This window comes from Nomascus leucogenys, chromosome 12, assembly GCF_006542625.1.
Source record: "Nomascus leucogenys isolate Asia chromosome 12, Asia_NLE_v1, whole genome shotgun sequence".
Classification (NCBI taxonomy): Eukaryota; Metazoa; Chordata; class Mammalia; order Primates; family Hylobatidae; genus Nomascus; species Nomascus leucogenys.
In genome coordinates this window covers 8968210-9029157 of record NC_044392.1, presented here as the reverse complement: position 1 = coordinate 9029157, position 60948 = coordinate 8968210, and the positions used below count along the sequence as shown (strand labels likewise).

At 50.0% G+C, this 60948-nt stretch overlaps 1 protein-coding gene across 2 annotated transcripts; it reads right to left on the bottom strand.

Moving 5' to 3' along the window:
• Positions 1-9681: 9681 nt before the first annotated feature.
• Positions 9682-24834, bottom strand: MFSD2A (major facilitator superfamily domain containing 2A). 2 transcript variants are annotated; one of them, XM_030823534.1, is made up of 14 exons: positions 24561-24834; positions 22780-22914; positions 21183-21307; positions 14322-14445; positions 14107-14185; positions 13642-13799; positions 12965-13055; positions 12724-12845; positions 12486-12569; positions 11945-12028; positions 11739-11851; positions 11177-11320; positions 10910-11086; positions 9682-10141 (listed from the first exon to the last, which is right to left on the bottom strand). In XM_030823534.1, exons 1-14 carry the CDS (start codon positions 24651-24653, stop codon positions 10078-10080), a joined length of 1593 nt encoding a protein of 530 aa, XP_030679394.1. In that variant the 5' UTR covers positions 24654-24834; the 3' UTR covers positions 9682-10077. The 2 variants fall into 2 exon arrangements, with proteins under 2 accessions (XP_030679394.1, XP_030679395.1); XM_030823535.1 differs by having other exon boundaries at positions 24567-24834.
• Positions 24835-60948: the final 36114 nt, after the last annotated feature.

Sequence of the window (60948 nt, the reverse complement as noted above, 5' to 3'; positions counted from 1 at the left end):
CCTTTTAATATGCAAATACAGGGCACCATGATGTTCTACACATGTGGAGATATGTGGGGGTGGCTATTTTGCCAGGCATATATGGGGCAAGGGCAAGAAGAAGAGGGCAGGAATCCCCGTGTTTGGGTGGACCCAGCTTCTAATGGCCTGCATTTGCGTATCAAAGGTTGCCGCCCAGGTCTAAGAGCCAGGGCTTTCACGCTAGACAAGAAATGTTTTCGGAGCTGCTTTGAAAATGAAAACTCTCCCAGGACCCCTTTTCCACTCTATCTGCCTAAAATAACTTCTTAATAACTCCTACCGCAGTGACGCAATCTTGGCTCAATGCAACCTCCACCTCCCAGGTTCAAACAATACTTCTGCCTCAGCCTCCTGAGTAGTTGTTATTACAGGTGCGTGCCACCACGCCTGGCTTAAATTTTGTATTTTTAGTAGAGATGGGGTTTCGCCATGTTGGCCAGGCTAGTCTCAAATTCGTGACCTCAATTGATCTGCCCCCCTTGGCCTCCCAAAGTTCTGGGATTACAGGCATGAGCCATTGCACCTGGCTTGATCACACCACTTTTATTAAATGATCAATACATAACCATGTTTTACATGTGCTTCTATTTAAAGACACCTTATTTAATTGGTATTGTTGATTCATTGACATTGTCTATTTAAAGACACCTTATTTAATTGGTATTGTTGATTCATTGACATTGTCTATTTAAAGATGCCTTATTTAATTGGTATTGTTGATTCATTGACATTAAACTCATTATGACTTATGCCTGAATGAAGCTTGTCTAACATATGTATTTTCTCTGTAAGGCACATCACAGCTGTCTTAGTCTATTTTCTGTTGCTATAACAGAATACCGGAGACTGGATAATTTATCAAGAAAAGAAATTTCTTTCTTACAGTTCTAGAGGCTGCGAAGTCCAGGAGCATGGTGTCAGCATCTAGTGAGGGCCTTCTTGCTACATCATAACATGGTGGAGGACAGTACATGCAAAAGTGTTAGATCAGGTCCCTCTTCCCCTCTTTGTAAAACCACCAGTCCCATCATAGAGGTCCCATCCTGATTATCTTATCTAATCCCAATTACCTCCTAAAGGCCCCATCTCCAATCAACATACAAATTTGGAGATTAAATTTCCAACGTGAAATTTGGGGGACACATTCAAACCACAGCGACAGCCTTCTTGTGCTTAGAAACACTAGACAACACTTCAGCACTGTTTGGGGCAAGAAAAAGTATGAAAATGAAAAAACACGGCACTAAATAGACCACAAAAAGGACACTTGTTAACAGTGCCAAGTGAAAAAAAGAAGGGCATCACTTTGTTCAGCCTCAGCTGGGAGCATGCACATTAGACAACTTGAAATTTTTGCCACTTTGTGCATATCCACGAATGACCATGAGTATTAATATGGGAGCTGGGAGTTAAGCTATGAGTACACAAAGGCGTAAGAATAATCCAGTGGACTTTGGGGACTCATGGGAAAGGGTGGGAGAGGAGTGAGGGATAAAAGCTACACATTGGATACCATGTACACTGCTCGGATGATGGGTGCACAAAAATCTCAGAAATCACCACTAAAGAACTTATTCTTGTAACCAAACACCATCTGTTCCCCAAAAACCTATTGAAATAAATAAAATAAATAAAATAAAATAAAGTTCAGGCCAGGCATGGTGGCTCACGCCTTTAGTCCCAGCATTTTGGGGGGCTGAGGCGGGCGGATAACTTGAGGTCAGGAGTTCGAGACCAGCCTGGCCAATATAGCAAAACCCCGTCTCTACTAAAAACACAAAAATTATCCAGGCGTGGTGACAGGCGCCTGTAATCCCAGCTACTCGGGAGACTGAGGCAGAAAAATCGCTTGAACCCAGCAGGTGGAGGTTGCACTGAGCTGAGATCGCGCCACTGCACTCCAGCCTGGGTGACAGAGCAAGACTCCATCTCAAAAAAAAAAAAAAGTTCATAATAAAAAAATTAATTGTATTTCTCTACACTAGCAATGAAAAAAATATGGAGGTCACAAATAAATGTTAGCAAGTAGACAAATTCATAAATATGGAATCTGTGAATAATGAAGGTTAACTGTGTTTTGCTCTAGGAGATCCCGGAGGAATCTTTGACTCAGGTTGGAAGCATCAAGAAAGACTCCCAAAGAGATAATACTTTAGCTATGTCCTGAAATACAGGGAGGTCCATGCAGGTGGCCCATGACCAAAAACTAAGTTATGTGGTTTGACAAAGAATTATTTCATTCGTATTCAGAAGCATTTTGTTGTTCTCATAAATGAGGTCACCTCTTTCACTGTATCTTCTAAGTCAACACCGAACAATAGAAGTTTCTGCAATGATTGAAATGTTCTGATACAGCATATTCTATAATACAGTAACCAACAGTCACATGTGGTAATGAGACCCTAAAATGTGATTAGCACGATTGAGGAATTGATCTTTAAATTTATTTGATTTCAATTATGTGGGATATGATGAGGTTTCTCTTCAAATAGCCTGATCAATCCTTTATTCTTTAATTTATAGTACCCCCCTATCCACCCCTTTTTTCTTTTTCTTTTTTTTTCTTCCTTTCTGCCTTTGTTACATGCCCAGACACGCCACAGTACCATGCATTATCAGTACCAGCTCACATTCCTTTCCTTATTTGGAAAGAAGACTAGCTCTCTAGCTCATTGCAGATACCCCTCTCCCTTTCCCGTCTCTCTCTTACATGCCCACCTTGTCTAAAAAAAGTTCAAATGTTTAGCCAACCAGGATTAGTTTAGAGTGTACGACCCGACCCCAGCCAATGGGAAAAGGGTACAGGGGCACGCCTTCGTCAGGGATAAAGGCTCTCGTGCCCCTTTGTTCAGGTGTGCTCTCATGGCGACTGGCCAAGGAGAAGCACCCCTCTGCCCAGAAGTAAAATTGTTTTGCCAAGAATCCTCTGTTTGAGTGTTCAATTTCCTTAGGATTTTGAACGTTATTCCCAACAATTCATTTTAAATTTAAAATTAAATAAGCGATGTGGTGTGATTATTACATTGAACAATGCAATTTAGCTTAATGCAGTTTGTATATATAAAGGGGATTGATTTTTGTGTAATAATTTTATACCCTTTTTCCTTACTGAGACTTCTCATTGTTTATAGTAGTTTTTCAGTTGATTCACTTGGGTTCTCTTGGAATACAAACATGTCATTGACAAATAAAGATAATTTTACCAGGCCGGGTGCAGTGGCTTACTCTTGTAATCCCATTTGGGGAGGCTAAGGCAGGTGGATCCCTTGAGTCCAGGAGTTCAAGGCCAACCTGGGCAACATGGTGAAACCCTGTTTTTAAAAAATATATAAAAACAAAAATAAATAAAATAAAATTGAAAATTTTACATATATCTTTCCAATTTTTATTTCTTTTTCTTGTCTAATTACATTATCTAATGCAATTCATATTGCTTGTTTATATTGGCCAATGAAATGTATAGTGGCTGGGCATGGTGGCTCATACCTGTAATCCCAGCACTTTGGGAGGCCAAGGTGGGCAGATCACCTGAGGTCAGGAGTTTGAGACCAGCCTGACCAACATGGAGAAACTCCGTCTCTATTAAAAATACAAAATTAGCCGGGCATGGTGGCACATGCCTGTAATCCCAGCTACTTGGGAGGCTGAGGCAGGAGACTCGCTTGAACCCAGGAGGTGGAGGTTGCAGTGAGCTGAGATCGCTCGCCACTGCCCTCCAGCCTGGGCAACAAGAGCGAAACTCCATCCCAAAAAAAAAAAAAAAAGAAATGTTGTATAGTAGTAGTGGTGATAGTTTGTAGGCTTGTCCCTGACAGTGGAATTCCTGTGATTTCTTCCCTATTTATATGAAAATGTTACAAACAAGTGGCAAATGAATTTTTTTGGCCTCCAAACTTGCTCATGTTTGCTGTGTTTAGAAGTCCCACTCATTGTTTCCCAAGATAGAAATGTAGGCATTGCCGGGCTCCATGGCTCACACCTGTAATCTCAACATTTTGGGAGGCTGAGGAGGAAGGATCGCTTGAGCCCAGGAGTTCGAGACCAGCCTTCGCCACATAACGAGACCTTGTCTTTACAAAAAGTCAAAAAATGAGACAGGAGGATCGCTGAAGCTTAGGAGGTGGAGGCTGCAGTGAGCCATGATCGTGCCACTGCACTCCTGCCTGGGTGACAGTGAGACGTTCTCTTAAAAATGAACAAACGAAAAAGAATTATAGTCCGGGTGCAGTGGGTCATGCCTGTAATCCCAGCACTTTGGGACGCCGAGGCGGGTGGATTACAAGGTCAAGAGATCAAGACCATCTTGGCCAAGATGGTGAAACCTCGTCTCTACTAAAAATACAAAAATTATCTGAGCGTGGTGGCACGCGCTTGTAATCCCAGCTACTTGGGAGGCTGAGGCAGGAGAATCACTTGAACCCAGGAGTCGGAGGTTGCAGTGAGCCAAGATTGTGCCACTGCACTCCAGCCTGGTGACAGAGTGAGACTCCAGCTCAGAAAAGAAAAGAAAAAAAGAAAATAAAAGAAAAAGAAATATAGACATTACTTTCATACTCTCTCCCCCTCTCCCTATCCATCTCAATTATATCCAGTCATACCAGCTGCCAAATCAGTCATTTTCTGTCTCCACTGCCTCCACTCGTCTTGTACTCATCAATGCCACTCATCCCTGGAACATTACATGAACAGCCTCTTCATTAGTCTTCCAGCTTCCCTTTCACCTTTTTCAATTCTTTCTCCTCAGAGCAGCTGATAGGTCTTTCCAAACTCCTCTTCTATCATATGGCTTCCCTGCTTAAAACTCTTCAATGGCCTCTCTCTGCTCTTAGCACAAGAACCAAAATGCTTAACACAACCCACAAAGCCATGCTGTGGACCATCTGCCTCTGCCTTCATCCTCAGCCTCATCTTGCATCCCATTCCCTCAATCTTTGTGCTCCAGCCACACTGGCCTTTCTGTTCCTTGACTCCACCATGATCTCCCTGGCCTCTGGGCTTTAGCAAGTGCTGTTCCTTCTCCCTGAGATACTCTTTTTTTTTTTTTTTTAAACGGAATTTCACTCTTGTTGCCCAGGCTGGGGTGCAATGGCACGATCTCGGCTCGCCGCAACCTCTGCCTCCCGAGTTCAAGCAATTCTCCTGCCCTAGTAGCTGGGATTACAGGCATGCGCCACCACGCCTGGCTAATTTTGTATTTTTTGTAGAGGTGGAGTTTCACCATGTTGGTCAGGCTGTTCTCGAACTCCTGACCTCAGGTAATCCACCTGCCTCGGCCTCCCAAAGTGCTGGGATTACAGGCGTGAGCAACTGTGCCCGGCCTCATTCACTACACTCTGGCCACACTGGTCTCCTTTCCGTCCTTCCGATATTCCAAGCTATTTGGGGCCTTGGGGTCTGCGTTGTCTCCTCTACTTGCAATGCTTTCCCTCTAAGCTCTCTTCACATTTAGCTAATTCTCATCCTTCATGAAGATCACTTTCTTTTTTTAAAATTTTTTTATTTTTTATCTTTAGTAGAGATGAGGCCTCGCTATATTGCCTAGGCTGGTCTGGAACTCCTGAGCTCAAGCGATCCTTCCACCTCAGCCTCCCAAAGTGCTAGGATTACAGGCACGAGCCACTGTGTCCAGCCAAATTTTACTTTCTCAGGACATTCTTTCCTGAGCACGTGACTTAAAGTAGCTCCGTACCAGTTTCCTCCATCACATCACCTCGCTTCTTTCATGATACTTATTACGATCTGAAATTATTTATTTGTCATTGATCTCCACCGAGAATGTAACCTCTATTTTGTTCACCACTTTGTCCTCAGAGCCTAGTTGGTGTATGGCATATAGTAGACTCATTGTAAATGTCTGTTCGGATCAATGGAATCGATATTCCAAAACAATGTCAGATCTGGAATTTCTTCTTTGAAATGTGGAGGTGCTGCTCCTTTCTTCCAGCAGGTGGCGCCAAAGCTGCACCTGGTCCTTAGCAGAGGTGTGGGTGGGCTGTGAGGTTGGCAAGACAGGGCAGCAGGGCCGAGTGAAGAGGGAGACAGGGTTTGTTGTAGTAATGCTGGATCCAAGCATAGAGGAAGTCAGTGTGGCTCTTCTCCCAAAGAACAAGTAGGTATGATCTGTCCAGAAGGGACCTAGAGTAGCCAATGACCCAACAGACATTGCTTCCCCTCTTCACCTGTCCCACCCTGAAAGAAGTCCCCAAGAATTCAACAGGGGATCTTGGAAGAGGAGAGCAATTTTCTGTGAGTGTGAAACTGGGGAGAAGCAAGGGTGTTCAAGTCTAAATCCCCTGGCCGGGCGTGGTGGCTCACGCCTGTAATCCCAGCACTTTGGGAGGCCGAGGCAGGTGGATCACAAGGTCAGGAGATCGAGACCACCCTGGCTAACGTGGTGAAACCCCATCTCTACTAAAAATACAAAAAAAAAAAAAAAATTAGCTAGACATGGTGGCAGGCGCCTGTAGTCCCAGCTACTCGGGAAGCTGAGGCAGGAGAATGGCATGAACCCGGGAGGCGGAGCTTGCAGTGAGCCGAGGTGGCGCCACTGCACTCCAGCCTGGGCCACAGAGCAAGACTCCGTCTCAAAAAAAAAAAAAGAACAAATGAAAAGTCTAAATCCCATAGGAAGTTTGGGGGAAATTGTGACCTGGAGAGAGGTGTCACAGTGGGTCAGTGGGAGTCGGGTCTGACGCCCAGCCAAAGCCTGCTCTGGTCACAGCTCCCATTCACTCAGCTCCACGTGCCTGCCCCACCCCACCATGCCTGGCCGTCGGCTCAGTGTGGGAGACCACGATGAAAGAGACGATCCCTCAGAGATATCCCAAACGCAGAGGGGTAGGGACTGCTTCATAGGGGCTTGCTGGAGTCAAGACACATTGGATGGGTGTCTGCCAGGTGGAGCTGCAGCAGGAGCTACAAGACCAGGGTCAGGCAGGTGGCCTGCAAAAAGAGCTGTGTCTAGATCTGGGCCTGGGGAGGTCAGTAGGGGTCTCAGACAGGAACTCACAGAAGGATTTCTAGGTAACTTTTTGTTTTGTTCGAGACAGGGTCTCCCTCTGTTCCCCAGGCTGGAGTGCAGTGGTGCAATCATAGGTCACTGCAGCCTCAGATTCCTGGGCTCAAGAGATCCTCCTGCTTCAGCTGCCTGGGTAGTTGGAACTACAAGGTGCAAGCCACCACACCTGGCTAATTGTTTTTTATTTTATAGAATCGTGGTCTCACTATGTTGCCCAGGCTGGTCGTGAACTCCGGGCCTCGTAATCCTCACACCTCAGCCTCCCCAGTAGCTGGGATTACAGGCAGAGCCACTACACCCAGCTTACAGAAATGTTTCTAAACAGGAGAGCTACTGAGTTATCTTGGATAGTTTGCAGAAAGAAGGTGAGGAGATCAAATTAAAGTCAAGGAGACCAGACAGGATGCTGGTCTATTCACCCAGGTAAGAGAGCATAATGCCTGAGAAGGAATTGTAGGGATAGGAAAGAAACAAGCTTGAGTGGTTTGGAAAACTTTTTTTTTTTTTTTTTTAGGCAGAGTCTTGCTCTGTTGCCCAGGCCGGAGTGCAATGGCATGGTCTCGGCTCTTTGCAACCACCACCTCCCAGGTCAAGCCATTCTCCTGCCCTCAGCCTCCCAAGTAGTTGGGATTACAGGCATGTGCCACCACACCTGGCTAGTTTTGTTTTTGTTTGTTTGTTTTTGGTTTGTTTCTGTTTTGAGACTGGTTCTCTCTGTCCCCTAGGCTGGAATGCAGTGGCGCCATCTCAGCTCACTGCAACTGCTGCCTCCCGGGTTCAAGCGATTCTCCTGCCTCCGCCTCCCGAGTAGCTGGGATTACAGGCATGAGCCACCACACCTGGCTAAATTTTGTATTTTTAGTAGAGACGGGGTTTCACCATGTTGGCCAGGCTGGTCTCGAACTCCCTACCTCAAGTAATCAGCCCGCCTCGGCCTCCCAAAGTGCTGGGATTACAGGCGTGAGCCACTGTGCCCAGCTGAAAACTTTAATTTTTTTTTTTTAAAGACAGGACTTGGTGGTTACTGGTTAGAGTGGAGGGAGAGAGGAGGTATAAGTGGGCTTCTAGAAACATTATCTCAGAGTCTCTGGGCAGGCTAGCTCCAGAGGCCAGACCAGACTCCAGGCTCCTGCCTTGCCCAGACAGCCCGACATGAGATGGCTGATACAAAGACAGTGTGTGACTTGCCTTGGTGTTGACAAAACCACTGGTTCACCTAACAGCCTTAAGTAGTGGTTAAGAGCCCAGCAGGCACTATAGCCAACCTCAATTCAAGTATCAGTTCTTCCAGTGACTGTCCAATGACCTTGAGCAGGTTACTTAACTTTTCCCTGCGTCAGTTTCCTTATCTCTAACGTGAGGATGACAAAAATACCTTCCTCATAGGGAAGTTCTGACAACTATCTGAAGACTAACTGAATTCATACTTATTACGCACATGTGACCATGCCTGTTAGTAACGCTTAATGTAATTTATCAAAGTAACCTGGCAGAACTTCATCAGTAAAAATGGTGGACCCCCCTCCCACCCAAAACGGAGCCCCATACTCAAGGTAAGAACCAAACCAGAATAGCCTAAGAGCTTCTCTTGTCTGGGCCTCATTTATCTATTTATAAAATCAGGAGATTTGACTAGTAGCTCCTGAGCCTGCCAGCTTTGCCTTCTTGTGATTTTGGGAGCTCGGCCTAAGTGTGAGACCCAGTGGTGTGTTAGGCAAGCTCCTACCAGCTTGTAAAAGCCAACTACTACATGTTTAGGAAATGTTCAAAGTAGAATAACCATGGATAACTTGCAATTGGCTATGGTGGGAGTTATTCATAGCGTGGAAGTTAGCCAAGTGCTCCCAACTAGGCCTTCCCCACCACTCTGTTCCCTACCGGAGGTGTTTGGTTTTTTTTGGTCACCAGTGCATCTGTGGTAAAATCCTCCCTCATCTGATACACACATCCAGCAGGTACATTCTCACCTTTCAATACCATCAGTAACAGTTGTGAAGAAAGAACCACCAGTCTCCAGGGACCCCGCAGGCCTCCAGCCCCGCCAGCCCTGCAGGCTCAGGCACGCACCAGGCAGGAAGCACAGTGTACAGGCACACCCAGAGCAAGCGTCTGTCTGCCGGTCCCCTGGTCATTCTCAGACACAGGGAAGTAGACGGTGGTGACTACGGTGTTGGAGTCTTACAGAGTCGGGATAAAATTCCAGTTAGCTCACTCAAGGCTGCGTGACTTTAGCTAAATCCCTCCCTACACTAGGGTGTTCTTACCTTTCAAATAAGAACAGTCCTGACTTAGCAAGAGGCCAGGTGCAGTGGCTCACACCTGTAATCCCACTACTTTGGGAGGCTAATGCAGGAGGACTGCTTGAGTCCAGTGGGAAGGATTGGCCTGGGCGACACAGTGAGACCTCCATCTCTACAAAAAAATTTAAACATCAGCCAGGCGTGGTGGTGCATGCCTGTAGTCCCAGCTACTCGGGAGGGTGAAGCAGAAAGAAGGATTGCCTGAGCCGAGATTGCGCCACTGCACTCCAGCCACAACTCCAGACATGTTCGCCCCCACCCAGTAGCACCTGGGGCTCAGTGTGTTCTCTAACGGAGTCTTAAGGCAGAAGGGCTCAGTGAGTGGCTGAGGACACAGACAGAAACAGGCAGCTGTTTTCCAGCTTTTATGAAAATTAATAACATTAATAGCTCACAGACATATACATACACACACATTGCTATGTACACAGTCATTAAGTTATTAATTAGGTTCTGTAAAAAAAGATTTCTACATTAGTGTTCCGGGCTAGGCCCGATCAGTCCTTGGCATATTCACAGTGGCAGCCCCAGGGCTTGGCCCCACAGGCAGGCAGAGGGGAGGCAGGAGGCCACAGAGCAGCCGGCCCCACAGTGAGCACAGCAAGTGTCCTGGGCCACCTCCTTGAGTCTTCAGTTCCCTTCCTAGCACCTGCAGTCCAGCTGCTCAGCAAGCCGGCAGACAGGTCCTGATCCCTCCTGTGGCCTTCTGCATGGTGGCTTCGGGCAACGTGGCGGGCCCTAGAGGATGCTAGCCAGCTCTGTGGAGTCTGTTTCTGAGCAGCCAGAGCTGCTGGCCTCGTCCCTGCAAGAGCCAGAGGAGATGGGTTGGAGGAAGCATCCATCCTTACCCCTCCTCAGCCCCACCTGCCTCATGTGATCCTCATGTGATCTTGGCCCTGCTGTCGGACTAAAGTGAACCACGGGACACAGAGTTTGCTCACTCCCACTTTCAACTGTTGGTTGGCCTGTTTACTGTCCTTGCTGCACACAGGGTACTGCAAACCCTAGATCTACACTCTCGCCTGGGCTGGCTAATGGGCTGGCATGACTCACTCCAGCCTGCCCACTGGTTTCCCCAGATGCAGGGTTCAGGCCACACTCGAGGTCCTATATGCCAGGAGGCTGATGAAGAGCGCAGTCTCTGGAGCCGGAATGTTGAGGCTCAAACCTCAGCTCCACCCCTTTCGGCTGGGCCAGGTACTGTTCCTACTGAAACCTCAACTTCTCCACCTGCAGAGGGGGACCCCTAAGAATCTGATACTTAGGGTTGTTGGAGGGCTATGGGAGGTGATGGCTGCACATGTCCTATAACAGGCTCCTTAAGGACAGAGATTTTTGTCTTGTTCACTAGAGCAATCGATGCCTAGCTAGCACATAGTAGGCAGCCAGTGTGTATTTGCTGAATAAAGGTAAGACCACTTAACACAGTGCCTGGTGCGTACTCAAGTGTTACAGCTGTCCAGAGAAGATGTGCGGGGGGTGAGTCTGGACTTGGCCACAGGAGACACAAATTGAGGGTTTAGACACGGTGGCGTCCCCTCCTCCAGCATCCCGTCCCCTCCCCACTCACCTCAGTGCCTGCAGGGCCTTCTTATTCTGCCGCCGCCTCTCCTCATCAATGGGGTACATTTTGAAGAGCAGCAGGCCCAGCAGGATGAGAGCTACGGGAGCCACGGTCACAAGCATGTTCAGTGTCAACTTGACACGTTCCGGCTGCGAGCAGCCACGGGTCTGGTACCCTGCAAAGCTATGAGACCCGGGGGCAGGAGAACGGTGAAGATGGGGCACCTGGGGCCTGGTCCTGCCCAGTCCTGCCCCAGGTCCCCACCCCACTCACTCCAGACTGAGGGTGGAAATGCCCAGTGACACTCCAGAGGCAAACTTGGTGAAGAAGACGTAGAAGGAGAAGAAGATGGGCTCGGTTCCGTGGAAGTGGGGCTGCTTCAGATGGAAGTCATCAATGACATCAGGCAGCATGGACCTGCGCAGAGTAGTGACAGCCATGAGGACCGACCCATCTAATGGGCCTCTGTGTTAATGAGAAGAGGTGGCCCTCTGGAAGCTTGCAGTACCATGGGTACACAGCTCAGTGAGGATATGGCACCTTCACTTGAATAAGAAAAGGCCTCTTGCTCTAAGAGGAAGTAACCCTGCCTGGAGGGGCTCAGCGTGGCAAGTGGAGCCCAGGCCAGATTATAGCCCCCATTTTTCACTCTGACGAGGTGTTCTTGCAAAGCTCACTACCTGTACAACTGTACAGGACAGACCTCCCCCATTCCTAACCTGGACCCACAGAATGGCCTGTGGCAGAACACCGCATAGAACTCTCCCCAAGGAGCTTCAAAACTGGGGACTAGGGGCTGGAGATACCCCAGGAAGGGGGGCCTGTATATACCTACCAGGGTAGTAAGAAGGCAGCTGCCACACTGATGCCAGCTGCCACAGCTACCGCATATGTAATGATGAGGTTACTCTCCATGAGGGCCACCAAGATGAGAAACGGCACTGCTGACTAGGGAAGGGGGTGCAGGAAGATGAGTCAGCTGGGAGGTTCCCACCAGACATCCCCAACTCAACCCAGGCTCTGCTCTTCAACCCCACTCACTGAGATCCCGACATATACAGCTGTCTTCTTGCCAAACCGGGTCAGGAACCACTGCCAGATGGGAATGGTGAAAGTGGCTGAGAGCTGTGGATGGACAAAGGGGGTTAAAGGGAGGTGCTTTAGAGCCACAGAGCCCCTCCTGCCCTTCCCAGAACCCCAAAGGGCTCCCAGCCCTGCCGAAGAGCAGCCAGATGACATCATGTGGGCAGCAACGAAGATGACAGGCACCTTCGGCGGCTCCCCAGGGGAGCTCAGAGCTGGTCCAGGCCCACCTTGTCTGCTGCCCTCTCAAACCTCTGAGCCAAGTTCCTGGTGTCCTCGCGCTTGCTTTTGCTGCGCTCGCTACTCAAACATCTAACCTCAAACTCTTTCTTTCACGGTCCTGCCTTCGCAAGGTCCAACCAAATATCCTGAGAAGCCTCCCTCATCCTTTCATGACCTTGGGCCAGCCTGAGAAACATCCTCTGCCTATTCCATGAACCATTCCACAGCCTATGCCACCTCAGCCCAGGCTGCCCGCCCCTGCTCAGGCCCCACTCACCATGATGGCCAGGAGCAGATTCTGGAATTCATTGCGGAAGCCCAAGGTGTAGGTGCAAAACAAGACAAAGTTCCCCTCCACCAGCTGGGCATGGGGCAAGGTAGGGAAGAAAATGCAAGGAAGGAGGTGATGTTGGGGCTGAGCTTCCCCAAGACATCCCCCGAGCCCCAGAGACCTCTGCTCACCCTGCTCCCATTACACCCCGTTCTCAGGCTGAGCATGTCATGAACCCACTCACCATGAAAGCCAAGGAGGTGAAGAGGAAGCCGGTAATAAGCTTGATGTATGGGCCATGGCTCATGACCAGCCGTAGGCCCCGGAAGTAGGCGATCGGCTCAGCCTGCTGGGCTTCATAGGGTTCTGGGGGCCAGAGCAGACAGTGAGGAAGGAGCAGAGACCCCTCCCAAAGCCTGAGGGCCAGGCAGAAAGACACAGCTGTCCATGCTGAGGCCTGCACCCCTTCCCAGGCACCCCCTTACCTCTCTGCTCCCGCACGCCTAGGATCAGGATGACAGCACAGATTATATAGATACAGACGATGACCCCCGCTGCCAGCAGGTATGCCTTTTGCTATAAGGAGGTGAAGGCAACATACAAGGATGGTCAGTTTGAGCTCATCCCAGCACCCCAGTTCCAGCAGCCCCACTCAATGATCTTGGGCCAGTCCCCTCCCCTCTGGGAGCGTACTGTCTCCATGTGTGAGATGGGAGGATCATCCCGGGCCTGCTGTTGCTTCCCAAGGCTGGACAGTTAAGATTCACAACATGCTCAGAAACCAGGCTGGTTGAGGGCAGCCCTCACACCTGTAATCCCAGGAGTTTGAGACCAGCCTGGGCAACTTGGCAAGACCCCATCTCTACAAACAATAATAAGAGGAAAAAAATAGAAACCAGGCTGCAGCGTCTGACAGCCCAGAATTCAAATCTTCCCAAATCTCTGCAATTCACTAACTTTATGACTCTGGGCAACTTATTCGGCCTCTCTAAGCTTCAGTTTCTTTTTCTGCAAAGTAGGTATATCGAGTCTATTAATTGTTATGTATATCAAATGCCCAACATTTATTTAATAAATGCTAGCTGTTACTATCTTTAGGATGACTACAAACCATCTCATTGTTCCTTATCTCCCCAAATCCCTGCCCTGCCCAGGGCCTCACCGTTTCCCTGTGTGAGGTGGTGCCATGTGTATGGTTGGCACTTTGTGAAGCTACTGTAGAGCTATTGAGGTCCTGGAAACAAGGCGTGTCTGCTTGGCCCACGATTTGCCCCTGGATCGCCGTGCCCAGCACTGTGCCCAGCACTTCCACAGTCATACCTGGCAGGAGAAAAGGAGGTGTTTTGGAGGGGCCTCATGGGTTGTGGGCCCAGGGAGGAAGGTCAAATGGGTGGGAGCCCAGCGGTAGCTCCAGGCAGGGTGGGTAGAGGTAGTGGGGTAGGTGACACCTTGGTTTGAACGCATATGCACCTCTCCAGGTCTCATCTGAGCAATAAGAGGATTGAGTTATTTTTAAGATGGTTTCACACCCACACTCTAGAGCAGAGCAAAGAGCTGGACCCGCAAGGGAAGAAGTGTGGCTGGAGGGTCCCTGGAGGGTGGGGTCGGGTGGGCTGGGGAGACTCACGATAGGCGGTGGCAGAATCCCGCTCAGTCTGCTCCGTGCTGATGAACATGGTGAGAGCCGAGTAGGGAACGTGGAAACACTGGCATGGAAGACAGGTCACTGGCCGGTCAGGCGGGTGGACACACCGATGTAGCTTCCAGTACCAACCCTGGGGGCCCCAAGGACCGCCCTCCTCCCGGCCCCTAGAGACACCCAAGGGAGTTACCCACACTCACCGTGACCATCGTCTCAAAGAGGCAATAGAAAAGCAGGTACCAATAGGTCTGGCCGTGTGGGAAGTCGGGCACGAACCAGATGAGGAAGTAGGCAATGATGGCCAGGGGCGTGGAGAAGATGATCCTGAGGAAGAGGAGGGTGTGAGTGGAGGCTGGAGGCTGAAGCCCAGGAGCCAGGCCCAGCCCAGTCTGCTGTGCCTTACAGGGTCCCCACAGGGAAGGAAGCTAAGCTCTTCCTTCCCTCCCCATACTCCTGCCGAATCCACCCATCCTGGGCCTCTAGGAAGAGGCTGATGGCCAAGCCCGGAATGGCAGATGGGAACTGGGCCCCCAGACTGAAATCCTAGGAACGGAGTGTGAGGTCAGACCCGGAGTCTAGCCCAGAGGCAGCAGCCTCTAATGGGCTGAGAGCTAGGATGGAAGTCCAAGACCTCAGGTGGCTGCGCGAGGAGGCAAAGAGAAGGAGCAGCCCCAACTCCTGTGTTCTCACACGGATACTCATCAACCACACACACACCCCGTTCACACACACACCCCATTCACACACACACCCCATTCACACACACACCTCATTCACACACACCTCATTCACACACACCTCATTCACACACACGCACCCCTTTCACACACACACCCCATTCACACACACACCCCATTCACACACACCCACCCCATTCACACACACATACCCCATTCACACACACCCACCCCATTCACACACACATACCCCATTCACACACACCTCATTCACACACATGCACCCCTTTCACACACACACCCCTTTCACACACACACCCCATTCACACACACACCCCATTCACACACACCCACCCCATTCACACACACACACCCCGTTCACACACACACCCCGTTCACACACACACCCCCATTCACACACACACCCCATTCACACACACCCCCACACACACCCCATTCACACACACACCCCCCATTCACACACACGCACCCATTCACACACGCACCCCTTTCACACACACCCCATTCACACACACATACCCACTCACACACACCTCATTCACACACACACCCATTCACACACACACCCCATTCAACACATACACCCCATTCACACACACACACCCCATTCACACACACACACCCACCCCATTCACATCACACACACCCCATTCACACGCACATCATTCACACACACACCCCATTCACACACACCCCATTCACACACACCTCATTCACACACCCATTCACACACACACATTCACACACACACACACACCCTCATTCACACACAGGGAAGCTGGCATGATGGGGAGAGGCCAGCTCCAAGTGAAGGAGAGTTGAAGGCCCAGGTGGGCAAATGTCTGCCTTCCCCATGTGAATTCCACACCATCACAAGGGGTTAGACCTCAGGATGGACTAACTTCATGGCATCAGTAAAGCAAGGCAGCACAGGCCATGGTAAAGAGAAAGGCCTTTGAGCCACTCTTCAGGGATTCCATTCTAGCTCCACCAACTAACTATAAAACTTAGTCTTGGGAAGTCATTTAAATTATCTGAAGCTCGTTTCCTCATTTCCTCATAAGTTCCAACTATGGGCTGGGCGCTATTCTTATTACTTAGGATAACCAGAGAACAGATAAAAAATCATTGCCCTTGTGGAACTTACATACTAGTTGGCAAACAGAAAAGTTGACATAATTTAAAAGTTATGTATACCATTCAACCTTCATGAGGAATAAAATTCTGACACATGCTATGATATAGATGAACCCTGTAGACATTAAGCCAAGGAAAATCAGCCAGACACAAAAAGATAAATATTGTATAATTTCACTCATGAGGTACCCACAGTGATCAAATTCATGAAGAAAGTTGAATAGTGGTTGCTAGGGGATGTGGGGAGAGGGGAATGGGGAGTTAATGTCTAATAGGTACAGAGCTTCACTTCGGAAGGATGTAATGGATGGATGGTGGTGATGGTGGCGACAAAGTGAATGTACTTAGGCTAGGCGCGGTGGCTCATGCCTGTAATCCCAGCACTTTGGGAGACCGAGGCGAGTGGATCACCTGAGGTCAGGAGTTCAAGACCAGCCTGCCCAACATGGCAAAACCTCCATCTCTACTAAAAATACAAAAATTAGCCAGGCATGGTGGCGCACACCTGTAGTCCCAGCTCCTCGGGAGGCTGAAGCAGGAGAATCACTTGAACCCGGGAGGCAGAGGTTGCAGTGAGCCGAGATCGCACCACTGCACTCCAGCCTGGTGACGGAGTGAGGCCCTGTCTCAAACAAACAAACAAACAAACAAACTCCTTGATTATTATATCCTTAATGTGGAATGTTAAAACTGCACTGCCCAAAAGAGAAATATTAGAGAACAGACAGGTTTGTATCCCTGCTGTACCAAAAACAAAAACAAAAAAACCAAGTGAATGTACTTAATGCCACTGAACTGTACACTTAAAAATGGCTGTAATGGCAGTGGCACATGCCTGTTGTCCCAGCTACTTGGGAAACTGAGGCAAGAGGATTGCTTTTCCCCAGGAGTTTGAGTCCAGCCTGTGCAACATAGCAAGACTCTGTCTCATAAACATTTTTTTTTTTTTTTTTTTGAGACGGAGTCTCGCTCTGTCGCCCAGGCTGGAGTGCAGTGGCGCAATCTCGGCTCACTGCAAGCTCCGCCTCCCGGGTTCACACCATTCTCCTGCCTCAGCCTCTCCGAGTAGCTGGGACTACAGGCGCCCGCCACCACGCCCGGCTAATTTTTTGTATTTTTAGTAGAGACGGGGTTTCACCGTGGTCTCGATCTCCTGACCTCGTGATCCACCGCCTCGGCCTCCCAAAGTGCTAGGATTACAAGCGTGAGCCACCGCGCCCGGCCTAATGATCTCTGATTCCTTAATGGGCAGGGGGAAGAGACAGATCTCCTCCAGGGACTTGATCTTCATGTCCTTGACCAAGCGGCCCAGCTTGGTGACAGGCATCCACCCCTTATCCTCAGCCTTGCCTCCGCGAGCTCCGGGCCTCGGCCCCGGCCCCATCCACGGCAGCGACCCCGGCCCCGGATGCCACTGCCGAAACCTCCGTGGAAGCCACCGCGGTTCCCCATCCCAGGGCCACCAGGGCCTCCGGGCCCCCCCCGCTGCACCGGCGTCATCCGCCATTTGGTGTTTTCTCGGAGAAGAAGCTCGTAAACTTTTTTTTAAGGTTATGGTAAATTTTATGTTACATATACTTTACCATAGTCTTACAAAAGGGTTATATAACGTGTTGGGAGATGAGTGCTGTGAAGAAAAGAAATAAAGCTGGCTCCAGGGGATTAGAATAAGGGTGCAATTCACAAATGGGTGGACAGGGTAGGCCTTACTGAGAAGGTGGCATCCATGCCAAAGGCCTGAATGAGAGGAGCGAGTTGGCCTTTTAGACATCTGAGGCAAGACTGGGCCGGGCAAAGGGAATAGTCAGTGCAAAGGTCTTCGGATAGGTGCGTATCAGGCAGGTCTAAGGAAGGGCAAGGCCAGGAGGGCTGGAGTGAAGAGAATGGGGAGATAGAATTAGGAGATGAGGTGGGAGTGGAAATGGAACTCCTGAAAGGCCATTGGAGGTGCCTTGGCTCTAGTTCACAGGATTGAAGTAACTTTGAGACTTGGTTGATACTAAAATGTCAAAAAGTGTTTGGGACACTAAGTGCTACAATGATCACATCAGGGAGGCTCAGCAGGAGAGTTGGCATGCGTAACTAATGCAGGCCACACCAGGGGAGCTGCAGAAAGCCCTGGGCTGGGAAGAAGACCTCAGGTCCAGCTGTTGCAGCCTCCCCATGGGACCCTGCTTGACATCTGGTCTCTCACACAGTGGCCTTGAGAACTCCAGGCAAAGTGACTGTCAAAGTCTTTCTGGTTTGGCCAGGAATGATGGCTCACACCTGTAATCCCAGCACTTCAGGAGGCTGAGGCAGGAGTATTGCTTGAGGCTGGGAGTTTAAGACCAGCCTGGGCAACATAACAAGACCCCATCTCTATATGTGTGTGTGTGTGTGTGTGTGTGTGTGTGTGTGTGTGTGTGTGTGTGTGTGTGTGTGTAATTAAAAAAAAAGGAAAAGGGCCAGGTGCAGTGGCTCATGCCTGTAATCCCAGCATTTGGGAGGCCGAGGCGGGCAGATCACAAGGTCAGGAGATCGAGACCATCTTGGCTAACATGGTGAAACCCCGTCTCTACTAAAAATACAAAAATTAGCCTGGAATGGTGGCGGGCGCCTATAGTCCCAGCTACTCAGGAGGCTGAGACAGGAGAATGGCGTGAACCCAGGAGGTGGAGCTTGCTGTAAACTGAGATCACGCCAGTGCACTCCAGCCTGGGCGACAGAGCGAGACTCTGTCTCAAACCAAAAAAAAAAGGGGGGGGTTGGGGGGGAGGAAAAGCCTTCCTGGTTTCTAGAAGAGGATTTAAATGTAGGCTCAGAGCAGGGGTTGCCCTGAGGCCCAGGAGGAGAGAGAGCTACAGGGCTCATGAAACCTGACAGACCCAGTTTCTTCCTACGCTGAAAGGAAAGGGGGTTCCAGGTCTCCAGGCCTGGCTGAGGAGGGGTCAGGTGGTATGGATGGAGAGGTCTGGCCAGGCATGGTGGCTCATGCCTTTAATCCCAGCACTTAGGGAGGCAGAGACAGGAGAATAGCTCGAGCTCAGGAGTTTGAGACCAGCCTGAGCAACATAGCCAGACCCCACTCACCACAAAAAGGAAAAAAACTTTGGACAGGGAGGTCATATGCACACCAGCCTTCAGCCCACGAGCCATCCCACGTGCGCGCATACACAGGCACCACCAGCCACAGAAGCATGCGCACACAGGCAACTCTAGATCAGAAACCAGCCTGAAGGGCCCCCAGCAACTTCCCCAAGCTGGCTGCCACACCTGCCCAGGAAGTTGCTCAGTTCCTACACGCCACAGGGAGGGCCTGCCCACCTCCACCCCTCCTGACTCTGTCTCCTCAGGGAACAAGAGCTCCTCATCAGCCTTTGTCAAACACTCTGTCCTCTGCTCACAGGCAGCTGAGCAGCTGCTGCTGAGGAACCCAGAGTAACTGGGAGTAACCCCGCCTGCAGCCACCATGCCTGGGAGCGGCTGCCTCCCATTGGCTGGGCCTCATGAGGCGATGTGGCAGCAGAGCCTGCCCTTCTACTGGCTGCCAGGGAGGCGGGCACAGGGCCAAGTCTCACGGACTGGCACCGGGGGAGCCCTGAGCAGCCTGCACAGGTAAGGCAGGCTGTCCTGCCCCCGGCCCTGAAGACTGGATCAAAGGCTCCAACCTGGGCCTTAGCCAGGGGCTGGCAGGATTGGGGTGGGTGGGGGGCCTCGTGGGAAAGGAAGCTGTAGTGGGGGAAGGGGTTGCGGGAAGAGCTTTGAAGGCCGGAGGCCAGGTATGGGCGCCCCTGGGGCAGGAAGGCGCCCACTTAAGCCTGGATGGGCTGGAGATGAAAGGGGTATGCCCCCCCACGCCCTGAAGCAGGATGTCCTGGAGGGAACCAGAGCCCCCGCCTGACAGTCTATCCTGTGCGTCTCCCCTGCCGTCTGATCTGATCCGTGGCACCACCTCCACCTACTTTGCCCCTGAAGCTGAGTAGCACAGGCTTTGTACCAAGGGAAAAGGCAATTTACGTCATCCAGGGTGCCAAAGGTTATGGATTTGCTACCCAATCCCGGGTATTACCCCATCCCCTGCTCTGCCAGGAGCCACCCTGAAGGGGTGCCAAATTATATATCACTGTGCTGTTGGAGGGTCCCACAGGGAGGCAGAGATACAGCAGGCTGGGCCTGAAGTCTAATTCCCAGCCCGGGATTCCGCAGTTCCCCTGGTGTGGCCTATACTAGGGACCACATGCCAGCTCTCCTGCTGAGCTTCCCTGAAGTGGTCATCATAGCACTTAGTGTCCCAAACACTGCTTGGTATTTTAGTATCAACTTATTTAAGTCTCAAAATTACATCAACCTTATGAAGTAGAATTAAGTCAGGCACTGTTCTAAGAACATCAAAAAAAAAACTTAATCCACCACAACTCTGTGAGATAGGCATAATTATTATCCCCATTTTACAGATGAAGAAACTTGAGACTCAGAGATGTGAAGTGACTGAGCTCTAAGTAGGGAAATTGGGATTTAAACCCAGGCAGGGGCCGGCCACGGTGGCTCACACCTGTAATCCTAACACTTTGGGAGGCTGAGGCGGGAAGACACCTTGAGCCCAGGAGTTCAAGGCCAGCCTAGGCAACATAGCGAGACCCTGTCTCTACAAATAATAATTTTAAAAGATTAGCCAGGTGTGGTGGCACGTGCCTGTAGTCCCAGCTACTCGAGAGGCTGAGGTGGGAGGATCACTTGAGCCCAGGAGTTCTAGGCTGCAGTGAGTTATGATCACACTACTGCACTCCAGCCTGGGTGACAGAGCGAGACCCTGTCTCTAAAAAAAAAAAGAAAGAAAGAAAGAAAAATAAAAATAATAAAATAAGCCCAGGCAGGCTGGCTCCAGAGTACAACTGCTTAACCACTCTTAAGTACTACCTCGGCCACTGCGGGAAGTGATAGAGTGGTACAGTGGGAGAATTCAGAATTCCAGCTTCACCAAGGGGAATGAGCGGACCCAGGGGAGGAATGAGGCCTCAGCTGCCCAGCCTAGCACTTTGGCTGTCCTGGAAATGAACTGGCTGAGCATGCCAGTGCCCGTGCTCAGGGTAGCTGATGCCTCGGATGGGATTTCGACACCCTTGGGCTTTTAACTCCTTCCTTCTCCTCACCCCCCAGCCTGTGACAAGACAGAAAGAAGGACCAAGGAGCAGATATGCTGGAAGTCCTGCCTTGTGCCACGTTGAAGGAGCATCTTCTACTCACCAGGGCATAAGGCGACCCAGGCAGGTCCAGGGGGATTTGCTGATGCAGAGGCCCACCAGGGGGTCTGTGATGGCATCCCAGGCTCGGCCCACAAACAGGATGATGGAGGCAGAGAAAGGGCCCACCTGGAATGGGGAGAAGCAAAAGACAACTTCCTCATCCTTCTACTCGCCTCAACTCTCATTGGGAGGCAGAAGCGGAGGCTCCCTCCCTATCTCAGCCAGGATCTTGTGACCCTGAGCTGCTCCCACGTGGACCTTACACATCTTCACTTGCCTTGTTAATAATGACAATAGCATTTCTCCAATAACAGTAGCACTGGGTGCCTCCTTAGAAGATTTCCCAGCTCTGTCTCCTTAATTCCTTCCCTCTACTGCCCTTGAAAACATTCCCATCAATTCAAATGAATCCACAAACATTTCCTTCCCTCCCTCTCTCAGCCCATGACCACCTGATATCAGAATGAACATTCGCGGGGTGAACACAGTGTGCTTCAGTGTCCCCATCTGTATAACGGGAGTTATGAGTTCTACCTTACAGGTTCAAGCTCTATCTTGGATGTGGAAAAAGGAGCCTATAGATGCTTTTTAAAAAGGGACTTGTCACTACCCACTCAAGCTATCCCCCTCCCTTCCCCAAAACCCCCCAGGCCCTAAATACAGACTCTTCGGACTCCTCCTCATCCATCAAAGCCCTGCTATTGCTATTTCTCCAGGGAGTGGGTATTCTTCCCCATACCACAGTCTCCCTAGTCTAACCCCCCAACCCCAGCTCTAACACCCAGTACAACAGGTTTACACTTTGACTGCAGGTTCCTCATATTTACACCCCACCTAAGTCCCAGCCCATGGGAGTTACTCAAAAATTAGCTGCTGAAGTTTTTTGTTCCTTCTGGAGCTCAGCGTTCCCCCTCTGTAAATGGATACAACTAAGATGCGATGCTTGCCAAGTTAGATGCTACACAGAGAAGACAGCTGGTGCAGGAGCCCCGGTCGTCATGGCTATTCTGCCTCCCACTCTCCCATCCAGACAGGGCGAATTCTCAGGATGCCAGGCTTCCGGCCAAGGCTTCTCAATGCACAGAATAGTCCTGTTTCACCCTAAGTACCCCTCCCAGTCAAAGACCCTGTGTACTGGGGCATTCTAACTTAGCCTGGCACCTACCTGCCCTTCTGCTCCACAGGTGAAGGTGGGATGCATCTCATCCACAAGCCTGGCAACAGCCACCAAGCCCTGAGTCAAGCCAGCTGACTGTCTCCCAGCCAGGAACACAGTGTGCCAGTCTCTTCTAAGAACAGCATCCCCAGCAGGCCCCATTCTCCCTCATTCTACCACCTACCCCTTCAGGCTCTGTTGCTCATGCCAGGCAAGGAGGAGTTGCCAGACCTTTCCAGCAAAGACTCCTGGGGTGGAGACACTCCTCTCCTGGATACTTTCCAGGGTCTTCTCATTTCTTGCCCACTGACTCAGAGGCAGCAAAGTAGTGATTTGGGGTCCCATTTCACAGATGGGGAAAACTGAGTGAACTGACCCAGGGGTGCATAGTCTTTCCCACCTCAGGACGCTGAAGGAGCCCTTGAAGGCTTAGACCACTCACCTGAGCCACATCCAATAGGTAGATCTGAAGGAAGAAACCCAGGGCACAGCCTGTCACCTGGTAGGGGGCTCCCCCAAGTGCATAGCAAAGCTTGTTGCAAACAGACAACTGTTGTTTCTTCTGTTTCGGTTCTTTCTGGGAAGAGGAGGAAAAGATGAAAGGCTCAAGGTTCTGGCCTCCATCCAAGAAGGTTCCACAGGAAGGACCATCCCTCTGGCCAACTCTACCAGAACAAACAACTCTGCTTTGACCTATTCCTACCCAGGAGATCCCATTCTGTCGCCCAGGCTGGAGTGCAGTGGTGCGATCTTGGCTTACTGCAAGCTCCGCCTCCTGGGTTCACACCATTCTCCTGCCTCAGCCTCCCGAGTAGCTGGGACTACAGGTGCCCACTACCACACCCGGCTAATTTTTTGTATTTTAAGTAGATACGGGGTTTCACCATGTTAGCCAGCATGGTCTCGATCTCCGAGATCCCACTTTCTACAAAAGAAAGGTGTTCTCCATTCTTAGGAACAGGGACAAGGGGAATCCATACTTGTGTGAAAGTTGCCCCTAAGCCACCTCCCTCCTGGAGATTCTAAGGAAACTTATCAGCCCACCATCCCTAAAGAACTCCCAAGGCCTCAGCCACTGCTCCTTTCCAAGTTTCAGGGGGAGCATGCTCCAGCAGCGGACCTGTCCCCACCCGGCACCAGCTGCCACAACCTGAAAATCCGCTTGCTGCCAAGAGCTGCCTGAGCCCAGCCCAGGCTCCCACCCTGCCTCAGAGACAGGATCCACCTGCCTACTCCTGGTGAGAGCTCTGGAGAGCTGTGGGGGCCCGGCCCAGCTGGCTGCAGGCACAGCTGTTCCACCTATCCCAGAGCATCCCTGACCACTATAGGCAGCCAGAGCTTCAGGCAGACTCAGGAACTGTCCTACCCTCCAGCTTCCTGACCCATCGCCCTCCACCCCCAAGCTCCTAGAGGACCTTGGAGACGGGACGAAAGGCCTCCAGGTTCAGGCCTGAGCCCTCTCCGGGTGGGGCACTAAGGAGATTGGGTTGCCCAGGGAAAGTAGATATTACTCATACATAGTAACAGCATAATTGCTCACCCAGCTCCTTCCAAGGATCAGTTAATAAAAGGAAAAGGCAGTCACCTCCCACGAAGGTATCTATTGCCTGAGATCCCTTCCTAGGGGGCCGCCTCATTTTATTTGGTCCTTCAATAAGTCCCCAGGGCTGGGGATGGGGTCGATGGTCTCGACGCGCAAAGCACCGTTCCCGCGCGAACATCCACATTCAGACAAATGCCTGAGGGACGCGGCTCCTTTAAGAGCAGAGCTCTTGTTCTTATGAATGAACTTGAGCGGCCCTAACAGCAGAGTCGAGGCGCAAGAGTAGGTGGGTGGAGTGGGAAGTAGGGGATGGGAGATGGGGAACCAAGGGGAGTTTCCCAGATTTCTGGGGTCATCTCTGGCGTTTGGGGCGGCAAGCCCCAGCCGCTCAACACTGAAGAATGGAAAGCGGCTAGGCAGAGCGGGGAATCACATGGGGCTGCCGGCAGAGCCTCTCCGCAGAGCGTGGAGTGCGGGTGAGCAAAGGGGGACGACGGCGCCCACAGCTTTTCTCCATCACCCCCTGTCCCAGGGCACCCCCAGGTCCTCTCTCGCTCGTAGGCTTCCTGTCCCTGGCTATCCCAAGGGTCCCCTGACCAGGCCGACCCCGGGACGCCCCCGATCCCCCATTTCCGCCTCCTCCCTCCCCTCGCCCTCCACGCGGGGTGCCGGGCCCTCACCTTCACCTGGGCCGGGCGTTCAGTGGTTTGGAGGATGCTGGTGGGCAGCAGCCCCGCCGCGGAGCCGCTCTCGGCGCCTTCTCCTTTGGCCATGACCCGCGGGCCACGCCGCCTGGGACCGGGTCGACGGGATGCTCCTCTGCCCCGCAGGCCGCTGCTCCTCCCAAGCTCGCGTCGTAGCAGCCTTAGCCACGGCCGCCGCGCGCTAGCCAAGCCGGCTGGCAGGCGAGGCACGCACTCTGCTGCACGCCCCCTCCGTGCCTCTTATAGTTCTGCCCAGCCCTCTCGCTTGCGGCCAATCCCCGAGCCCCGCTGCCCCGCCTCCAGCCAATCCCGTCGCCCGCCTCTCTGCCCCCGCCTCGCCCGGCGGCTCTGTGCCACCGAGCCACGTTCTCCAAGCCCCGGAACCGGCATCTGCCCGCGCTGGCTTCTAGCAATCCGAGAAGCAGGCCGCGAGACCTCCCAGACACGCGCGAGGAAACCGAGGCCCCAGGCTGAAAGTGATCTGCCCAAGGTCCCCGATCTGCCCGAGGTCCCCGAGGTCCCCAAGGTCCGACTTTCCCCGAGTCGGGCCTACCACCCATGACTTCTGACCCCCAGGCCTAGGAAAGATAGGGGCTCTGAAGCCCGCTTTAAAATCTGGAGTCAGGGCTCTGAAGCCCACTTTAAAATCTGTCTCCTTCTCCTTCAAGCCTAGAGGATGTACGCTGACACTTTCCCTCCTGATGCCTCTCTCTCATCTCCGAAGACACACCATTCCCCCGTCCTGCCCTTGGCATCCGGGCGATGGGGAGAAAGATGAGGCAATCCAGTGGCTGCCCCTGCCAGAAGGCAGCTCCCAAGTCGTGGAGAGAAGCCGGGGCTACGCCCACTAGTACACTATGACAACAGTGGCCTTTTATGGATAGCTTCCTCCATTCTTAATGTGATCTCCTTCGGCCCTCAAAAACCACCAAGTGAGGGTGGTACTATTATTATCCCCATTTTACAGCACAGGAAGGGGAACTTGGAGGAGTGAAACAACTGTTATGTGGCAGAGCCAGGCCTGAAAGGTTTTGTCCGATTCCAAAGCAGTTGCTCTCAATAGCCCTGCTCTATCCCTCCTAGCATCAATTACAGAAGGCTGAATGGGGTGTATGTGTCTCCCCAACAAGAAGCCCTGGGAGATACAAGGCTCCAGAGGCACTGAGGGTTGAAACAGGGAAAGTTTTGAAAAAGAGAATGCCCAGAAATGTGGTCCTCAAAAGAAGATGGGAGGGTATTAGTTTGGAACAGAAGGCAGGCACGGATGCCAGAAAAGAACAGTCTTTAATTCCACCTCTGAGTCCCTTATGTCAATGTTACCCCAGTCTTTCCAGTTTTCTGATTAGTGAAGGGGCTGCTGGAACTCTCAAAGGCCACCCACCCGGTTCCTGTGCTCCTTAATGTCATCTCCTTCTTCCTTTCTTTAAATCTCTGATTGCAGGGAGGAGAGATAAGGTCTATCTGCCCCAGGATGGTCACACCATGCTCCCTCAATACGCCAGCAGATCCCATCTGGGCACATAGCTCTTGGCCATTGCTCAGCAGAAGACAGCCAAAGTGAGGCACTGAATACTGTGGAAAGGGAATGGCTGGCCCCATGACTCCAAGCTGTGTGACACTGTTCTGTCTCCTTTCCCCTCTCCAGGCTTGGTTAGCTAAGCTCCCTTGCAGCCCCCAAATCTTCTCTCCCATAGAATCACACCATACCACAAGTGATCTGTATCCCCCGGTAGACAATGAGCTCCTCAGGTGGGAACCACATCTTTTTCACTTCTGCACCCCCACTAATTAGCTTAGGGCCCGAATTATTGTGTTCAGTGAATGAATGTTCCATCTTCCCCTGCTAAGGTACAAGCACACAGAAGCCCATTAGGAAAAGCCCTAAGCGTCTCCATTTACTAGCTGTGCGGCTGACCCTGAACAACTCTGTTAACCTCTCTGTGTAAAATGGTGATATTAATAGTAGCTACTGGCCAGGTGCGCTGGCTCACGCCTGTAATCCCAGCACTTTGGGAGGCTGAGGTGGGTGGACCACGAAGTCAGGAGTTCGAGACCAGCCTGGCCAATATGGTGAAACCCTGTCTCAACTAAAAATACAAACATTAGCTGGGCGTGGTGAGGCGCACCTGTAGTCCCAGGTACTCAGGAGGGTAAGGCAGAAGAATCGCTTGAACCCAGGAGGCGGAGGTTGCAGTGAGCCGAGATCATGCCACTGCACTCCAGCCTGGGTGACAGACAGAGAAAGACTCTGTCTCAAAAAAAAAAAAAAATTAATAGTAGCTACCTAATAGATTTGTTTTGGGGATGAAACAAGAAAATGCACAGGAAGCATTTAGCACAAGTGCCTGGGAGCCGAAGCTGGGCTGGTCCCCCTCCTGGCCTGATTCCAGTCTGTCAGTGTAGCAACGCAAGATTCCAGATATGGCCTGACCAAGCCAGCACAATAGGCCTATTATTTTTTCCAGTCTGGACGCGACACTTTGTTAATGCAGCCTAAGACTGCTGGGCTTCAGAGCCTTTCTCTCCCATGATTAGTTCCCATCAGGTTGTGGTCAACTAAGTCATTCAGATTCTTTTCACCGGAGCTGGGGTCAAGTCAGGTCTCTCCCCCATCCTCTGCTTTCTGTAATGTCTTGAAGCTCACAACAGAACAATGTCATCTTGCTTATTCCAGCCCTGTTGAAATTGTTGTGGATGCTGGTTCTATGGCTCACTGTTTTCTCTCACTCTAAATTTAGATCTGGCCATCCCTTGCAACTTCAACTCCACCAGCCATGTTGTTGGTCAGGGCAGAGCCCCATAACACAGCACTGGAGACACTCACTGTCACCACTAACTGAATCACGGCACCGCCAATACAACAGCTCCCAAATATCAAGCAGCCACCGGTGTGCCGGGCAGCACGCCCCGTAAGCGCTTTAAATATACTATCTCATTTACTTCTGTTTTTTTTTTTTCTTTATATCTCATTTAGTCCCAACAACACCACTGGGGAGAGTCTTTTTTATTACCCTCATTTTATTTATTTTTATTTTCTTTTCTTAGAGATAGGGTCTTGCTCTCTCACCCAGGCTGGAGTGCAGTGGCACGCATGATCATAGCTCACTGCAGCCTTGAATTCCTCAGCTCAAGTGATATGATTAGGCTTTGTGTCCCCACCCAGGTCTCATCTTGAATTGTAATCCTAATAATCCCTATACCCCTATAATCCCCACATGTCAAGGGAGAGACCAGGTGGAGGTGACTGAATCCTGGGAGTGGTTTCCTCCATGCTGTTCTCATGAGAGTGAGTGAGTTGTCACAAGATCTGATGGTTATATAAGGGTCTCTTCCCCCTTTGCTCAGCACTTCTCCTTCCTGCTGCTTTGTGAAAAAGATGCCAGCTCTGTGCAGTGGCTCACGCCTATAATCCCAGCACTTTAGGAGGCCGAGACAGGTGGATCACTTGAGGTCAGGAGTTTGAGACCAGCCTGGTCAACATGGTGAAACCTGTCTCTACTAAAAATACAAAAATTAGCTGGGTGTGGTGGTGCATGCTTGCAGTCCCAGCTACTTGGGAGGGTGAGGCAGGAGAATCACTTGAACCCAGGAGGCGGAGGTTGCAGTGAGCCGAGATCACACCACTGCATTCCAGCCTGGGCAACAGAGCGAGACTGTCTCAAATTAAAAAAAAAAAGAAGAAGAAGAAGATGCCTTGCATTCCCTTTGTCTTCTGCCGTGACTGGAGTTTCTTGAGGCCTCCCCAGCCATTCTGAATTGTGAGTCAATTAAACCTCTTTCCTTTATAAATTACCCAGTCTCAAGCAATTATTTATAGCAGTATGAAAACAGACTAATATATTAAGCAGTCCTCCTACCTTAGCTTCCTGAGTAGCTGGGACTACAGGCATGTGCCACCATGCCTGGCTAATTTTTAAGTTTTAAAAAAATTGGCTGGGTGCGGTGGCGCATGCCTGTAATCCCGGCACTTTGGGAGGCTGAGGCAGGCGGATCACAAGGTCAGCAGTTCGAGACCAGCCATGACCAACATGGTGAAACCCCATCTCTACTAAAAATACAAAAATTAGCTGGGCATGGTGGTGTGTGCCTATAGTCCCAGCTAGTCGGGAGCCTAAGGCAGGAGAACCCAGGAGGCAGAGGCTGCAGTGAGCTGAGATCGGCCAAAAAAAAAACTTCTGAGAAGATTGGATTCAGAGAGCTTCTGGCTAGCATGAACACATGGAGCTTCCTAGAGGGTAATGTCCCAGCCAAGGCATGGAAGCTCCACAAGCCTTCCTCCGTATCTCACCTTACGCATCTCTTCATCTTTATCCTTTGTAGTATCCCAAACCAGTCAACATGAGTGTTTCCTTGAGTTCTGTAAATGACTCCAGCAAATTAATCCAACCCAAAGAGGGGATCATGGGAACCTCAATTTGAAGCCAGTTGGTCAGAAGTTCCAGAGGCCTGGTGTTGTGACTGGTGTCTAGGGTTCGGGAGACAGTCTTGGGAACTGAGCCCTCCACCTGTGAGATCTGATACTATCTCCAGGTAGGTAGTGTTGGAATTGAATTAGAGGACACCCAGCTGGTGTCCACTGTTTAGTGTGTGGGGGGAGAAAAAGAAAACCCATACCCGTGGTCAGATCATTCTTCTATGTTGGTGATTGTGGTGATGGTGGTGTGACGGTAGAGGAAAAACACAGTTTGAGAGGTTTTTCCTAAACAACTGGTGTCAGGAGTGGGACATTCTGGGCTGATCCAGGCTCAAGGAAACATGTGGTTTGGGAAAAGAAAGGACAAAAAGATGAAAGATGAGGAACCTTTGATTCCTGGGTGGCCATGTGCTCACCCATAGTATGAAGCCACAGGGACACACATAGTATGTACCTAGATTAGGTACTAAAAGTCAAAGTTACCAGGGAAATTTAGAGATGGCTCCAACTCCCAGGGAGTTGATTCACTAGATGCATAAGGAAATGCAAACTAATAAGAAAAAAAAAGCTAAATATTCAATTCCTTGGTTATTATCTGTAATAGCTACCGTGAAATTAAAAGAGAATGGTGGGTGAGACTTTGGTGCTAGACCAGCTTAGACCTCAATCAGTCTGAATTTAGGCTACCAGCCTCAAAGCTGCCCCCACAGGGCAGAATTATGCAGGGACAACAGAAAGTACTTCTAAGACTTGTGTTTACCAAGAAAGTAGTCACTGTGGGAGAAGGGCAAAACCAAGTAACTATTGAAACCAGAGGGCATAGTGTGAAAGAATTATTCCATTTTGTAGATCCTTATCATCAGCTTCCTGAGGAACTTTTACGAAAATGAATTCTGAAAGTAACTAGTTTAGGAGCAGGATCTTTGGTTTTAATTGCTGCAGAGTGGAAGAGCCTGTTTGGGTTGATGCAGGACCCACAGCTCACTACTGAACAATGGCAGATGGGTATATGTGATTCAGACACACAAAAGATGTATTTCTGAGGGAATGACCAGCCTTGGACTGGTTTTATCCAGTGGACTGGATAAAAGCCACTATAATATCTATTTACCCTGAGAAGCAGGGACTGTCCAACTCCACCTATAAATGCCATGGGGACCACCCCAGATGAAGCAGCCCATATGCTTCGTATGCAAGCCATATGGGACTGGCTTTATGATGGCAGGGACATTCACCCACTGAAGATGCCCATTACCCAAGTCATGCTAAGTGCTGTGGTTAAAGGGACCTCTTCTACATTGGCACCCCATGTAAGCTTACTCCTGCAGAATCAAACAGCAGTTCGAATTTGCTGTCTCAGCTTCCCTTCATGGGTCTTAGAGATGTTAATAAAAGCATTAGGTTAGTTAACAAGAGAATGAGAAAAGGCAAAAGGTAGAGTCAAAAGACTCATCCCAAGGAGGTCGAAATTTTTAAACGGTTATTAAGAAATAAGATGAATAAAGAAAACATTTAGCCAAACGTGGTTGTTCAGGCCTGTCATCCCAGCACTTTGGGAGGCCAAGGCAAGCAGATCGCTTGAGCCCAGGAGTTTGAAGCCAGCCTGGGCAACATGGTGAAACCTGTCTCTCCAAAAAAATATAAAAAATTAGCCGTGCATGGTGGCACATGGCTGTAGTTCCAGCTACTCAGGAGGCTGAGATGGGAGAATCACCTGAGCCTGGAAGTCAAGGTTACAGTGAGCTGTGATCACACAACTGCACTGTAGCCTGGATGACAGAGTGAGACCCTATCTCAAAAAAAAAAAAAAAAGAAAGAAAGAAAGAAAACATTGATAGGGTTGATGGGGTGAAACTAAGAGGAAAAAGAAAGGGAGAGTTGGCCGCGTGCGGTGGCTCACGCCTGTAATCCCAGCACTTTGGGAGGCCGAGGTGGGCGGATCACGAGGTCAGGAGATCGAGACCATCCTGGCTAACACAGTGAAACCCCGTCTCTACTAAAAATACAAAAAAAAATTAGCCGAGCGTGCTGGCGGGCGCCTGTAGTCCCAGCTACTCAGGAGGCTGAGACAGGAGAATGGCGTGAACCCCGGAGGCGGAGCTTACAGTGAGCCAAGATTGCACCACTGCACTCCAGCCTGGGCGACAGAACGAGACTCTGTCTCAAAAAAAAAAAAAAAAAAAAAAAAAAAAAAGAAAGGGAGAGTTTATGGGACTCATCCCTGTGGGGTGAAAATCTTTAAATGGTTATTTTCAAAACCGAATGAATAAAATGAAAATTGATGGCTTGAAAACAAAGATCTTAATACAACACTTTTGAAGCCTGGGTGGACCAAAGGGAACTCTTACTGGTCCCCAGTGTTAAAGGGCCCCAAACCAGTTTCCTATATTTCCCCTAGCTGGGAGAAATTGAAAAATCTGGAAGGCAGAGATTACAATGAGAAATCTGATCTGAAATTGCCCAGGGAAACAGTCAAACAGATTAATCAAGATGTAGATCAAGGCGGGGTGTGGTGTTTCACGCCTGTAATCCCAGCACTTTGGGAGGCCAAGGTGGGCAGATCACTTGAAGTCAGGAGTTCAAGACCAGCCCAGCCAGCATGGTGAAATGCCGCCTCTACTAAAAAATACAAAAATGTATCACAGCTACTAGGGAGGCTGAGGAAGGAGAATGGCTTGAACCCGGGAGGCAGAGGTTGCAGTGAGCCGAGATTGCACCACTGCACTCCAGCCTGGACAACAGAGCAAGACTCCATCTCAAAAAAAAAAAAATGTAAATTGAGGCCCTGTGTGGTGGCCCATGTCTGTAATCTCAGCCCTTTGGGAGACCGAGGCAGGAGGATCACTCGAGGCCAGGAGTTCAAGATCAGCCTGGGCAACATAACGAGATCCCATATTTAAAAAAAAAAATTCAAAAAATTAGCCGGACATGGTGTCACGTGCCCGTAGTCCCAGCTACTCAGGAGGCTGAGATAGGAGGTACACTTGAGCCTAGGAGTTTGAGGCTGCAGTGGGCCATGGTTGTACCACTGCACTCCAGCCTGGGCGACAGGACGAGACTCTGTCTAAAAAAAAGATAAAGATAACCAAAAGCAAAAGGGCCAGGGTCCTTTGGCTCAACCCCTGGCTGAGAACCCAAAGTTTTTTGCACAAGAGTGGGTAAAATGATCTGGGGATGGAGAAGTTCCTGAAACTAGGACATAAAAATGTAAGGGTTGATAGGATTTTGAAAGTTGGTATATTTGAATACACCTCATGTGAAGTGGTTGCATCTCTTTTACCTGATTGTAGCATGGGAATGAACACTGTATCTTATTGGAGAATGTTTCCCCTTCCTGGTTTTGTAAAACAGAAGGCATGTAAATCTGCCCTTCAAGCATTATTAATTGAACATGCTAAATGGTAACCTGGTGGGTTTGCCAAGCCCACATGGCGCAGAGTAGAAGATAGAATACCAGTAGGTTCAAATTCTCCATTCGATAGCCCTGTGTTGAACATTTCCTCGCCTTTTGGCAAAAGGCTGTGAGCTCTTCCCAGCAACGACTCCTGGGACTTTGGACTAGAGAATTTCCACTTGAGGGGTATTTACTACTTTGTTATGGAACATAAACTAAGGCTGTCCCTATGACCGAAGGGCATAAAATAATCTTGAAACCTGAAATACCCATGATGTTTTCAGTGATGCCAGAGAAATATTCTAATGGGGATGGCAGTACCCATAAGTGTTTCATAATAAAATCGAAATGGTTGGCCGGGCGCAGTGGCTCAAGCCTGTAATCCCAGCACTTTGGGAGGCCGAGGCGGGCGGATCATGAGGTCAGGAGATCGAGACCATCCTGGCTAACACGGTGAAACCCCGTCTCTACTAAAAATACAAAAAAAAATTAGCCGGGTATGGTGGCGGGCGCCTGTAGTCCCAGCTACTCGGAGAGGCTGAGGCAGGAGAATGGCGTGAACCCGGGAGGCGGAGCTTGCAGTGAGCCGAGATCGCACCACTGCACTCCAGCCTGGGGAATAGAGCAAGACTCCGTCTCAAAAAAAAAAAAAAAAGAAATGGTTTATACAGGATCATGCTACCTGAAGAGTGCAAGGAGGAGACACTCACAAGCAGAGAGCCTCTTTACCCCTAGGACAGACACTGAAACTGTGTGAGGAGCTGCTGGATTCCATTGACACTTGGAGAGTCCAGTATGAACAACTCTCGACCGACCAACAAGGAGCTGCTTGGTTTTGTTGTGAGGTGCTTTTTTTTGAGGAGGTGGGGCGGTTATTTTTTATTTTTATCTTTTATTTTATTTTATTTTATTTTGGAGACAGAGTCTCGCTCTGTCGCCCAGGCTGGAGTGTAGTGCCGTGATATTGGCTCACTGCAACCTCCACCTCCCGGGTTCAAGCAATTCTCCTGCCTCAGCCTCCCAAGTAGCTGGGACTACAAGCACACGCCGCCACACCTGGCTAATTTTTTGTGTTTTAGTAGAGACAGGTTGTCACTGTGTTGCCCAGGCTGGTCTCGAACTCCTGAGCTCAGGCAATCCACCTGCCTCAACCTCTGAAAGTGCTAGGATTACAGGCGTGAGGCACTGTGCCTGGGCTGGGTAGGGAGTGGTTTGAGATGGGGTCTTGTTTTGTCACTCAGGCTGTACTGCAGTGGCTCAATCACGGCTCACTGCAGCCTTGACCTCCTGTGTTCAAATGATCCATCCACTTCAGCCTCCCGAGTAACTGGGACTACAGGTACAAGCCACCATGCCTGGCTTATTTTTGTTTCTGTTTTTTAAGACAAGGTCTCGCTTTGTTGCCCAGACTGGCCTTGAACTCCTGGGCTCAGGTGATCCGCTTGCCTTAGCCTCCCAAAGCACTGAGATTACCGGTATGAGCCACAGTGGCCAGCCCAAGGTGCTTGGTTTACGGACTGCAGTTCCGAAGTGAATGAACAACATCCTGTTTGGATGGTAAAAATAGATCAACTTGGTGGGCTGAGCTGCATGCTATTTTTCTAACAGTAATGGAAGAATTGAACAGTGATGGAAGCCCTTGTGTTTGGGTTTTTACTGACTTATGGGCAATGACCAATGGCTTGGCCATACACTCAGGTAAAAGGGCAATGGAAATCTGGCTTATTAAAGGGATGCCCATATGGAGCATGGCTCTATGGAAATTTGAGGGGTGTATAACAGTAGAACAAGTTAACACCTGTCAGAACTCTCTTTTGCGTTTGGAAGGTGACTAGAGTTGACAAGCAGATATCTCTGTGTACTCCCTAGAGGTGGCCACCTGTGTCCATGAAATGGACTTGGGGGTATTGAAATGGATATGGAGGTATTGCAGCAGTATAGAGATGGGCTGGATCTAGGCATGTTTCTTTTGCTCCCTCTCAGGGACATAATGCCAGTAAAAACTGTTCTGTTGGTCAGTAAGAGAGACAGCGACTGCCAATGACTATGGAACAGATTTCCTGATGGGAAGGCCCTAAACACAACTGGCAAGTGAGACTGATGTTGGAAACCCGGGAAGGGCTAAAAATGGGTCTTTAAAAATTTTTGTTTAAACAGATACAGGGTCTTGCTATGTTGCCCAGGCTGGTCTTAAACTCCTGACCTCAAGCTATCCTCTGGCCTCCGAAAGTGTGGGGATTGAAAATGGGTCATGCCAGGCGCAGTGGCTCACACCTGTAATCCCAGCACTTTGGGAGACCGAGGCAGGCAGATCATGAGGTCAGGAGTTTGAGACCAGCCTGACCAATATGGTGAAACCCCGTCTCTACTAAAAATACAAAAATCAGCCAGGCGTGGTGGAATGCACCTGTAATCCCAGCTACTCAGGAGGCTGAGGCACGAGAATTGCTTGAACCCTGGAGGCGGGGGTTGCAGTGAGCCGAGATTGCACCATGGCACTCCAGCCTGGGCGACAGATTGAGACTCCATCTCAAAAAAAAAAAGGGGGGGTCTTGACATGCCGGGCAGAGTGGCTCACACCCGTAATCCCAGCACTTTGGGAGGCCAAGGCGGGTGGATCACTTGAGGTCAAAAGTTTGAGACCAGCCTGGTGAACATGGCAAAACCCTGTCTCTAGAAAAATACAAAAATTAGCTGGGCATGGTGGGGTGTGCCTGTAGTTCCACCTACTCAGGAGCCTGAGGCAGGAGAACTGCTTAAACCCACCAGGCAGAGGTTGCAGTGAGCCGAGATCGCACCACTGCACTCCAGCCTGGGCGACTAAGTAAGACTCCGTCTCAAAACAAAAAAAGAGTCTTGACAGAAATAAACACTGACTCTGAGGTGGGCTTTGCTTACACAGTGAAAGATAAAAATGCTCAGAGTGCCATTAAAAAAAAAAACACACAGGCTGGTCTGAAGGTACTGAGTTATCTCAGTTGTGCACAGTCAGTTACAGATGGAACTCCTTGTTCTACTCTTTCCCTGCTTCTTACTACTGCACTTGACTAGTCTTAAAAAACTAAATAAATAAAATTTGAAAATGAAACCAGAACAGAAGATATTGCACGGATTTGGATGCTCAACTGTCATTTTATCAGACCAAGGAACATACTGTACCACCCATAATGTCCAACAATGGACACAGGGAGATATCCTCCTTAGAGTAATAGTTTGAGAGAGAAATAGAACAGGCAATTGAAACATATGGTTATCTAAAACAGGCGGAGATAAAAGCGTGAAGGGCTGGCTTACAGGCCTTCAAGAGCGTGTGCTCACACTCAACATGAGCAGGACTAAAGGAGTGTCCTCATTAGATTTTTGTTTTTCTGGTTGATGTGGGGAGGAGGAGGTGGGAGGATGCTGGTATGACTATGCAATTCTTGTCGAGGGAAGAGTACACTTTTTTTCTTCCCTGAATCACCTAAAAAAAAAATTTTTTTTTCTCTTCTACCTGAGCAGCGGTCCTAGGACCACGGCTACAATTGAAGTGCTGGAAGCAGGGATGAGTTCTAAGCAAGAAACTAACTGTGTTTTCAAATCTTATGTCAGAATTCCTAACGGCCTGATGGGAGTAGCCTTCACCCATCTAGCAAAGTTGGGGTTAAGAATGAATATGCTTGGCCAGGCGTGATGGCTCATCCCTGTAATCCCAGCACTTTGGGAGGCCAAGGCGGGTGGATCACCTGAGGTCGGGAGTTCAAGACCAGCCTGCCCAACATGGCGAACTCCCGTCTCTACTAAAAATGCAAAAAATTAGCCGGGCATGGTGGCGGGTGCCTGTAATCCCAGCTACTCAGGAGGCTGAGGCAGGAGAATCGCTTGAAGCCGAGAGGTGGAGGTTGCAGTGAGCCGAGATCGCACAACTGCACTCCAGCCTGGGGCAACAAGAGTGAAACGCTGTCAAAAAAAAAAAAAAACAAAACAAAAAACAGAATGAATACGCCTATATTGCCTGGTGGTAAAATGGCTCACTCCTTCAGAGCCGATGTAACCCTACCCTCTATGAATGGGAATGGACTCAGGGAGAGGCACTTGCGAGACTAGCATTGCTACCAGTGATCTGGACCGGTGCACTGGATGAACTTCATGTCCCTTCTGGAAGTGGAAAAGTTTGGGTAAGAATAAATGACAAATTGAGAAAAGGAGAAATAATAGCTGAGAGTAAAGAAATGAATAGATGGGTTACAGTAACAACTTGAAATAGGCTCAGAGCCAGAGATGACATTGTCTGTTAGCTCAATTATACAATGCCTGAAACAGTGAAGCTCTATGTTTGCCGAGATCACTCCTGCTTTTGGAACTTAACAAGATTAAAAGGAAACCTGGGCCAGGTGCAGTGACTCACACCTGTAATCCCAGCATTTGGGAAGCTGAGGCAGGAAGATCGCTTGAGGCCAGGAGTTTTGAGTCCACGTGGCCAATAAGCAAGACTACATTTCTATTAAAAAGAAAAAGTTAAAATAATAAAAAAGAAATAGAAACCTGCAAACCTGAGTGGCCTCAGTGTGGGAGATTTTCATACAACATGATGGACTGGACTAATTATTAATGACTGAATGGGATTCTAATGATGTGGCAGTATCTTTTGAAATGTATATTCTTTTTTCTAATCTCTGTGTTTGAAAACCAGGGGGCGGCCTGTGGTGTTAAATGTATATATTGGTTTTTGTCTACAGTTCCAGGCTCATAACTCCCATAGACTTTGTTAGTCTTTTGTTATAATGTTGATGTTAGGGCTCAGAGACAGGGCTCAGGAAACAGAATCTCTCTGACTTTCTCCTGCCCTCCCTTTACCTGCTGAGGTCCGAGGACTGGGTTTGGAGAGCTTCTGGCTAGCTGAACACATGGAGGTTCCTGTAGGGTGGGGTCCGAGGGAGGGCATGGAAGCTCCATGCTCCTTCCCCCATACCTTGCCCTATACATATCTTCATCTGTTTCCTTTGTAATATGCTTTATAATAAACTTGTAAATGTGTTCACCCAAGCTCTGTGAGCTGTTCCAGTAAATTAATAGAACTCAAAGAGAGGGTCATGGGAACCCCACTTGAAGCCAGTAGGTCAGAAGTTCCAGAGGCCTGGGCTTGTGACTGGTGTCTAGGGTTAGGGTTGGGGAGCGATCTCATGGGCTGAGCCCCCAACCTGTGAAATCTGACATTATCTCCACATATCTGACACTATCACCAACACTATGCATTTGGTGTATGGGGAAAAATTCCCACACCTTTGGTCACAGATGTCTTCCGCGTTGATGATTATTGTGGTGGTAGTGTGAGAGCAGAGGAAAAACACAGTTTGAGGTTTTTTCCTAAACACTTGAGCTCTCCAGCACTCATTCACCATTAACTGAATCAGGACACTGCCAATACAACATCTCCCAATTATTGAGCATGCACTGTATGCTGGGCAAGTACTGTGCTAAGTGTTTTGTTTTATTTGTTTTTGTTTTTTTTTGTTTTTTTTTTTTTTGAGAAGGAGTCTCGCTCTGTTGCCCAGGCTGGAGTGCAGTGGCGCAATCTCGGCTCACTGCAACCTCCGCCTCCCGGGTTCACGCCATTCTCTTCCTTCAGCCTCCCGAGTAGCTGGGACTACAGGCGCCTGCCTGTGCGCCCGGCTAATTTTTTGTATTTTTAGTAGAAACGGGGTTTCACCATGTTAGCCAAGATTGTCTCGATCTCCTGACCTCGGGATCCGCCCGCCTCAGCCTCCCAAAGTGCTGGGATTACAGGCGTGAGCTACCGTGCCCGGCCTTGTTTTTATTTTTATAATAGAAATGGGGTCTTATTATGTTGCCCAGGCCGGTCTAGAACTCCAGCCTCAAGCGATCTTCCGAAAGTGCTGGCATTATGGGCATAAGCCCATGGGGCTTTGCTAAGGCTCCAGTCCATAGTGGGCAGAGGGCAATCCCACCAGGAGACTGGAGCAGAGACCTGGGCCCCTTCTTCATAGCAATATTCTTTCCATCTAGAACAGCAGGAGCAAGAACGAGAACTTTTTCCTGAGGGGCAGACAGCTTCACACTCTGTGGCAGTGTTACAGTAGGTAGTCAGACATGAGCAGGGTAGGAGAGGTGCTCCCGACATTCCCAAGAATGTCAGGCAACCATCAGGTGATAGTCAGGTGGTTGTCAAACTGTCTCTCTAAAGTATTAATTGGTCGCAGCCAGCAACAGGGAAAGACAGTCTCCCAATAGATGGAAAAATCTGAAGCTGGTCATCAGCAGCTTCCCGATAACATCTCAGGAGTTGGGTAACTAGGCTCAAGCATGCGCACTAAGAGGCAAAATGGTGGAGTTTAACTGGTATATGAACTTCCTTTAGGAACGCTTGACTGGTAAAGGGAAAAATGCCTCAAGTGAGCATGCGCACAACTTCAGTAGACACACTGCGCATGCGGCCCCTCTCAAGTTCTGGCCAGTCCCTCTCAAGTACTGGCAGGCCAAGGGAAGAATCAGGGGAGACGTAATTCAACCTCAGAAACATGCCAACATATAAGACCCCAAGTCATAGGTCAAAACATGCACTTGAATCTCTCGTCACCCGCTTGGCACTCTCACATGTGCTCTGGTGGCTCGAGGTGGTATTTCCAACATAGTGGGATGCTGTCAGGGCAGGATTACCAGGTGGAGCTGTTGGGGTGTTGGTGCTAGGAGACTGTTGCTGAGTGAAAGTGCTGCTGGATTCTGGCGTTGCCAGGTGGGGTAGCTTGCAGTCTATTATCCAGTGCTAAAATCTCTTCAGTCCCTAACTGGCAGATCTACCACCTGACTTCTGGAGAAAAGGAGCCATGCCCATGCCTTGAAACACACTTGGCTCTGCGGTCACTAGGAAATTGATATTTTGGGAGGTGCTCTACGGGAATGGTCAGGTTGGAGAGATAAATGTTGGGCATGCTCTGCAGCAAGGGCTTTCTGGAACAGCTGCTGTGATGGGGATGCCTCAGCCTGTTCCCTATCTTGCCCCTTTATTTGCCCTGTGGGGAAGCAGGTAGGACAGAAAATAGGAAGGAGAGACTCTTGAGGGTCCCAAGAGAGGCTCTTTGGGCAGGAAGTATTTGATGGCCCTTGAAGTTACTTGAGGCTGCCAGTTCCTGCCTGGATGTTGGTTGGGCAATAGTGGCATAGGGACAGCCTCATGGCTGATCCATCTGATCTCATGAGGCTATGGACCGTGCCACAGGGAGGCCCTCTGTGGGCCTTGGGACTGGGCTGGCTGCTGAGCCTCAGTTCTTGGGGGGCTGAGGGGCATGGAGAGCACCCAGAGATTCTTTAGGACAGCTGGTGCCCTTCCCACCACCAACCTGTGTCCCAGTATCTTCTAATCCTAGACTTTCCCAAGGTCAGGATCCTCCCCAGAAGACAAAGACAGCTCTACTTTTTCAGGGAGACTCTGACTGCCAAGAAGACGTTAAGAATGACAGAGTGTGAGAAGCTGCGTAACGTCAGCCTTGGCACAGACAGCTACGCCATCCGAGGCCAAAGTGTACCTCTAAGGGAGCCCCAGTGGTTGGACCAAGCTACCAGGTGGCCTCAGAGGACAGCAAGGGGGTTGAAGCCTGAGGAATACCTCTTTCTTCCTGGCTGCCCAGAGCCCTGCCCTCATGCTCACACCACATTCCTGCAAGGAGACATTGCCTTGGTCTGCTAGCCTGGACCCTCTCAGAGTTGGAAGTGTCTTTTAGAGTAAGTGACTTGCTGGACTCAGACCAGGGTGGCAGGAGTAGAATCTGCCTTGGGCACCCCTGGAGTCGTTCCCCCTCTTCGGGCCTCCTTTTGCCCGTCTGCACAAAAAGCATGTTGGGCAACCCAGAGCTTTGTGATGGCTACTTCCTCCACTGTGGCAAGCCAAGACCTCCAGCTCTGGGTGGCTGGCTTCAGAATCAGCGCAGCGACGCTGTGATCTCATGCTGATTAAGAGCAAGAGATAACAGCATAGGTGGGGCTATGTGGGCCTGGAGTCAGCCCCATCAGGGTTTGAATCCATTTCTGTCACTAGCTAGCCATGTGACTTTAGGCAGGTCACAACTTCTCTGAGTTTCATTTATATGATCTGTAATAATACCTCATAGTGTTATCCTCAGGATCCAGTGAGACAATACGTGTGCAAAACAAGCCTTACAGTTTGCTCTCAACAAATGTTCATTTTGTTCCTTTATCCTTTCCCTCTGATTGGCAGGATATATGTCTTCGATTAATAGAAAATGGCAAAACAAGTTCCTTACCATGTTCCGAGATTAAAAATGTAAAACATGGGAACCTTAAGGAAAAAAGATACATAGAACAGCAGGAGCAAGAACGAGAACTTTTTCCTGAGGGGCAGACAGCTTCACGCTCTGTGGCAGCGTTACAGTAGGTAGTCAGACACGAGCAGGGTAGGAGAGGCGCTCCCGACTTTCCCCAGAATGTCAGGCAACCATCAGGTGATAGTCAGGTGGTTGTCAAACTGTCTCTCTAAAGTATTAATTGGTTGCAGCCAGCAACAGGGAAAGACAGATACTTGGAGATATTAAGGTGGCCTTGTCAATACATTCATTAAATTTACTCTTGGCCCACCCAGCAATATATATGAATAAGGTATGGATGATCTTGTCCTTTGAAGGAGTCACATCTAGTTGTGGAGATAAACACAGCAGACTGTTACAAAATTATTCTGGCCCAGGCGTGGTGACTCATACCTCTAATCCCAACACTTTGGGAGGCCAAGGCAGGAGCATCTCTTGAGCTCAGGAGTTCAAGACCAGGGCAACATAGGGAGATTCTAGGGAGGATCTCAAAAATAAAAGACCAAAAATCTCCTTATGTTGTCCTGGTCTTGAACTCCTGGGCAACATAGGGAGATTTTTATTATTTATTTAATTTTTTTTTCACAGAGTCTCACTCTATCACCCAGGCTGGAGTACAGTGGCATGATCATGGCTCAATGCATCCTCCACCTCCTGGGCTCAAGCAATCCTGCCACCTCAGCCTCCTGAGTAGCTAGGATGACAGGGGCCTGGGCAACATAGGGAGATCCTGTCTCTATGAAAAACAAAAAATAAAAAATGAGCTGGGTGTGGTGGTGCACCCCTGTAGTCCTAGCCACTCAGGAGGCTGAGGTGGGAGGATTGCTCAGGAGGCGGAGGTTACGGTGAGACATGATTGCGCCACTGCACTCCAGTCTGGGCGACAGAGAGCAAGACTCTGTGAAAAAACAAACTAACAAAATGATTTGGCAAAGGCCTAATCGAGGTCTGCCTACGTGTACAAAACTGAGAACACCAGATTCCGTTTGGGCGTGGTGGTCTGGCAAGGCTTAACAGAGGAGGCGATAACGGAGCTGAGCGCGGAAGGTTAAGAAGGAGTTCCCATGATGGGTAAGGGCATGCCAGGCAAAGGGAACACCACAGACATGGAGGCATGATGGAGGGTGTGGGGAGCAGAATCAGTGAGCAGCTTGGGCTGCTGTATGGGAAACTGGTGGCCCCTGAGGCCAAGAAGATAGAAGGAGGCCTTGCATTCTCGTCCCGAAGACTGTGGGGAGCCACTGAAAGGATTCTTAACAGAAGAGTCAAATGACCACACCTGTGCTTTATAAAGATGACACTGCCACTTGCTATCTTCAGATCTTCATCCCATCTCTTCTGGACTGTTGCAGCAATGCCTAAGTGTTCCCCCTCTGATCCAATCTCCAAAACAGACCAATTTTTAAAACAAAATCAGATCATTTTATGCCCCTGTTTAAAATCTACTTACTGTCGCTGGGCGTTGTGGCTCACACCTGTAATCCCAGCACTTTGGGAGGCCAAGGCAGGCGGATCACCTGAGGTCAGGAGTTTGAGACCAGCCTGACCAGCATGGAGAAACCCCGTCTCTACTAAAAATACAAAAACATTAGCCAGGTGTGGTGGCACATGCCTGTAATCCCAGCTACTCGGGAGACTGAGGCAGGAGAATCGCTTGAACCTGGAAGGCGGAGGTTGCAGTGAGCCGAGATTGCACCATTGCACTCCAGCCTGGGCAACAAGAGTGAAACTCAGTCTCAACAAAAAAAAAAAAAAAAAGAAAAGAAAAATAAAAAATAAAATCTACTTATTGGGCCGGCACCTGTAATCCCAGCACTTTGGGAGGCTGAGGTGGGAGGATCACATGAGCCCAGGGGTTCAAGACCAACCCAGACAACACACTGAGATCCCGTATCTACAAAAATAAAAGAATTACCTGGGTATGGTGACGTGCACCTGTAGTGCTAGCTACTCAGGAAGCTGAGGCGGGAGGATCACTTCGGCCCAGGAGTTCGAGGCTGCAGTGAGCTATGATGGCACCACTGCACTCCATCCTAGGCAATAGAGCAAGACTCTGTCTCTAAAATAAATTAAAAAAATTAAATAATATAAATCTACTTATTATATGTGCTCAATAACTGTTTGATGAATAAAAGAATAAATGAATTAGCTGGGCATGGTAGTGCATGTCTATAGTCTCAGCTACCCGGGAGGCTGAGGCAGGAGGATTTCTTGAGCCCAGGAGTTCAAGACCAGCCTAAGCAACATAGCAAGACCTGTCACTAAATAGAAAAGAAAAGAAAAGAAAAGACATGATTAAAAGGGCTATCTGTAATAGCCCCTTCCTCCATGTTTCTGGGTCTGTAGGTCTAAATAAAGCATCTTCTGATTTCCTCTTGATTTCCTTTCTGGGAAAAGTAAGCCCAGAGAAGGTAAGGGCCTTGTGCAAGGTCACACTGCAATTTAGCAGTGCCAGGACTCTGCACTCTATCCCCTTGGGGTTCTGAGGGGGAGCCCTTGCAGAGAAAACCCCAGGCCATGTTTTGCCTGGTCTCTGAATCCCCAGGATATACCCTCCAGACCACTACCAGGAGGACCACAGAACATTCCCCTTCTAACACACACAAACACCATTCCCTTGTCTTCTCCTGCCAGTAGTAGGATTGGGGTCTGTAATCTCCCTTCCTGAATGTGCAGGCTTGGCTTCTTTCTTTGGGGCTGCCTCTAAGAGAAGCATCAAGGAACTGCTAGGCTGGGGTTAGGATTCTAGGCCGCAATGACTATTAGGCTGGACTCAGTTCTGGAGCTAAGATGGGGTCTATCCTGGGTTCTTTGGAATGAGTTCTGAGCTGGACTCTGGGCTCCTCTGGTCCCCAGACTGGGCTTAGCTTTAGTCTGAATTCTGGGCTCTGGGTCTTGGGCTAGGCTGTAGATCCTGGGCTTGGCTCTAAGTTCTGAGCTCTGGTCTTTGGACCTGGCTGGACTTTGTGCCTGGACTGTGTTGTTGTGCTTGTAATTCTGTGGTCTGGGTTCTGGGCTCTGGGCTTTAGTTCTGGATTCTGAGCTGGACCTTAGACTAGGACCAGCCTGGCTTGGGCTTTGGGTTCTAGGCTCTAGGTTTTGGTATGAGCATTAGGATGGGTTTTGAGCTCAGGGCTCTGGATCTAGGCTCTGGGCTGGGCGGGGCTGGGCTGGGCTGGGCGGGGCTGGGCGGGGCGGGGCGGGGCGGGGCGGGGCGGGGCTGGGCTGGCGGGGCGGGGCTGGGCTGGGTTCTAGACCTTAAGCAGTAAGCTATGGTCTCTGTCCTCTAAACTCCAGGCTCTAAGCTTGTGATGGGTGGAAGTGGGGGTTGGGCGAGAGGGTCACAGAAGGGAGAGTGGTAACCCTGAGCCTGTCCCTTCTCTCCACTCCTCTTCCTCGAGACTTTCAGCCTTGCCCCCTCCCTCTAGGAGAGATGGTCAAAGTGAAAGTGGTAGTGGACTTCCTCAAGCTGCCTAAGGACCCCCCTGGCCACCAGGAAAAAGCGGTAGGTAAAGCATAGGGCAGGTGGCACGAGAGTGTATCCTGAGGTGGCCAGAAGCCATCCTGCTTATCAAGGATGTTTCTGCAGAGCAGAGAGCAGTAAGGAAGCCTAGGTGCAGGCCCACAGCCTGGCTCCGCGAGGGAAGGCAGGGTGGGTAGGCAGCAACCAGGGCCTGGGACTGAGTCTGAGGAGCTCTCTCCGTCACTGTCCAACCTCATTCTCAGAGACTTTGCCCCACCCTCCATTCCAGCCAGGAATTAGACTTGAAGCTCTCAGTCCCCAGAAGAGTCTCTCCAGGGCTCTCCTAAGCCTCTGCTGGAGCCCTGCCTCTTATCCTGACCGCCTTGTCCTTTACGGAGAACTGCACCCCTTTTGTTCCCCGTCAGGGTCCCCTTCCTCCCACCTCTGCTTGAGCCTCCCACCCAGCAGGATTCATCCGCAGCTGTACTGCTGGTCACGCTCGCCTGTCAAGGAAGTTTCCTTAACATAGACCTCGACAGGAGACGGCCAGGAGTAGGCTACACCCCCTTTATTTGCCCACCCCCTGACTTGCCCCTCTAGCGCCACAAACTCAAGGCCCATGTGCATGCAAGACTTCCCGAAGAGGCAGGAATTCCTGTAGGAAAATACAACTAGAAAAAATAGTTTAAAATCGCACATATCACATAACCGCCCAAGGAAAAAACAACCAAAACCTGTTATATTTTTTCACAACGTCCCTCATGGGTACACTTGGCCCCTAACTTTATTTTCTCATCTCAGATCCTCCCTCTCCACACCCACAAAAAGACTACTTTTTCAGTTCTCCACTGGGCAAAATATCCACCAGATTCTGTGCAGGAAACCTCACCTAGTAAGCCACATGCAAGAGGATCAACAGGATAAGAAACACTTAGCAGGAGTGCTTCTTCTTCCCAAGAGTCTAGAATAGTATCAAAGAAGGAGGATGGAAAGGTGCAGAAAATAGGTTTCAGCCAAACAGTCTAGGGTAAGCTTGGCAATTTTGATCCTCATGGTCCTGTTCCTTTAATGTCTTTCTACCAATGAGAAGTGATGAGCTATGCCTCCTCCTCATTGTTCAGACTTGGCCTTTTAGAGCAAGTGAGGATGACCGTAGGGTGGTTAAATGTAGATCAAATATACAGACACACACACCCTTACAAAAGACAAGTGTTTATTCTTAGCAAAGATGCAGTCTAAATCCATCTTGAGGAAGAGAAACATTTTCCTAAGAGCCCTATAGTCTGATCCCTGCCTGCAGTGGGGCTAACACTCAAATTATTTTTTAGGGTAATGTCAGATGCTCTGGGTGCATTGTCCTGCTTCCAGGCTGTGCCTCCACCTATCGTGTGCAAAAAATGGGCCTGGTAAAGAGCATCAACCCACAGTGGCCCTCCTTGGATACATAATGTCTTTGTAAGAGCTTTGAAATGATTACTTCCTTTACATCAGACCAGATGAAAATCATGGGGGAAGGGGCTGAAATTCTTCCACCCCTAAGCAGAACAATCCAGAAGTGTTAGCTATTGGTTTTTCCCTTTTTTTTTTTTTTTTTTTTGAGACAGAGTTTCATTCTTGTCGCCCAAGCTGGAATGCAATGGCGCAATCTCAGCTCACTGCAACCCCCACCTCCTGGGTTCAAGTGATTCTCCTGCCTCAGCCTCCCGAGTAGCTGGGATTACAAGTGTGCACCATCATGCTCGTCTAATTTTTTGCATTTTTAGTGGAGACGAGGTTTCACCATGTTAGCCAGGCTGGTCTCGAACTCCTGACCTCAGGTGATCCACTGCCTCAGCCTCCCAAAGTTCTGGGATTACAGGCGTGAGCCATCACGCCCGACCACTATTGGGTTTTCTAAGTACCTCCTCATTCTTTCCATCTCCACTCCAGTCTCCCACTCTGACCACCACATCCTCCCTTACAGCTCTGTTGGTCTCTCCTAGAAAAGCCTCAGGGGTGTGAACCTCTAGTCATGCTCAGTTCTTGACATGTCTCATGTTGATTCATTCTGTCTCCCTGATCAGGCTGCAGCTTCTGGGTGCAGGAACTGGGGCAGGATCCCTTCATTCAGGCGGGCACTTACTGAACCCTGACTGTGTCAAACAGAGTCCTCGAGGAGTTCAGAGTCTGAGGGAGAAACCAACAGGTAAATAAACCATTGCAGTAAGAGTGTGATAAAAATTATGATAGAAAGAAATAGAGGAGAGATATGGGCAAAGTTACCACATTGCACAACTCTGGGGGTCCGTATGACCGGTCTCCTCTGGGGTTGTGCAATGAGCCCTGGTCATGTGCAAGACCAGAGGAGGTGTCTCATCCAGCGTGGGAGGTCCAGGCAAGCGCCTCAAGGAGACCAGGCGTTAGCTGAGGCTCAAAGGGCAAGTTTGCCTGGCAGATGGGGAGTGAAGGGCAATCCAGGCAGAACAAACCACATGTGCAAAGCCACAGCGGGATGAGGAAACATGTTAAATGTTGGGAAATATCAGGAAATACATTTTGGCTGACGTACTGGGTACATGTGGGAGAATGCCTAGAGCTTGCTTGTTAAATGAATTCATGACTATAATAATAAAAATCATAATCACCAACATTTGTTAACCACTCTCTCTATGCCAGGCACTGTGCTAAGTGGTTTACATGCATTTGTTCATTCTAACTTCACAACAACCCCATGAGGTAGGTTCTTTATTACCCTCCTCTCTGCAGATAAGGAAGCAGAGGCTCAGAGAAATTAATCAACTTGCTTAAGGTCACAGAACTAGTGAACTGTAGAGCCAGGTTGGAAACCTGGATCTCCTGATTCTAGAACACTGAGCCCTTGACCACTACTTCCCTCAACACTAGTGTCCTTGACTTTGGGCAGTCGTGGCTTCAGTGCAGACCGAGAAGAGACCAGAAGTCACATCAGACCCCCTTTAAGCTTCTCCAGCAGCGGGGCTCTCTGTGGGTATTGGCATTGACAAGGGTCAACTCCACTGACCTGGAGCAGGAAAAGGGGAAAATGGGGAGGGGCCTCATGAGCTAATTCTCTCTGCATACATGAAAAGCCTCGGCCGGCCGGGCGCAGTGGCTCACGCTTGTAATCCCAGCACTTTGGGAGGCCGAGGCGGGCGGATCACGAGGTCAGGAGATCGAGACCACGGTGAAACCCCGTCTCTACTAAAAATACAAAAAAATTAGCCGGGCGCGGTGGCGGGCGCCTGTAGTCCCAGCTACTCGGAGAGACTGAGGCAGGAGAATGGCGTGAACCCGGGAGGCGGAGCTTGCAGTGAGCCGAGATCGCACCACTGCACTCCAGCCTGGGCGACAGAGCGAGACTCCGTCTCAAAAACAAAACAAAACAAAACAAAACAAAACAAAAAAAAGCGAAAAGCCTCGCCCGGGCGCGGTGGCTCACGCCTGTAATCCCAGCACTTTGGGAGGCTGAGGTGGGTGGATCACGAGGTCAGGAAATCGAGACCATCCTGGCTAACACGATGAAACCCTGTCTCTACTAAAAATACAAAAAAAATTAGCCGGGCGTGGTGGCAGGCGCCTGTAGTCCCAGCTACTCGGGAGGCTGAGGCAGGAGAATGGCACGAACCCGGGAGGCGGAGCTTGCAGTGAGGCGAGATCCTGCCACTGCACTCCAGCCTGGGCGACAGAGCGAGACTCCATCTCAAAAAAAAAAAAAAAAAAAGAAAGAAAAAGAAAAGCCTCTGGGATTCCCAGAGCTCTCCAGAAGGAATCTGAGGAAGGCAGGGTCCTGCAGAGCCAGAAAAACACTATTTGGTGAAATTGGGTGTTTCTTGTTTTTTGTTTTTGAGACGGAGTCTCGCTCCGTCCCCCAGGCTGGAGTGCAGTGGCATGATCTCAGCTCACTGCAACCTCCGCCTCCCAGGTTCAAACGATTCTCCTGCCTCAGCATCCCAAGTAGCTGGGACTACAGGCACGTGCCACCACACCCAGCTAATTTTTGTATTTTTAATAGAGATGGGGTTTCACCATGTTGGTCAGGCTGATCTCGAACTCCTGACTTCAAGTGATCTGCCCGCCTCGGCCTTCCAAAGTGCTGGGATTACAGGCATGAACCACCATGCCTGGCCTGAAATTGTTTTTTATCCTGGGCATGATGTAGCCTGGTCACACCCCGAAAAATGTCAAATTCTCTTCTGTTCACTCACACCTGCATTCCTTCTCATGTCACCTGTTTTTTTGTTGTTGTAGTTGTTTTTGTTTTTTATTGAGACAGCGTCTTGCTCTGTTGCCCAGGCTGGAGTGCTGTGGTGCAATCACAGCTTACTGCAACCTTCGCCTCCTGGGCTCAAGCAGTTCTCCCATCTCAGCCTCCTGAGTAGCTAGGACTACAGGTACCCACCACCATGCCCAGCTAATTTTTGGATACTATTTTTGGTAAAGATGAGCTCCTGCCATGTTGTCCAGGCTGGTCTCAAACTCCTGGGCTCAAGCCATCTAACCACCTTCACCTCCCAAAGCGTTGGGATTACAGGCATGAGGTACCACACCTGGCCTGTCACCTGTTTTTTGGTTTTTGTTCCTTTTTTTTGAGATGGAGTCTCGCTTTGTCGCTCAGGCTGGAGTGCAGTGGCACGATCTCAGCTCACTGCAACCTCTGCCTCCCAGGTTCAAATGATTCTCCTGCCTCAACCTCCCAAGTCACTGGGATTACTGGCACACACCACCACACCCAGCTAATTTTTGTATTTTTAGCAGAGATGAGGTTTCACTATGTTGGCCAGGCTGGTCTCAAACTCCTGACCTCAGCTTATCTGCCTGCCTCGGCTTCCCAAAGTGCCGAAATTACAGGCGTGAGCCACTGCACCCGGTCATCTGTTTTTGTTTTGTTTTGTTTTGTTTTGTTTTGTTTTTGAGACGGAGTTTCACACTTGTTGCCCAGGCTGAAGTGCAATGGCATGATTTTGGCTCACTGCAACCCCACTTCCCAGGTTCAAACGATTATCCTGCCTCAGCCTCCTGAGTAGCTAGGATTACAGGTGCCCACCACCATGCCCGGCTAATTTTTTTGTGTATTTTTAGTAGAGACAGGGGTTTCACTATGTTGGCCAGGCTGGTCTCGAACTCCTGACCTCAGGTGATCCTCTCGCCCCAGCCTCCCAGAGTGCTGGGATTATAGGCATAAGCCACTGCACCCAGCCTCGGTCCAGGAACTATTTAAACAGCCATAATTGTGGTGGTTCACACCTATAATCCCAGCATTTTGGGAGGCCAAGGTGGGAGGATTCTTGAGCCCAGGAGTTTGAGACCAGCCTGGGCAACATGGCAAAACCCCATCTCTACAAAGATTCAAATGGGCCTAGTGGCACACACCTACAGTCCCAGCTATTTGGGAGGCTGAGACAGGAGGGTCACCTGAGCCCAGGAGGTCGAGGCTGCAGTGAACCATGATTGCATCACTGCACTACAGCCTGGGCAACAGAGTGAGAATCTGCCTCGGAAAAAAAAAAAAGAAGAAAGAAAAACAACAAAACAGCTTCTGGTGTGCGGTAGCGTGTGACAGTAGTCCCAGTTACTTGGAAGGCTGAGGTGGGAGGATCACTTGAGCCCAGGAGTTCAAGTCCAGCCTGGGCAAAATAGTAAGACCCTGACTCTAAAACAAAGAAAAGGCTGGTTGCGGTGGCTCACGCCTGTAATCCCAGCACTTTGGGAGGCTGGGGTGGGAGGACTGCCTGAGCCCAGGAGTTCGAGACCAGCCTAGGCAACATGGCAAGACCCCCATCTCGGAAAAAAAAAAAAAAAAAAAAGAAGAAAGAATAAGAAAATAAAAGATAAATTAATTAATTAAAAACAGTTCCTGGAAGTTGCACAAAACACTTTGCATACAATCTGTCAGCTAGCACTTAGTTACACCTAGCTGCCAGGAATTCCAGAAAACATGGTTTTTACTGCAGGCCAACCATGTGTGTAGCTAAAAATCAGCCTTTTATGACTAAGGACAAACAGGATGATATGGATATTAGGGGAAAACTAGTAGCTTTAGCTTCAGAAAGCATTCTGACGAGCTGACGCTGAACCTGAATTTTGAGAGATGAATCAAAGTTAGCCAGGCAGAGTAGAATGTTTTTGGCAGTAGGCTACAGAGTGCGTTTTTGGAAATGCAAGTGATTCTGGGTGTCTCCAGCATGAAGTACATATTGGAGTGTAGTACGACACACCAACAAGATCACCTCATTCAAGGGGTCATTCTGAGAGGGGAAGCATGGCCCATTCTGAGGAAAGAGGCAACCTAAAGGTGGAGCACTGGGGGGCCAGCCTGGGCTAAAATTAGATTCTTCAGTACAGGAGGCAGCTTGGGTATGGCTTGGGCCTAGAAGTCCCTAAACCCTCCTCCCTCACAGGCCTAGAGGTCCAAGAAACACTGATTTGCAATTAGGACAACTCCTCTTAGCAAGGAGGTCCTGGAAGCTCTGGAGCTTAGCTAAAGTGCTGAGATAAGAGTCTAGAACTGGCTAGTGGCATTAAGGCCATTGGCCCCACCAGCCTCAGCCACTGGTCAATGGCAGGGCAGTGGGGAAGGGAATAGAGCCTGTGTGGACTGCCAGCTGGAGCCTCCTCCCCAGACACATCACCAGGACTTCCAAAGGTTGTGTTTATTTCCCGGATGTGTTTGCAGACATCAGGGCAGTGCAGCTGGCTGGGCACAGGGTGCCTGGCATTCTGGAGGAATGAACTCAACCCCCGTGGCTCTGTTTCCACTGCCCTTCTCTGCTCCTGCAGCAAGTGGACAGTGACCCTGGCCCACGTCACCTCAGAGAGTTCAGCAGGGAATCTCAAATGTTCTAGCACCTTTCCACCACCTAGCAGAGCCCTCCAGCTCCCAGTGGCTCCTGTCCCCTCTCCCAAAGATGCACATCACATGCAGACACACCAAACATATTGTTGACACAAGTGGTCCCCAACCTTATTGGCACCAGGGACTGGTGTCATGGAAAACAATTTTTCCACAGACTGGGGTGTGGGAGGATGGTTTCAGGATGAAACTGTTCCACCTCAGATCACCAAGCATTAGTTTGATTCTCACAAGGACCGTGCAACCTAGATCCCTCGCATGTGCAGTTCGCAATAGGGGTCCCGGTCCTATGAGAATCTAACGAAGCCACTGATCTGACAGGAGGCAGAGCTCGGGTGGTAATGCTCGCTCACCCGCCGCTGACCTTCTGCTGTGCAGCCTGGTTCCTAACAGACCACGCACCCGTACCACTCTGCAGGCCAGGGGCTTATACCACATAACCAGGTCCTCATCTATCTCCAGATATACAGTTATAGTTATTCACACACAAAAGTCACACACACGACACATATGCTACCTGTAGATACAGCCATCCCACTACCCACATCACATATAGAGACACCCACCCTGACACCCACATTACATACAGACATCTACACACTACACACATGATAGTCTAACATGCTTCCACCCACGACACACCATACCATATGTACACATCCCGCACATACATCCATACCCAAACACTCACCTAACATTACACCCAGACCCCCATCGATATTGGTTCCTATGTTTGGGGGACAAGGATCCCCAAGTTCTCGTATTCATTGGAACCCTTGTCTTTGGAGCTTTGATGGGGCAGAGACTCAGCCGTGCAGTTAGAGGGGAGAAGGAAGCACCCCTGCCTCCCCGACTCAAATACATATCCTCAGCCCACAGCAAAGAAGGGAGACCAACCTTTCCCCCACTACCCCATGGACCTATGTTTGCCCCTGACATTGAGGACATGGAGTTCTGGGCAGGAGATCCAGTGTGATGCCTCGGCCCTGCCCAAGATGCCCTAGGGACAACAGTCACAGCCAGCAGCCTGGAAGCAAGGCTGGGCCAGGCCTACCAATGTCACGGTGGCAGGAAAAGCCCTTATGCAACAGGCACTGGGGAATGTACAGGGAACCCACAGGAGCTGACCCAACAGGCCAGGAAAAGGGTAAAGAGGAAAGGCCCTCACGGTTATTGACATCTGCTCTGTGCCAGGCACTGTACCCAGAACTCCACAGCATGGTCTCCCGTCATTCTCATACCAAATATTATCCCATTTTATAAACAAGAGAACTGGAGTCCAAGGAAGTTCTCAAAGCCTCACAGTCCATAAATGGTAGGGTCTTACTTTGGACCAGGGACTACCTGTTCCTACAGCACTGGCCAGCACCCTAGAGTTGGGCTGGGATGCTGCAGCCAGGTGACCCCAGGGCAGGGGTAAGGATCCCTGGCTGCATGGGGCTCTGTCCTGGGCCTCTGCCTCCTTGCCTCCCCCTAAGTGGGGAGGACTGAGGCAGGAAACTTGAGCCCAGGCACTGGGCTCAGGAGAGAGGCAAACAGATGGGTTATAAGTTTGGTCCCAATGCCACAGGCTAAGCCCACATTAGTCCTGGATATCGAGCCAAAGCTGATGCCAGGCTAGGGGCTGGAACTACAGCTTGAGGCAGGTCAGAGCTAGAATCGAAGTTGCTGCTGAGCCAGAAGCCAAACCTGGAACTGCTGCTGCTGCTGGAACAGATCCAGGTCAGGGCAAGGAGCCAGAGATGAAGGGGACGGGAGACAGAGGCTCAGGTGCCCCCTCCACGCACTCTCAGAACTCCTCAGCATATCAGGTACCACGCTGGGCACAGAAGAAGGGACACACAGGAGCTCAAACTGCTCAGTAGGGGAGAGAGAGAGGAACGCAAAGAACTTTAATCCAAGGCACACCGAGCTTGGCCAAAAGGCACTCCATGAAGCTGGGCTTTGAAGGGTGGCCAGAACTTCAGTCATCAGAGATGAGTGAGAGAGATTGTGGTGGGCAGGGTCAGCGATGGGAACGAAGGCCCAGAGGCAAGAAGGCCCAGCCCAGGGCCTGTTCCCAAGAGAGAGAGTCAGCATTCTGTTTGGTGAGAGTGCACAGCAGGCCAGCAGAGCAGTCAGCATGAGGCTGCTGAGGTTGGTGACAAGAGCCCACAGAACCTGGTGACCTGTGCGGGAAGTTGAACTTTAGCCAGAGAACAATGGGATATCATTAGCAGGCACTAAGAAGGTCAGACTTGTGTTTTAGAAGGGCCCTCTGGCTGCTGATGTGGAGGAAAGATGGGGCGGGATGGAGGTGGGAGAACTGGCAGGCGGGGAGACCAAGGAGGAAGCTGACGTCATAGCCAGGGCAGGAGACCATGAAGCGCAAGCTGGGAGAGTGAGCCAGGGGTAGAGGGAAGGGGACAGACGCAAGATCTGTAGAAGGGGAGGGCTGACAGGACTTGGTGATGATTTGGGGGATGAGTGTGAGAGAGGGTGAAGGCTAGGAAGACATCCAGGTGTCAGGGAGGCAAGAGGCCATTGCAGAAGTGGGGCCACCCCAGGGAAAACCAGAGACACAGAGCCTGAACTCCAGGCTTGTCCTCCCAACTCTGCCTGTCACCAGCTGTGAATCCTTGGCTTAGGACTTGTGCTCTCTGAGCCTCAGTTTTCTCTTCTGTAGAATGGGGGAAATTGTATTTGCTTCCTAGGGTTTTCATGAGGATTAGACAAAACATGTATGAGAGTGTCTGGCATACAGTGAAAATCAACGCATGCTGCATGTTCAGCCCTACTCAGCCCAGATCTCCAGCTCCCAAGCAAGATGCTGGCTTCTGTCAATGATGATCTCCACACCTCATGGCCACAAGGAGTGGAGCTCGCTACCCTGGCCTGCAGCCAGCCTGATGTCTCACTGCGGGCAGTCTGAGGAGCTAGTATGGCAGCCCTGGGCACCTCTGGCCTCCCAACTTCCCCACAGCTGAGAAGAATGTCCTGGGTGTCCTGTTTGCTCACTCTCTAACCAGTGGGGCCCAGTTGGGGCCTTCTTCTCAGCTACCCTTCTCAGCAGTGTCCCAGAGGCCCACTAAGTGGCCCTGGAGAGCGGGAGGGAGCTGCTGAAGGGCACTTAGGTATCCTGAACTTGCCTAGAATCTTGTCCCACCTCACACTTTATCTGATGACAGCAGGCTCTGGTCAGAATCCCTCCTTCCCAACTGTTCCTCAGTCTGCCTCTGTAGTAACGTTTTGGGAATAGGTCCAGCCCAGCAGGGTGGAGGCTAAGGCCACCTGTGAGGCAGCTGGACCTGCAGTCTTTTGGGCTCCTCTCCTCCTCCTTTAACTTTCTTCCAATTCCTTAAAAATTTTTTTTGTTTGGAGACAGGGCCTCACTGTGACCCAAGCTGGAGCGCAGTCGTAACATCACAGCTCACTGCAGCCTCAGCTCAGGTGATCCGCCCGGGCTCAGGTGATCTTCCCACCTCAGCCTCCTGAGTAGCTGGGACTGCAGACGTGTGCCAGCAAGCCCAGCTAATTTATTTTGTATTTTTTGTAGAGACAGAGTTTCACCATGTTGCCCAGGCTGGTCTTGAACTCCTGGACTCAAGCCATCCACTCACCTTGGCTCCCAAAGTGTTGCGATTACAGGCGTGAGCCACTGTGCCCAGACCCTGTAACCTCTTTTTTTTTTTTTTTTTTTTTTTTTTAGAGACAGAGTTTCGCTCTTGTTGCCTAGGCTGGAGTTTCACCATGTTGGCCAGGCTGGTGTTGAACTCCTGACCACAGGTGATCCACCCACCTCGGCCTCTCAAAGTGCTGAGATTACAGCCATGAGCCACCGCGCCTGGCCACACATCTTTAATCCCTTAAATACAAATGGATCCTCACTGTGCATCCTAGGCCTCTGGCTCTTTGCAGACAGCTCGGTGAGGGTGATTTTACCACTCCCCAGAGCCTCTGTCTTACCAATGGTGAATCTTAAGCCCAGCTTCCTCTCCTGAGCACCAGAGCCCCAATATTCCACTGATCTCCTCATTGCTGACCCAGACTTGCAGACCCCACATAGCTAAAAGCAAGCCCATTCTCCTCCTCTGGATCCTCAGTTCAGGGAATGGCTCCCCCTCCCACCCATTCTCCCAGGCCAGAAACCCAAGAGTCAACCTTGTCTCCTCTCTCTCCTCCAGACCCCACATCCTATCAATTCTTCCTTCTAAATATCTGTCCCCTGTCTGCCCCTTGTCTCCATCTCCGCTCTACTTTCAGGTGAGATAAACACTTCTTCCACCCAGTCACTAACGTCTGCCCTCTAACCTCCAGTTATGCAAACCCAAAGCCCTACAAATCTTTTCCTTGGTTCAGGGGACTCAAATGGCATAACCAGCTCATTCTGACATGTTTGAGAAATCTTTCATTAGATGTCTTAGAGCCAGGTGTGGTGGCTCACGCCTGTAATCCCAGCAATTTGAGAGGCTGAGGCGGGAAGATTGCTTGAGCCCAGAAGTTCAAGACCAGCCTGGGTAATGTAGTAGACCCCTGTAGTTCCAGCTGTTTGGGAGGTTGAGGTGGGATGATCAGTTAGCCAGGGAGTTTGAGGCTGCAGTGAGCTATGCAGATGGCACAGCTGCACTCCAGCCTGGGCAACAGAGCAAGACCTTGTTGAAGAAGGAGAAGGAGAAGGGGATTATTTCCAGAAAGCAACATTTTAAAAATCAGGCAATCAAGAATCATAACTAAATAAGGCTGGGCTGGGTGGCTCACACATGTAATCCCAACACTTTGAGAGGCCGAGGAGGGCAGATCACTTGAGCTCAGGAGTTTGAGACCCACCTGGGCAACATGGTGAAACCCTGTCTCTATCAAAATACAAAAAATTAGCCAGGCGTAGTGGTGTGTGCTTGTGGTCCCAACTACTCAGGAGGCTGAGATGGGATGATTGCCTGAGCCCGGGAAGCGGAGGTTTCAGTGAGCCGAGATCACACCACTGCACTCCAGCCTAGGTGACAGCATGAGACCCTGTCTCAAAAATAAAATTAAATTTAAAAAAATCACAACTAAATAAAATATCCGCCTTTCAAAATAAACTTGCTTTTCAGACCCTTGTAACGGGGAAATTGTCTAAGAGTTTTTTATTGTACAGCTAACACCACTTTGCAAGAGGCTACAAATAATATTTAAAATAATGTATTACATTATTTTAAAAAGCCACTTGCCCCCAGCATAACACTCTTTTTTTTTTTTTTTTTTGAGACGGAGTCTCACTTTGTTGTCCAGGCTGGAGTGCAGTGGGGTGATCTCAGCTCACTGCAACATCCGCCTCCCGAGTTCAAGCAATTCTCCTGCCTCAGCCTCCTGAGTAGCTGGGATTACAGGTGCGCACCACCACTCCCAGCTAATTTTTGTATTTTTAGTAGAGACGGGGTTTCACTATGTTGGTCAGGCTGGTCTCGAACTCCTGACCTCAGGTGATCTGCCCACCTTGGCCTCTCAAAGTGCTGGGATTACAGGCATGAACCACTGCACCCAGCCCTCTCTAGCATGACACTCAACAGCAACTTATATAACACAAGCATCTCAGATCTTCAATCCCTTCAAAAGAAGCCAAAATCTGAGTTTTAGATGAAATTTCATAACTTTTAAATGTTGACAATCAGTCCGGGCGCAGTGGCTCATGCCTGTAACCAACTCCAGCACTTTGGGAGGCTGAGGCGGGTGGATCATCTGAGGTCAGGAGTTCGAGACCAGCCTGGCCAATATGGCGAAACCCGATCTCTATTAAAAATACAAAAATTAGCTAGGCTACTCCGAAGGCTGAGGCACAAGAATCGCTTGAACCTGGGCGGTGGAGGTTGCAGTGAAACGAGATCACGGCGCTGCACTCCAGCCTGGGCGACAGAGTAAGACTCAGTCTCAAAAAAAAAAAAAAAAATCAGACCTCCACGAATAAGTTTACTGAGAGTCTGAAGGAACTCCCCAAACCTCCATGATTTAGCAGGAGTGTGGTCCCTGCGATCATGGACTATGTTTTTGTGCACTAACTCCTGCCACAGCTCGATAATTGATGGATGCACGAATGAGTGGATGCGTGAATGAATGAAAGCCAGCGCAGATCTAGTATCCTCTGCCCGGTTAATACCTGCCTGAAAGCCGCGGGCCCTGCCCCAGCAGCGGATGCCAAGAGCGCGAGCCAGAGGTCACAGAGGCTCAGCGGGGAGCGGGGCTCGCACAATGCAGGTGCCGGCTGCTCCCTCCCTTCCGCCGCTTTGAGGCTTTAGGACAACCTTGGCGCCGCTTCCTGCGCGCAGCCTGGGGCCTGCGACGTCCGGCTGCCGACCCCCACCTCTGCCTCCTCCAAGCCACAGGCCTAGGTTGTCGGGGAGGATGGGTGGGGTAGAAGCGCCCCTTGCTAGGCTTGGAGCATCTGGCCGAGTCCTGGGCCGAGGGCTGCTGTCCAGTCCCTGGTCCACTTCCCGGCTGTGTGACGGGGCGCATCTGCCAACTGTGCTGTATTGGATTTGTTGCCTCCTAGTCCCGCCCCTCCTTCTTCCTTGACACACGGGGTGTCAGAGTAGACCCGCACTCAGAACCGATTTGAATTCGGCACCCCCCCATCCCAAGTATGAAAACAATAATAGCTTTGACATCATGGAACACCTTCTGGGTGATGGAAACGCCCAGCTGAGAGTTTTGCATGGATGATCCTATTTAATCTTCACCATGGTCAGGCATGATAAGTAGGAATCTCCCTATTTGACAGGTTAGGAGACAAGACCAGATTGGTTTAGGTGCCTTTCTCAGGCCACACAGTTAGGGGTGGCACAGCCTAGATGTGTCTAACTCCAGTGTCTTGCTTGTTCCTGAGTTTTCTGTGTGGTGGCTCCGATACTTAGGCCCAGGGACTTGAGCCAGGCCTGAGGATATGAACCCAGGTGGGGGCTTCCCTGCCCTTCATGAAGCTTCCTCTCTGATGGGGGAACACGTTCTAGCACTGGATGATCCCGAACCTTACTTCGTTGCTAGGCAGACAGAAAGGGATGCCTGGGCACTTAAGTATAGACCAATTTCAGCTGGATGGAATGGTTGGGCAAAGCTGGAGTCAGGGTGGGAACTTCCAGGCCACATTCCTGCAACAACACAACAATGCTCCCACGATGCCCCCAACAACTTCTTCCTGCTGAAATGGGGTGCTCCCTCCACAAGGATATCTCTGAGTGTGTCTGTGTCAGCAAGACCTCTGGAAAATTCCATGTCCTCCCCATAACACCTGATGTGGGGATGCCTAAGCAGCGATGGCCTGGTGAATGTTTAACAAACTGGAAGGTGGGCAGCAGGAGGTGGGGAACCCTGATTTGTAGCATTTGTGGGTTTCCATGAAGTAAATAATCTGCCATGACCAACTGCAAGCTACCAAAGTTGAAGTTGGGCCGGGCACAGTGGCTCACGCCTGTAATCCCAGCACTTTGGGAGGCCGAGGCAGGTGGATCACTTGAGCTCAGGAGTTTGAGACCAGCCTGGCCAACATGGTGAAACCTCGTCTCTACCAAAAAAATACAAAATTAGCCAGGTGTGGCAGCAGGCATCTGTAATCCCACCTACTTGGGAGGCTGAGGCAGGAGAATTGTTTGAACCCAGGAAGCACAGGTTGCAGTGAGCCAAGATCACGCCATTGCACTCCAGCCTGGGCAACAAGAATGAAACTCCATCTCAAAACAAAACAAAAAATCAAAGTTGAAGTTGGACAGTAGCAAACCACTACATAATACTTTCGCCATAACTGATACGATAGGTAGATAATAGTAAAACATAATAAAATAATTAGGGATTGATTTTTATTTTATTTATTTATTTTTGAGACAAGGGCTCATTCCATCACTAGGCTGGAGTGCAGTGGCACGATCACAGCTCACCGCAGCCTCGATCTCTCAAGTAAAGTGATCCTTCCACCTCAGCCTCCCAAGTAGCTGGGACTACTATGCCCAGCTGATTTTTGTATTTTTTGTAGAGATGGGGTTTCACCCTGTTGCCCAGGTGGGTCTCAAACTCCTGGGTTCAAGTCATCCACCCACCTTGACCTCCCAAAGTGCTGAGATTATATGTGTGAGCCACCATGCCCAGCCAATATAGTTTATTTAAATGTAAATTTATACAGTTTAATTTTTACTTCATCAATTTTGTGCCCTAATCCCATGACACATTATAATTTTTATTTTTTTAATTTTTATTTTATTTATTTATTTTTTTTTTTTTGAGACGGAGTCTTGCTCTGTTGTCCAGGCTGGAGTGCAGTGGCGTGATCTCGGCTCACTGCAACCTCCACCTCCCAGGTTCACACCATTCTCCTGCCTCAGCCTCCCAAGTAGCTGGGACTACAGGCGCCTGCCACCACACTCGGCTAACTTTTTATATTTTTAGTACAGACCGGGTTTCACCATGTTAGCCAGGATGGTCTCGATCTCCCGACCTCGTGATCCGCCCTCCTTGGCCTCCCAAAGTGCTGGGATTACAGGTGTGAGCCACTGTGCCCAGCCTTTTTTATTTTCTTCTCTCTTTTAAATTTGAGACATGGTCTTGCTCTGTCTCCCAGGTTAGAGTGCAGTGGTGCAATCATAGCTCACTGCAGCGTGGACCTTCCAGGCTCAAGTGATGCTCCCATCCCAGCCTTCTGAGTAGCTGGGACTAGAGGTGCACATCACCATGCCTGGCTAATTTTTTGATTTTTTTGTAGAGACAAGGGTCTCCCTATGTTGCTTAGGATGGTCTTGCACTGGGCTCAAGCGATTCTCCCACCTTGGTGTCCCAAACTGCTGGGATTACAGGTGTGAGCCACCGCGCCCAGCTATAATTTAATATTTAATGACCAAGTTTACCAACCAGCTCTCAAGATTCCTGAAAATGCAACAGTCAATTCTCACCAAGCTGATACAAGCCAGTTCCAGCACAGCACTGAACCTAGATCACTGGGTCCACTGGGTCCTGGGGCCGTCAGCTCCTTCCATTTCCTCCAGCCTCAGGGCTCCCACGCATCTAGCCTGGGTTTCCCTCCCCATCTCTCTAGCCTGGGTTTCCCTCTAGTGGACAGAATAGTTATTTCCAGGTGATTATCTTGCTCCACCTGTGCCCAGAGCTCAGTAGCTTAAGAAGGGTGCCGAGGAAGTTTGTCATCACTCCTCCTTAAGACCTTAAGGGGCTGCTCTGCCTATGGAGTAGCCATTCTTTTATTTCTTTGCCTTCTTGATAAACGTGCTTTCGCTTCAAAAAGAAAAATTCCTTAAAAAGGGTACATAACAGTCTCACAATTGCCCTCAGGCACAAGTCAGTTAGTATTATGTCCCCGTGAGGGGCAGTGCCAGGAGAGCCTCCTTGGGCTTTAGTCATTATCACAATCTCCAGAGATGCTCAGAAATCCCATCTCATCCTCTGTGTGGCAGCTCAGGCTGGCTATATCAGCCCTTCAGGTTTGGAGAATACCCCGTCTGACCCTGACCCCTGCAATTAGCTCCATTTCTGAGAAGGTAAACTGGAAGATTCAGTTTGTGTTAGGAATCAAGCTCTCACACGATTCATAGCCCATTGGGGAAACACTGATGGAGGCCATTCATGTGTTGGGCACAGATGAAACCATGGAGTCTGTTAGATGCAGATCAGGGGCTCAGGATGCTGCATCCTGCATTATGCCAGGACTCTTTTCTCCCAGAAGTGATCTTTCGAAAGCACAGATATATCTGTCACTCTTCCGTTCACAAGCCTCCTATGATTCTCCAGTGCTTTCAGCTTTAGTACAAGTTCCTTAGCCAGGCTTTCAGGGCTTTGATTGGGACCTTACCCAGATTGTTTACCTTAAATGTCCAGGCCAGGTGCAGTGGCTCACAACTGTAATTCCAGCACTTTGGGAGGCCGAGGCGGGCAGATCACGAGGTCAGGAGATCAAGACCATCCTGGCCAACATGGTGAA

Bases quoted from the DNA above. Each gene is read 5' to 3' on its own strand.
- MFSD2A (XM_030823534.1), bottom strand. From the start codon at position 24,653: ATGGCCAAAGGAGAAGGCGCCGAGAGCGGCTCCGCGGCGGGGCTGCTG. The intron at 11,321-11,738 runs GTAGGTATATAC...TACTCTGCGCAG, and splicing joins GCTGCCTTCTTACTACCCTG to GTCCATGCTGCCTGATGTCA. The intron at 10,142-10,909 runs GTGAGTGGGGAG...TGGCTCTTGCAG, and splicing joins AAGGCCCTGCAGGCACTGAG to GGACGAGGCCAGCAGCTCTG.